This window comes from Akebia trifoliata, chromosome 1, assembly GCF_017979445.1.
Source record: "Akebia trifoliata isolate Shusen 1 chromosome 1, ASM1797944v1, whole genome shotgun sequence".
NCBI classification, from domain to species: domain Eukaryota; kingdom Viridiplantae; phylum Streptophyta; class Magnoliopsida; order Ranunculales; family Lardizabalaceae; genus Akebia; species Akebia trifoliata.
In genome coordinates, this window is record NC_141375.1 from 4,866,419 (window position 1) to 4,938,507 (window position 72,089).

The 72,089-nt window shown below is 34.2% G+C and overlaps 2 protein-coding genes across 5 annotated transcripts in view; one reads left to right on the plus strand and one right to left on the minus strand.

Annotated features, from left to right (window-relative positions):
- Window positions 1-11,879: 11,879 nt before the first annotated feature.
- LOC147410498 (aminopeptidase M1-like) lies at window positions 11,880-35,280 on the plus strand. Of its 4 annotated transcripts, XM_086436089.1 has the most exons (21): window positions 11,882-12,180; window positions 12,289-12,434; window positions 12,516-12,618; window positions 18,684-18,870; window positions 18,941-19,034; window positions 19,833-19,986; window positions 20,120-20,224; window positions 20,781-20,897; window positions 21,032-21,145; window positions 21,628-21,810; window positions 25,054-25,149; window positions 27,195-27,290; window positions 30,654-30,960; window positions 31,040-31,161; window positions 31,375-31,472; window positions 33,166-33,343; window positions 33,444-33,558; window positions 33,645-33,712; window positions 33,815-33,889; window positions 34,754-34,831; window positions 34,928-35,280. In XM_086436089.1, the coding sequence occupies exons 1-21, from the start codon at window positions 11,941-11,943 to the stop codon at window positions 35,111-35,113; spliced, it is 2,862 nt and encodes a 953-aa protein (XP_086292215.1). In that variant the 5' UTR covers window positions 11,882-11,940; the 3' UTR covers window positions 35,114-35,280. The 4 variants fall into 4 exon arrangements, 2 of the variants coding, with proteins under 2 accessions (XP_086292215.1, XP_086292223.1); XR_015176813.1 differs by lacking the exons at window positions 34,754-34,831; window positions 34,928-35,280 and having other exon boundaries at window positions 11,881-12,180; window positions 33,166-33,359; window positions 33,815-33,887; XM_086436097.1 differs by lacking the exons at window positions 25,054-25,149; window positions 27,195-27,290.
- A 12,322-nt stretch (window positions 35,281-47,602) lies between these two features.
- LOC147410499 (WD-40 repeat-containing protein MSI4-like) overlaps window positions 47,603-72,089 on the minus strand; it is a 26,556-nt gene continuing 2,069 nt past the window's right edge. Inside the window, exons 3-15 of the mRNA XM_086436121.1 lie at window positions 71,818-71,904; window positions 71,632-71,694; window positions 71,261-71,326; window positions 71,036-71,110; window positions 70,654-70,729; window positions 69,651-69,870; window positions 69,225-69,306; window positions 58,947-59,020; window positions 58,617-58,728; window positions 58,410-58,484; window positions 57,906-57,985; window positions 50,976-51,075; window positions 47,603-47,948 (exon numbers count right to left, since the gene is read on the minus strand). Of these exons, the coding sequence (XP_086292247.1) occupies window positions 47,847-47,948; window positions 50,976-51,075; window positions 57,906-57,985; window positions 58,410-58,484; window positions 58,617-58,728; window positions 58,947-59,020; window positions 69,225-69,306; window positions 69,651-69,870; window positions 70,654-70,729; window positions 71,036-71,110; window positions 71,261-71,326; window positions 71,632-71,694; window positions 71,818-71,904 (1,212 nt within the window). The 3' untranslated portion in view covers window positions 47,603-47,846. The remainder of the gene's footprint in view (window positions 47,949-50,975; window positions 51,076-57,905; window positions 57,986-58,409; window positions 58,485-58,616; window positions 58,729-58,946; window positions 59,021-69,224; window positions 69,307-69,650; window positions 69,871-70,653; window positions 70,730-71,035; window positions 71,111-71,260; window positions 71,327-71,631; window positions 71,695-71,817; window positions 71,905-72,089) is intronic.

Below are 72,089 nucleotides of genomic sequence, written 5' to 3' on the forward strand. Positions count from 1 at the left end.
TTATGAGTTTAAGAGATGTTACTTGAAAAGTTGAGAGAAGAGATAATGCAAAAACTATGGGTGCAACTTGGTCCGGTTCAAACCGAGATCGAACCAAACCTATAGCTCTGGGTTGGTATGGTTCAATTTAGAACAAGTTATGACTTGGTTTTTGATTAAGAAAATGGAGAAGCGATCAATTCGGTTCGGTTCTCGGTTCAAGACACTAACTCTTCTTCCAATTTAGTCCTTGACTTATTCTGATTATCCAAATAGTTTATTTAGTAAATCCCTCTTTATCAAAATATTTCCTAAACCCCACTTTAGACATTTCTCATGATTGAAATGTCGAAATTGCCCTAACCATTCAAACTCATCATTTTTGTCTAAAAAAAAATGGATTTCTGGCATCACGATCAAATTTTGGAGACCCCATTCCGATGAAAAGGATTTGAGAAAGAAGAATAAGTCATTTTCAAAAGCATTTTGAAGATGTATGTAAAAAAATTAGGGGTTTTTTCAATTGTTTTGCTTCATTTTTGGATGAAAATCAATCAATTATGGTTCTTTTGATTTGAAATCATCAACATAAGTCATTATGTCAAGTTTATGTAGATTTTTTTTAATGTATTTTAGTTGGAAAAACACGAAAAAAAATGAAAAGTGAGTGGGTTTTACAACGTCGAGGACAATATTTTTATTTTTAAGTTAAATATTTTTATTGTTGAGATTGACATCTAAAAAAAAAAAAAATTATTGCTGAGGCCACCAATTTTTTTAATTATTGTCGACCTCACCGATTTTTTTTCATTACTGAGGTCGACAATTAAAATTTTTTTTTTATTGGTGAGTGAGATCAACAATAATTAAAAAATTAGTGACCTCCGACAATAATTTTATAAAAAAATTGTCGACCTTGACACTGTAAAACCCATCTGATTTCGTTTTTTTTTTCTTCAAGTTTTTCCAACTGAAATACATGGAAATATCGACTTAAAACTTGACATAATGATTAGTGTAGATGATTTTAAACCAAAAGAACAATCCTCGATCGATTTTTATTGAAAAAGGAAGCAAAACAATTGAAAAATCCTAAATTTTAACATAGATCTTCAAAATGCTTAAAAATAGCTTCTTCTGCCTTCTCAAATTCTTTTCATAGGAACGGAGTCTCCAAAACTTGCCTGGAATGCCGAAAATCCATTTTTTTAAAAAGAAAAATGATGAGTTTGAATGATTAGGGCAATTTTGACATTTCAATTGCGAGAAATGTCTAGATTGAGATTTAGAGACTATTTTGAAAAGAAGGATTTACTAAATGCACTATTTTGATAACCCGCAAAATTCCAGGACTAAATTAAAAGAACAGTTAGCGTTGGGGACTATTAAGTAATTTTCACAGATTTTATAATTAGGAAGTTATAAGGACTAATTAAAAAAAGTTGAGAAAAAATCTCCATGATTTATTTTTATTTTTTGGGAACACCATGATAATTCTTAACAAATATTTTTTTAGGAGCTTTCTCCAATTGTGGGGCTTTAGTGGCCTTATGCATGAATTGACCATGTCTGCTAATGATATGGTATGCTATGATTGATTATACACCAAGAAGTGATTTCATAGGTCCTCAGCAAATTGGTCACTACAACAAAAATGAGTTTTTATAACATTTTATTTATGACATTCATGACATAACAATATTAGTTATCTATAATATATAGCATTTGGCCCAGAAAATGCAATAGATTGTGATGAAGCAATCTCATTCTTTTTGTTTTTGTGAATCCTAGATATGGATGAACCAAATTTACTTGTATTTTTGTTGTTTATATTGGTGGAGAGGACAACTAGGGACTAGATATTGTGGGAATTGTAGAATAGCCTAGATATGTGGTTGTGAGTAGTTGACAAATTTGTTGGTTTTGGTTTAATTGGAATCTATTTAATGACTCAATTTGTATTCTATCTTATGTCATATGTGTGATGATGTCTGTGGACACGGGATTTCGAATATTCTTCAAACATCCCTCCACTTTGGGGTGTTTTGGAGTCGCCACCATTCAAATTGAAAATGGGGTGTGAATGGTCATCCGGATTTGTATTTTTGAAAAATCATATCATTTTTCCATTTTTTTTGTTGACTCTCGTAAGATAAGGTGTATGTGGTCCAACCTCGATTCAAGGTAAGGGGGTCCATTTATGGAGTAGGGAAGGTGTTAGGCACCCTACTCCATTCACGTAATGTGGTAACCTCGGATTCGGTTTTCTTCAAATAAAAATAAAATAAAATAAAATAAAAATCGATGTGTGCCCTCAAGCATGAGGGACTTTCAATGTTGGATTCAATCATTAAGGGCACCCTTATATAGAAGGGGCCCTATTGTGATTTAACCCATGGTGGTGTGTGCAAAAGTGTGGGAAAGGGGAAAATAGAAGAGGGGATGTGGAGGGGGTGTTCCTTTTGTTGAACCCACCTTGTCCTCGAGTTGATCTTCAAATGTGCTTCCCTTGAGTTGACTTGGACTTGCTTGAAGTTGTGGAAGATTGAGTGGAGTTGAGAGTGAGGTGTTGAGAGTAGAGTGTTGAGATGAGATGAGAGAGGGTTGAGTGTAGTGAAGAGAGTAAAATAGAAAGTTGTAGTGTTTTAAGGATTCTTTTTTTTTAAATTCTCATTAGGTGTTGTATGGGGAGAATGGAGGGGTTTTTATAGAGGTTGAGAGGGTTTTTTAAGGGTATGATGGGGTGAAGGATGAGAGTAGTGGTTAATGGCATGGGTTTGAGAGGAAAGGGTATGAAATTTGAGATGAAAATGAGGGTATTTTTGTAATGATGGAAATGGGTTGTGTTTTAACCCAAATGGTTTGGATCTTACCCAAATCCATTTGGGTAGAGTGTTTGGTGGGGTGAGATGAGTGATGGTTGATTGGAGGAGTGGTGGTGTAAGGGAGTTGTTTGGAGAAGGAGTGTTGAGATGGTTGAAGAAGTATGGTGTTTGATTTGGAGAGATGAGTGGTGATTGGTTTGATTTTGAGGAGATTGAAGGGATGATGACATGTGGCAAATGGAGAGATGGAGAGATTGGTGATGGTGGTTAGATATTTAGAGAGAAGAGTATGGGAGGTATGGGTTGAGGTATGGGTTGAGGTGATTTTATGGGAGTGTTTTAAGGGAAAGTGATGGATCGATATGGGTGTGTGATGTGGGTGGTTAAAGAATGAGGGATAGGTTATGGTGTATAGGGTATGGGTTGAGTTGTGGGTTTGTTGATGATGAGAGGATGGGGAATAGGTTAGGTTAGGGTAGGGTTATGGGTTGAGTTGTGGGTTGTTGATGATGAGGGGATGGGGAATAGGTTAGGTTAGGGTAGGGTTATGGGTTGAGTTGATTAGATGAGGGAGGTGGCCGGAGATGATGCATGTGTCATCTCTTGGTGATTGGTTTGATGAGATTGATAGGTTGGGTTGGGTTTGGGTATTGAATGATGATGGGTTCGATTGCGTTTGGGTAGTGGATTGGGCTTTGGGCTTTAGTAATGGATTGGGTAAGGTTTTGGGTGATAGATTTGGGTTGGGTTGTAGGATAGTGTTGGGTTGGGTTTATGTTGGATTGGGTTTAGTTGGATTGGGTTTGATTTTAAGGGTGTATGAGGGTGGTGAGGTGTGCGGGTCCATGGGCCACGTAAATGGCCTCGTATTGGATTTCGTGTAGGTTTGGGCTTCAGGGTCCATTCCAATTTTCAATTTTTGGGGGCATCTTACGTCGAGGGCCCGCTCAAATTCGGGTGTCTACAATGTCAATGGTGCTATGTAAACATTGTAATTTTTAATTCTTTTTGGTTAACGGGGGTATCCGAACTTACGTTCGACAAGTCGAGCCGGGTACCCCAAGGCACGTGCAACACCCACACATCACACGCACTGGACGTGTGAGGGTACGCCCTTGCGAGTGGCCTCGAGGGGTCACTGGTCATATTGGGTATCGAATATAACTTGGAGACTCTCACCGCTTATTGGATTTGAAATTGCCATTTAGTCAATCCTCGGGGTCTTGTAATTTCTATTTTAATTACATGGCATTTTAAAAGCATTGTAATTGGGATGCTAGAGTAAAATTGGGATGCTAGAGCAATACTGGATTGCTATGAAATTGAATCTAGATATCTTCCCCTTATCATCATGAAATGCAGGTTTTGGGAATTAGAAGTGGTTTTGAAAATTTTAGAGAAAAAAAAAATACAATTAAATCTATGGGGTTCATGTTACTCTTAACCATATATTTCATTCCAAATAAAAACGCTATTAAATTTGCATTAGCTGTAGTTTATGTAGCTAACTATTATAGTGTTTAAAAAACCTTATACTATGAACGATTATTAATTTGGTATATGTAATAGTGGTTAAGAAAACACCATGAAAAGGGGTAACATTGCATATTATAAAACTTCTAGCTCCATGTTTACAAGTTGAAAAAACATGGACCGTCCATTTCTTGTAAACCATTTTTGATAAAGTTAGAAGTTTCGGAATGAACTGGTTTTTGGTGAGGATAATCTCCTCACCATAGAGATCATCCTCACTAAAAATCAGCCTATTCCAAAACTTCTAACCCATGTAGAACAAAACATGTAGAGCAAAACTTATGGTAAATAGTAGGGTGCCAAACATTTTCCATATATATATGTATATGGGCAGTGTTCGAAGGCCCTAAAGAGAGCCAAACATTTTTTAAAATAGGGGTTAAAAGCTTCAAAATGGGATGATTTTTTGTGAGGATTATCTCTATGGTGAAAAGATCATCCTTACCAAAAATCAACTCATTTCGAAACTTCTAACCCTAATTTACAAGTTGAAGAATCGTGGATTGCCCGATTTTTGTAAATCGCTTTTGATGGGATTAAAATTTTTGGAATGGGCTAATTTTTTGTGAGGATGATCTCCTCATCATAGAAATCATCCTCACAAAAAATCAGCCAATTCCAAAACTTCTAACCCATACATTGAAAAAATGTTTTGCTTTTTTTAGAGCCTTTGAACGCCACCCTGTATATATACATTGAATATTTGTGTTTTCAAATTGATGACATGCCTTCCTTGTATAGAATTTTCTAGAGTAGACTAATACAATTGATCTGAATACGCTTATCTTCAACCTTAAGTCAAAACCATTAAATTTTCTTATCAATATCAGTCATCTTCAACATATTGGGTAAAAATGTTCACCCTCTTCAACCTTCATACCTTAAGGCAAGATAGGATTTTCTTTGAGAAGTAGAAAATGATTAGGGCTAGGTTGGAAATGATCGATTGTCAGGGGTGAATGAGTACATTTAGTATTAGTTTATAAGAGAACACTTGAATTGACTTGACTTGAGGTCAAGAGGGCATGTCATAAATTAAATAATATTGGGTATCTCAAACACTCATCAAAATGTGGAAGGATATATTCAAATCAGCCAAAGATTAATAAACTATAATATTTTTCATAAGTTCCTTTGATACCATAGTTTTAATTATTGGAATTTTGTCTCTTCTCATACTCTCGAGATGACTTCGTTAGACAAGACATGAGACTTTTTACACAAAAATCTGAATTAGACATGTGGCACAAATGACATCAGCAATAGAAAGAGTTTCTCTCTTGCCTGTTGCCCACATATTTATTTTGCCTGTTGCCCACATATTTATTTTTTTAATTTCAAATCTTAAAAAAGATTGTTGGGACCACATTGATTATGACATTTACAATCCAACAACACAATCTTCTAGATTTCATGAAAATGTTCATATTAAAAAAAAATTTACTATTTTTCAAGCTTGATCCAAGATGTGGAAAATGGACGACTAACGAGCACCTAAATTTAAAAATAAAATTAAATAGTGAAAAATAATTATTTTTGATATATTTTTTTAAAATTCATATAATTTTACCCTCTACAACTTCATTGCATCGGATCATATTTTTTAATTATTGCAAGATGATCACATCAAATTTTTTTCCTTTTTTTCACAATGGACCAAAGAGAGAAAAGGGAATCCGGGACGTTAGTCCAAAGCTGTGGGCCCAACGGCTCTTATCCAGTCGGGCAAGTCAGTCAAGTGGATAAAATGAACTCATACCTCATTTTACTTTTAAAAAAGTCCCAATCAATCAGCCCTCACTTTTCAATTTTGAAAAATTACTTAATGAACCCTAAATGATGGATTTCTTACTAAATACCCCTAACTTTTGAACTATAATTTGATGGTGTAGTTGGTAAATTATTTATTTCTTAATGCCTCACACTCCTAGGACTGTCAATGGATCAGGTTTGAATCAGATTATGATCGATTTGGATAGAGCTCATAAGTCATAATTGGATCCGATAAACATCGGATCATGTTTTTATCTAATATTTAAAATTATAAATATTTCATTCTCCATTCGTCATTAATTATCACAAATCGTCATAAGTTCCTTTGATACCATAGTTTTAATTATTGGAATTTTGTCTCTTCTCATACTCTCGAGATGACTTCGTTAGACAAGACATGAGACTTTTTACACAAAAATGTGAATTAGACATGTGGCACAATGACATTAACAATAGAAAGAGCTTCTCTCTTGCCTGCTGTCCACATATTTATTTTTTTAATTTCAATCTTAAAAAGGGTTGTTGGGCCCACATTGATTATGACATTTACAATCCAACAACACAATCTTTTAGATTTCATGAAAATATTCATATTAAAAAAAAATTTACCATTTTTCGAGCTTGATCCAAGATGTGGAAAATGGATGACTAACGAGCACTCAAATTTAAAAATAAAATTAAATAGTGAAAAATAATTATTTTTAATATATTTTTTTAAAATTCATATAATTTTATCCTCTACAACTTCATTGCATCGGATCATGTTTTTGAAATATTGCAAGATCATCATGTCAGAAAATTTTCTTTTTTTCACTATGGGCCAAAGAGAGAAAAGGGAATCCAGGACGTTAGTCCAAAGCTGTGGGCCGAACGGCTCTTATCCAGTCGGGCAAGTCAGTCAAGTAGATAAAACGAACTCATACCTCATTTTACTTTAAAAAAAGTCCCAATCAATCAACCATCACTTTTCAATTTTGGAAAATTACTTAATGAACCCTAAAGAATGGATTTCTTACTTAATACCCCTAACTTTTGAACTATAATTTGATGGTGTAGTTGGTAAATTATTTATTTCTTAATGCCCCACACTCCTAGGACTGTCAATGGATCAGGTTTGAATCAGATTATGGTTGATTTGGATAGAGCTCATAAGTCATAATTGGATCCGAAAAACTTCAGATCATGTTTTTATCTAATCTTTAAAATTATAAATATTTCATTCTCCATTCATCATTAATTATCACAAATCGTCATAATAAATCACAATCACCGTGAAAATACTCAAATTTGTTAAAATATGTGAAAAAGTAATATTTTTAAAGCGTCAGGATCCGTCGATTTATGAAAAGTGAACTTATATGTTTACACACAACCTCGATCGTGTATATGTAAGATCCAACAGTTGGGATAAAATATATATTTCAAGAATGTATTACAGATCTCTAAGATTAATCTCAATCATTGGATCTCACATATCTATGATTGAGATTATGTGTCAATATATATTTCACCAATTTTTTTCATTATTGAGGTTGACAATTTAAAAAAAAAAAATTATTGGTGAGTGAGATCAACAATAATTAAAAAATTGGTGACTTCCGACAAAAATTTTATAAAAAAAATTGTCGACCTTGACACTGTAAAACCCATCTAATTTTGGTTTCTTTTTCAAGTTTTTCAACTGAAATACACGGAAATATCGACTTAAAACTTGACATAATGACTTGTGTAGATAATTTCAAACCAAAAGAACAATTCTCGATCGATTTTTATCGAAAAAGGAATCAAAACAATTGAAAAATACTAATTTTTAATATAGATCTTCAAAATGCTTGAAATAGCTTCTTCTGCCTTCTCAAATTCCTTTCATAGGAATGGTGTCTCCAAAACTTGTCTGGGATGCTGAAAATCCATTTTTTAAAAAGAAAAATGATGAGTTTGAATGATTAGGGCAATTTTGACATTTCAATTGCTAGAAATGTCTAGACTGAGATTCAGAGACTATTTTGAAAAGTAAGATTTACTAAATGGACTATTTTGATAACCCGCAAAATTCAAGGACTAAATTGAAAGAAAAGTTTGTGTCAAGGACTATTAAATAATTTTCACAAATACTTATAATTAGGAAGTTATAAGGACTAATTAAAAAAAGTTGAGAAAAAATCTCTATGATTTATTTTATTTTTTGGGAACACCAGGATAATTCTTAACAAATATATTTTTAGGGTCTTTCTCCAATTGTGGGGCTTTAGTGGTCTTATGCTTGAATTGACCATGTCTGCTAATGATATGGTATGCTGTGATTGATTATACACCAAGAAGTGATTTCGTAGGTCCTCTGCAAATTGGTCACTACAGCAAAAAATGAGTTTTTATAACATTTTATTTATGACATTCATGATATAACACTATTAGTTATCTATAATATATAGCGTGTGGTCTAGAAAATGCTATAGATTGTGATGAAGTAACCTCATTCTTTTTGTTTTTGTGATTCCTATATATGGATGAACCAATCCCCAAGAAAGTACTTGTTCTTAAAAAAAATTTAATTGTGTTTTTGTTGTTTATGTTGGCGGAGAGGACAACTAGGGACTAGATTTTGCGAGAATTGCATAACAGCCTAGATATGTGGTTGCGAGTAGATGACATTTTTGTTGGTTTTGGTTTAATTGGAATCTATTTAATGAATCAATTTGTATTCTATTTTATGTCATATGTGTGATGATGTCAATAGTGCTATGTAAACATTGTAGTTTTTAATTCTTTTTGGTTAACGGGGTATCCGAACTTACGTTCGACCAAGGCATATGGGTCCCACCCCGAGGCACGTGCAACACCCACACATCACATGCATTGGGTATGTGAGGATACGCCCTTGCAAGTGGCTTCGAGGGGTCACTATTCATATTGGGTATCAAACATAACCAGAAGACTCTCACCGCTTATTGGATTTGAAATTGCCATGGAGCCAATCCCCCGGGGTTTTGTAATTTCTATTTTAATTACATGGCATTTTAAAAAGCATTGTAATTGGGATGCTAGAGCAATACTGGATTGCTATTAAATTGAATCTAAATATCTTCACCTTATCATCATGAAATGCAGGTTTTGGGAATTAGAAGTGGTTTTGAAAATTTTAGAGAAAAAAAAAATACAATTAAATCTATAGGGTTCATGTTACTCTTAACCGTATATATCATTCCAAATAAAAATGCTATTAAATTTGCATTAGTTGTAGTTTATGTAGCTAACTATTATAGCGTTTAAAAAACCTTATACTATGAATGATTATTAATTTGGTATATGTAATAGTGGTTAAGAAAACACCATGAAAAGGGGTAACATTGCATATTATAAAACTTCTAGTCCCATGTTTACAAGTTGAAAAAACGTGGACCGTCCATTTTTTGTAAACCATTTTTGATAAAGTTAGAAGTTTCGGAATGAGTTGGTTTTTGGTGAGGATAATCTCCTCACCATAGAGATCATCATCATAAAAAATCAGCCTATTCTAAAACTTCTAACCCATGTAGAACAAAACACGTAGCGCAAAACGTAGGGTAAATAGTAGGGTGCCGAACATTTTCCATATATATATATATATACGGGTAGTGTTCGGAGGCCCTAAAGAGAGCCAAACATTTTTTTAAAATAGGGGTTAAAAGTTTCAAAATGGGATGATTTTTTGTGAGGATTATCTCTATGGTGAAGAGATCATCCTTACCAAAAATCAACTCATTCCAAAACTTCTAACCCTAATTTACAAGCTGAAGAATCGTGGATTGCCAGATTTTTGTAAATCACTTTTGATGGGATTAGAATTTTTGGAATGGGCTAATTTTTTGTGAGGATTATCTCCTCATCATAAAAATCATCTTCACAAAACATCAGCCAATTCCAAAACTTCTTACCCATACATTGAAAAAATGTTTTGCTTTCTTTAGAGCCTTTGAACGCCACCCTATATATATACATTGAATATTTGTGCTTTCAAATTGATGACATGCCTTCCTTGAATTGAATTTTCTAGAATAGACTAATACAATTGATTTGAATGCGCTTATCTTCAACCTTTAGTCAAAACCATTAAATTTTCTTATAAATATCAGTCATTTTCAACATCTTGGGTAAAAATGTTCACTCTCTTCAACCTTCATACCTTAAGGTAAGATAGGATTTTCTCTGAGAAGTAGAAAATAATTAGGGCTAGGTTGGAAATAATCAATTGTCAGGGGGAAATGAGCACATTTAGTATTAGTTTATAAGAGAACACTTGACTTGACTTGACTTGACTTGAGGTCAAAAGGGCATGTCATAAATTAAATAATATTGGGTATCTCAAACACTCATCAAAATGTGGAGGGATATATCCAAATCAGCCAAAGATTAATAAACTCCAATATTTTTCATAAGTTCCTTTGATACCATAGTTTTAATTATTGGAATTTTGTCTCCTCTCATACTCTTGAGATGACTTCGTTAGAGAAGACATGAGACTTTTTACACAAAAATGTGAATTAGATATGTGGCACAAATGACATCAGCAATAGAAAGAGTTTCTCTCTTGCCTGCTGCCCACATATTTATTTTTTTAATTTCAAATCTTAAAACGGATTGTTGGGCCCACATTGATTATGGCATTTACAATCCAACAACACAATCTTCTAGATTTCATGAAAATATTCATATTAAAAAAAAATTTACTATTTTTCGAGCTTGATCCAAGATGTGAAAAATGGACAGCTAATGAGCACTCAAATTTTAAAATAAAATTAAATAGTGAAAATAATTATTTTTAATATATTTTTTTAAAATTCATATAATTTTATCCTCTACAACTTCATTGCATCGGATCATATTTTTGAATTATTGCAAGATGATCACGTCAGAAAACTTTCTTTTTTTTCACTATGGGCCAAAGAGAGAAAAGGGAATCTGGGATGTTAGTCCAAAGCTGTGGGCCCAACGACTCTTGTCCAGTCGGGCAAGTCAGTCAAGTGGATAAAACGAACTCATACCTCATTTTACTTAAAAAAAAGTCCCAATCAATCAACCATCACTTTTCAATTTTGGAAAATTACTTAATGAACCCTAAAGGATGGATTTCTTACTAAATACCCCTAACTTTTGAACTATAATTTGATGGTGTAGTTGGTAAATTATTTATTTCTTAATGCCCCCACAATCCTAGGACTGTCAATGGATCATGTTTGAATCAGATTATGATCGACATGGATAGAGCTCATAAGTCATAATTGGATCCGAAAAACATCGGATCATGTTTTTATCTAATCTTTAAAATTATAAATATTTCATTCTTCATTAGTCATTAATTATCACAAATCGTCATAATAAATCACAATCATCATGAAAATACTCAGATTTGTTAAAATATGTGAAAAAGTAATATTTTTAAAGGGTCAGGATCCGTAAATTTATGAAAAGTGAACTTATATGTTTACACACAACCTCGATCGTGTTTATGTAAGATCCAACAGTTGGGATAAAATATATATTTCAAAAATGTATTACAGATCTCTAAGATTAATCTCAACCATTGGATCTCACATATCTATAATTGAGATTATGTGTCAACATATGAGTTCAACTTCACGAGTCTACGGATCCCAACCCATTTTTAAAACCTCAGTTAAGGTGAGGGGTCATTAAGAAAGAAAAGTTTATCATCTGTGGGATATAAAAAGAAGTTATTCCCTCAGGGTCCACTAAGTAAATTTCCTTTCAATTTTTAAAGAAGTCGTTATGCCTTTCTACTTTCAGTGACCAACTGACCATCGTCTCTCATCGAGCTCGAATTCAGTAAGAGATGGAGCAAAAACAGCGATACCAGCAGTTCAAAGGCCAACCGAGGCTACCGAAATTTGCGAAACCCAAACGTTACGATTTGAAGCTAAAACCAGACCTCGTTGCATGTGAGTTCTCTGGAACAGTTGAAATCGATCTTGATTTGATCTCAGAGACTAAATTCCTAGTCCTCAACGCGCTTGATCTCGTCTTCGATCATGATTCTATCTGGTTCAGGTTCAATAATCAAATCTCTTCGAGGGTACGAGAACGTTTCTTCTCTTTTTTCTTCGATTTATCTACATTTTTTTTATCCATTTTTTTGTTTGTGTGAATCGGATTTGAGTGATGTTTATTGTGTTTATAGCAGGAATTTAGACCATCTGAGGTGGAAATCGTGGAAGAAGACGAGATCGTGGTGTTTGAATTTGATGAGGTTCTTCCTATTGGAGAGGGGACTTTGGGGATTGGCTTCAAAGGAACCCTAAATGACAAGATGAAAGGATTCTATAAAAGGTAATCTCTGCTCTCTGCTGTTTCATCCATATCTGTTATTTTGTTATATAAATTCTAGGGTTTGTGATTATGCCTTTTTAGTACTTATGAGCTTAATGGAGAGAAGAAGAACATGGCGGTTACGCAATTCGAGTCCGCGGATGCCAGACGATGTTTCCCATGCTGGGATGAACCTGCTGCTAAGGTGATTTTCATTATTATTTATCCTTTATTTGATTTAATTGTACCATTATTTTTCAACTCCATAAGATTGAAGTAAAAGCACCACATTAATTTTTATTATTGATCTATTATTTGATTTAATTACCCTTATTTTGTCTCTGTGAGATCGAAATGGAAACACAAGATTAATCAATATTTTGGGTAATTTACCAAAACAAGCACTGAAAATTGAAAAATAACCAGAACCGTGTACCATTCAACTATTTACCAAAACGGTAATTTACCATTTTGGTAAATAAGTTATTTGATCAAAATGGTAAAATTTGAAATAAACAGTAATTTTCATACAAAAAATAACCTTGTAGCTTTGTTTTATAAAAAAGTATACATATCCCCCCATTCAAGTAAACATATAGAAATGGTCCAGTGATGGTTGCTTTCAAGATTTACTTTATTTCAGCAGTATTGAATATTTCAATTATCAAAAGAAAAACTCACAAATGGAAGACTTTAGATGATAAAACAGTGATATTTCTTTACAAACGGGGGATATGTATACTTTTTTATAAAACAAAGGTAGAATGGTATTTTTGGTATGGAAATTACTGTTCATTTTCAAATTTTACTGTTTTTCGTAAATAAGTTTAATAGTGCACCATCTTGATAATTTTTTCAATTTTCAAGTACCATTTTGGTGATTTTCTCTATTTTAAAACCAAAGGGCTATAAAGATAAATTCACTACAAAACTTTTTTACCCAGACGTATAAACTTATTTGGGTACGTAAATATTTTAAAATCTATGTAATTTTTCAAAAAAATCTCCATTTGTGTGAGACACCCAAGTTTAAACCTTTAGGAGGATATTCATGTTGGAATTTGGAAATATGTGTGCCTTGCAAATCCATCTTCCGAATTAATATAAATTTCATTAATTGTAATTAATATAAAGATATTCATTGATCATGCATAATAATTGTTGCGAGATGTTTCTATTAGTTTCACGGGATGAAAGGTCCTCATGTAATATTGTAGGATAATATGCACACAAAGGGTTGTGTACAAGAGACATGTTTGTCGGTCCCTTGTAAATGTAAGATGATCGCTATTGAGGATTGTCACGCCCCGAAATCCCAACACGAATCCCTATGATTCATCGGTTAGAATCTCGAGGTGTGAGGTAATCAATCACACAATCTGATAGAACATTCATAAATAATAATACTTATGAAAAGAAAATATACGCAGCGGAATAAACATTTAACTAACATCTATACGAGAGTCTAGAGTAAACAGAAGAAATCGACAAACACTGATATAAGTCAAGATCTTTAATCTCATAATTCATCAGGTTACAAAAATTTCTAAACTACCATGTTTCTTATCTACAACCAAAAACCGCTAAGATCCTCTACTAGTCCTCAAAGACATGGCGGCGGCAAGACATCAATCTGATCCTCCTCAAGGACCTCCTCAAAAGACTCCTCAAAGAACGGTTCTTCAAAAGTTGAATAATCTGAAAGGGGAAGGATAGGGTGAGTAACATGGGAATGTTACTCAGCAGGATGAACGCCGTTCTAACAACGAGTCATACTTGCACGAGTAATCAGTTGAACAATTAAATAATGCAAGTTTTCATAATGTAACATACGATAAATGTCTAAGCATACTCAGGAAACAGTTATAATAACTTTCAATCTATCATTTTCAATCATTTAAAGTAACATATGCATCTTTTAAATGAAAACACCTATCAATCATTACAAAATAAGAAAAAGATACATAATAAGAACACGGCGGTGTAATCGATAAGAGAGCAGAGGAACACGCCGATATAACCGCCTCGGCTATGGCAATACGATATTCCAAACTTAACCTCCGATGTGGAATCCCATCGTTATAATCTGATTTTGTGGCCGGTCTAGCATACCACGGTTGGATGACCATTTATCCGGCTCAGACTGGCCGTTGACCAAGAACCCAATACTGAGTTCAACTAACGGTGAGGTCGACCGTTTGACGACTACAGACTAATAGTGATCACTAACTAGCCCAGGAGACCCCTCGCGTCGAAGCCTATCAAGAGGCAATGCATGTGAACCCCGCCTATCTCTACACTATACAGAGACCGCCTTTACACGCAACGTTCCCCAGGAAATAAGTAGGAGAAATTCCCGGATTTCATAAGCTGTAATATGCTCTAAGGTATCCCATACTACCGAAGAGCATATGACATCTAGTGTTATCCTAGATTGACTCGCCGCTTCCGGACACACAGCAACGCGTCACTCTTTATGGGTTTTCTACAAACCTTTACTGGTAAACAAAATAATTTATTTTGTAAATAATATATCATTTCTTTTTAATCAAAAATACAAACAAAGTCTGGTAGTGCCTTCCAGTGACAGTTATCTGTCATTTCCATCCATCAACTATCTCATCCCTCTATCTATCTATCACGTTTTACGTGGCATGGCCACTACGTAGAACTGGAGGCACTGTCCCATCAATCAGTCGAGAACATACGTTCTCTCTATCCATCCATCAATTAAATCGATCAATCTATCATCTAATTTCCTACATATCTATTAAAGTAATTTTTACTTTTAAAGTAATTCGAAATCCATAAAGCATCAACCAATTCCATTCGATGGTTTTGGTTGAGTCGAGAGACTTGAAAACAAAGATAAAACTATAAGACATAAAAGCTGAAAATCTATGAAACTTTAACAAGTGTTAAAAAAAATGATTTTTCAAAGTCAAAATTGAAAACGAACTATTTATTTATATATTAAAGAACTTAAAGTAATACTTAATTGTTTTTAATGAAATAAATGTAGGAAATAGGTATACATACTATATGGAAGCAACACAAAACAAATTAGAACCAAACTCAACATTCGGATACTTTTCCGAATTGCTGATTTTTCGTTATTTTTCGTTGAAACTCAACCAAAATCGATCCAAATATCATATTAACTATAAAATGCTTATATTACATCAAATGAACTAAAACCAATCATAACTAAGCATGTAAACATGATTCAAATCGTTCAAATATGTATAAACTTAATGAAATAATCGATTTATCAACAATCATATGGATTTTCTATGAAATTATCGCATAACTAGAAGGTAGAAGGGAAGGCAACCTACCTCAAGCTATTTTCAACGGTTGAACGGAGTTTAAAATCACCTCCGGCCAATCTCTAAAATTTTCTTCCGGCGAAAATCGGATTTCTTTGCGTCCACGCGTAACCCTCGGCGAGAGGAACAACTTTCCTTCTTGCGCCTAAGCTCGGATCGTTCTCGTTTAGTGTAGATCTGAGTTTCAAATATTGAAGGAAAAGGGTTGAGATTTGTTTGGAGAGGAGAATAAGAAAAATCTGATTTTTCTAATAGAATTTAGATATTTATATCACTTAAGTTGGGACATACTTGTCATTTTGGGAATTGTTTTTCCCGAATGCCAAATTGGACAAACTTATACTCTATTTTGGGTGATTTTTCGACACGAATCTAATGGTATGATCGGTTTCCTTAAATTACGTCTCTAAGGTGTCGTTTACCTATTGGGAAAATATCTAATGCGAAACTCGAGGATTTGATAACTTTTAAATCAATGCACGGATCTAAAATTCTTTCCTCGAGATACATTTTAGGATTTCAGGTCATTACAAGGATGACAATGAGCATCTCATTTTATGGTTGGCACGCGTAATCTCTATAAGTAGGGTGAGCTTGTCTTGGTCATTGAAGTAGTTGACTTCAAACTTACATGTGGATGTGTTATTATACATCAATCTGAATCCGTAAAGGATACACTTGGTAAAAACATTTTTTCCTTTCCTGTATTAGTTATTCGTAAATTTGTGGAATTTGATTCTCACTATGGATATGTGTTAGTTATTTTGATTTACCAACCACTAATGCCACACTTGTTTTGATATACAATGGGTATTTTGGGTAATTAATATTGTACTCGAGTGGGCTAGTTCATAATTTCTATTTTTCAGGTAGGCACAAGAATTTGGAGCCCGATGCTATTTGATAAAAGAGTTTTATCTAATTCTTCAATGATATATGTGATATAATGCTTTATTTTCGAAAGGATTTTTTTTTTTAGGAAAGTCTTTTTTGTGTTAAATAACTTCAATAGATAATTGTTAGAAAGTTTTTTAGGCCTTCTGAGGGATATTCTATGGTTGAGCCATTGAGGGACCAACTTTTATGGATACGTGGAATGAGGGCCTCTATAATATTATAATCTCTTGGGAATTCATCTGCAAATAATTTGTTGGGCTTATCCACAATTAATAGGGTTCTAAATAAGGAATTAGTTTGATCAATTTTCAATGTTTATCTTTATTTTTATATGGAAAGAAGTGATTAACTTCAACTCTATTGCCGAAGAAGTTAGAGCCCATAAGGTTTCCACACCCCTAGGGCCAGAGGGGGGGGGGGGGGGGGCGTCTCACCTTGTTCTCCCTTGTTAATGTTTTAAATTTTGTTGCTTTAGATAGAAGTACTAGAGATTTATAGTCGTGGGATTGTTTTTTAGATCAATGTTTTCAAAAGAGAAGGTGTGAGGCTAGATGCTTCATTGGCCTAAAGTGTCAGGTAAAATGGGATAAATTCCTAACGGCCAAAGAAAATTAGGAATTTGTATGCATAGAAGTAATAAATAGAGTAAATGCTTTTTGAATTAATCCGGGTGCAAATAAATGAGAAAAAAATGAAGAACAATGAGATAGTTGGAAAAGGAGTGAGATGAATAATATAGAATGGCAGGACTTGATTCCAATGAAGAGTCGTAAATAAATTGCATCTCCTACGCATCCGGCTTCATTTACCCCAATCCTCCCATACGTTATTCATTAGCTAAATGTGGTGGACAATGAGTTTCGAAAATTCCATGTCTTAATTAATATATTCATAAGCCATGGTTGGGAATGACAAAATCAAAAGGAAAAGAAAACTACAATTGTTATGTACCTTGGTTTCTGTCACTTAACATCCAATCTATAGAACATCTAAGCTGCATACCTTAGGTTTGGATGTTAAAAATGCATGGACCTTAGGGAAGTGTACACATTTTTGTATGCCCCAATAGTTAGGGGTCTTCCTCAGATATTTGCCTTTTCCTTGTAGCTTGGGACTTTTTGATGCACCTCGAGGCAACATGTGCCTTGAGGCAAACCTTGAGGTTAGATGTAATAACATTTTCGAAGCCTCATAAAAAAGGCATACTGAAAAGTTACATTTCACTGAGGTACATGCATTTTTAACATCCCAACCCCTAAAGTGTGTGACTCATGTTCTCCTGGTTGGGATGTTAACTCCATGGTTGTACTTTTACTTTTCTTTTCTTCTTGGTTTAAATTTTGCTCTTTCCAACCATTGCTTATGGATACGTTAACCATGGTCTGTGAGACGAAATCATCAAGGGTCATCTTCTACCTGCTTTGGTCAATCAATAAACTGGATGGGAAGATCAGAGTTCTAGAAGCCAAACTCGAAGAAGATGCAATTCTTCATGTCTCCTCGCCGGAATCAAATTCCTCCTGTTGCATCTCACCCTTTTCCCACTAGCTTGAACCTATGGAACAGTGAAACTGATATGTAGTTGGTGTTTGTCATTGTGCCTTTGAGAGTGCTGTAATGCTGAACACATACATACACATGTATTATTGTACGATATATTGATACAGTTAAGTTAGAAGTTTATTTTAAAAAATAAAAATATACAAGAAGTAACAGAAAACATTTTTGTATGACATTTTAGGTTTATCCAAATATCCAATAACTTAACAATTATAGTTGTGTAAACCATCTTAATATGTTAGTATACATAGGATAGATCACACCAGCTCTGTTTTAGAGGCTTTTAAATGTGGAAATTTATTAATGTGATGGTGACACTGCCTTACACGGCAGGATGTATCGATATGTGTTTGGCATTATTAATTCTGCTAAAATTGTCTTCCTGTCGTTAGGTTGGTTGAAATGCATGTTACTTGCAGTTTATATAATCTATTGATAAAGAACGGCTTTTGCCCCTGTTCATTGAGCAATTTATTGCGTTCAGGCTACATTCAAGACAACAATGACCCTGCCCTCTGAACTGATGGCATTGTCCAATATGCCAGTCGCTAAAGAAGAGCTTAAGGGGCATCTCAAGACAGTTTCTTTTCAAGAATCACCAATTATGTCAACTTATTTGGTGGCTTTTGTGGTTGGTTGGTTTGGTTACATAGAAGACCAGACGTCTGACGGTATAATCATATTCTTTTTATTATTATTTTACACGTTTATGATTGTCTAAGCTTTTACATATATGGTCAGGGATTAAGGTTCGAGTATACTGCGAAGTAGGTAAGGAAAATCAAGGGAAATTTTCTTTGGATGTTGCTGTGAGGACACTTGATCTGTATAAAACGTATGTTTTCTATTTATCTAACCAGTACAGGTGCTTTAACTGTTTTATTATGAACTTCCAATTATACTGTTGTCCATTACTAGTTTTACTAAGAGTCCGACTAGCCTGACTAAGTTAGTAAGAATTTCACCCTTACTAAGGATCCTTGGGCTCACCTTGTGGCATCCAAAAACATGATCAGTTTCTGGGTTGTAGAGGACATAATTCTACGAACTTTGAATTTTTTTTTTCAAAAAAAGTTATTTTTCACTGTCGAATTTCAATTTTAAGGTTGGGAGTTATGTAGAAGTTCAGTAGATGTCCATTTTCAAAACCTCGGATCAAGCTCAAAAAGAAATTAATTTTTTTGGATCTGAGTTTTTTATTGAAACAAAGAGGCATGTGGTGTTGGATTGCTGATGTGGTAATCCATTTGTGCAAACGACTCTTAGTAAGGCTTAAAAAATTACCATGTTAGTAAGGAAAGTGTTTTGCATTTTATAAACGAGGACTGGTTTTCTAACTAGAAAGTCTTCACGCGGTCAATACTTGGCCGACGTGGCACGGACATGGAACCATAGATCTTTTACCTTGGGATACACAACTGAACATCCCCATAAAAAATGTGCAGTTGTGTATCCTTAGGAAAAATATCTATGGTTCCGTGACCATGCCACATCAGTCCGAGTATTGACCACGTGAAGACTTTCTAGTTAGAAAATCATTATTCTTTATTAATAACTCTCCTTTAGAGTGATCAGGTCAGGTGTGGCCTTCCTTCTTCTCAAGCATCTGACTTGTTTATTTGAATTGATACAGATACTTTGAGACTCCATATTCACTCCCCAAACTAGATATGATTACCATCCCTGATTTTGCTGGCGGGGCTATGGAGAACTATGGTTTGATTACATATCGTGAAAGACTTTTGCTTTATGATGATCAACATTCTGCGGCTGTTAACAAGCAACATGTAATTGAGATCTAACGCATCTTATGTGATGTTAAAATATAATCCTTCTCATGCTTTTTCTGGATTTTTTCGGCTACTATTCTACCAAATACAATATTTGTTCTTTCAACTTGTCACTCTGTTTTCTTTTCAGATAGCAATTTCTGTAGCTCATGAAGTGGCACATCAATGGTTTGGAAATCTTGTAACAATGGAATGGTGGACTCATTTATGGCTTAATGAGGGGTTTGCAACATGGGTATTTCATGGCATCGTTCATTTTCATTTTATGGGGCAAATTACACTTTCACCCCCTATGGTTTGTCATAATTATATGTTGACCCGCTAATGTTTTGACAATTACACTTAGCTCCCCTATAATTATTTAACAGGTTCACTTACCCCCCTTCTTTCTAGTTGCCGTTAACCAACAGTCAAAAAATGATTTTTTTTTTATTTTTATACTTTTTCTAAAGACCATTTTACCCTTTTTAGAATATTATTCTTTTTTGAAAACAAGAATATCCCTGAGAAAAAAATGGGTTTACTTGTGAATGCTCAGATTGGCATATTTTTGTAGTTTTAAATATATATATTTTATAAAATAAAACTAAAAATAAGATGAGGGTTAAAATAGTAGAATAACATCCAAGTGTAGGTAAGTGCAATTGTCAAAATGTTAGGGGGTCAACATGGAATAATGCCAAACCATAGGGGCTCAAAGTGTAAATTACCCTTTTTATTTTATACACCTTGTGTTCTGTTAATACTGATGACCTAGTAAACTGGTTATTAGACAATTTCTGTGTTGTCAGGTGAGTTATTTGGCAACTGATATCCTATTTCCGGAATGGAAGATTTGGACTCAATTTCTTGGCCAAACTACTGATGGTCTTAGGCTGGATGGACTTGCAGAATCACACCCTATTGAGGTGAAGAATAGTAATCAATACTTCCATCAATTCCTTGTGATCTTCTGTTTGTTCTCTTTTAAAGCTTAGTAGATTTGAAGCTGCCTTGGTTTAATTATCAATTATATTTCCTCAAGTAAAAGTATATTGTTCAGGTGGAGATAAACCATGCTAGTGAGATTGATCAGATCTTTGATGCAATAAGTTACAAAAAAGGTTCCTCAATTATCAGGATGCTTCAAAGCTATCTTGGTCCTGAATGTTTTCAGGTTAGGCCATGGCTTTGCTGTCTCTCTCTTTTTGATCTTTCAGTAGTTATTTTGCAATGAGACCCTCAAGTGACTCCCCTTCCCAAGTCTAAGAGCAACTACAATGCACTACCTAACCCAATCTCCATCCCCTCTAAACTGCCATTTTGGGTCATGAAATCAAAAACCAGGGTTCTCCAATGCACGACTCATCTCACTATCCATTTTAGGTCGTGGGATTTTCACGACCCAAAATGGCTCCACATGGCTTCTCCATTTTTTGGAGGGAAAAAATTGCAGACAGTTGGCTGAAAAATATTCAAATACCGATAATTTTTTATTATTATAAAAATGGATAGGTGCATACCCCATTAATATCCAACGTGGCTATCCATAAGCCCATGTTTGCCCATTAATGGAGATGGAGATGATGACATGTTGTTTCAAGTATTCTCTTTGGCGCTAAATGTAATTTCTTATAAATGACTTGTTCATGCAATTAGAGATCATTGGCTTCATATATAAAAAGATATGCTTGTTCAAATGCAAAAACGGAAGATTTATGGGCTGTTCTAGAGGAGGAATCTGGTGAACCTGTAAGCATGCTAATGGATTCATGGACAAAGCAAAAAGGATATCCAGTTATCTCTGTAAAAGTCAACAATCACAAGTTGGAGATTGAACAGGTTTGTTTATCATTTTTTCCTCTCCACCTACTTTTTTCCTCTATTTGTTAAAGGTAACTTTTCTTAACTAGAATGAAATTATCTGATACGTTTTCAGATAACTTCAACATGACTTTTTAAATATTTAAATCACATTCTCTATAGCTTTTGGGTGTTACAATACTTACATGGTTTTATTTGTAAGTTAGAATCATATGGCCCCATAACTGGAAAACAGTATTAGACTATGTATTTGAGAATGGATTTGAACTTTTTTCCTTTTATAAGACGAAAATATTGTGTAAAAGTAAACCACCGTTAGTGATGTCAATGTAGAAGTCAAGTCACAATAAGATTTTTGTGGGAAATTTTGTTGCGAAACAATTATTTTACCAGTAATAATCCAATTCCAAACCTTGGAACGGAGGTAAATTCTCTACCAGAAAATTACCCTTTGTTGAACTACGAACAAAATATCATTATGGTTGTCCTCTCTTTTATAAATTAGCCAATTTTGCTCCATGTGGAAGGTTCAAGCTTCTCATCGTACTTGGATACCGAGAGGAATTGAAACTATGGACACATGATTTATTCAATTTTGAGTATATCATCCACTTTGGGGGATTTTGGAGTCGCCACCATTCATATCTGAAATGGGCGTGAATGGTCACCCGGATTACATTTTTTTGAAAAATATGTCAATTTTGGCATTTTGGTGACTCTTGTACGGATATGGCTCATTTGGTCAAACTTTTGATTTTAGGTAAGGAGACTCATTTTATGGAGTAGGGAAGGTGTTAGGCGTCCTACTCCATCCACCATGGTGGTAACCTGGGATTCGGTCCATTTTTTAAAATAAAAATAAAAATAAAATAAAAGGAAATCGAAAAATCCGATATGTGCCCTCAAGTATGAGGGACTTTAATATTGATTCAAACCATTGAGGGCACCCTTATTGAAAAAAGGGGCCCTTTGATGGTTCAAGCCATTGGTGATGTATGTGTAGGTGTAGAGAGAGGGAGAAGTAGAAGAGGGAAGTGGGGAGGAGAGAAGGGAGATGATTCTTGTCCAAAGCCCACCTTGTTCTTCTTGACCTTCTTTGACTTTCCTTGACTTGCTTGAGAGAGTTGAGAGTTGAGAAAAAATTAAGAGTTGAGTATTGAGGGTTGAGAGTAGAGACTTGAGGTGAGTTGAGAGTAGAGAATTTTTTTAGGTGAAATTTTTTTCAAATTTTCATTAAGTAGTGAGAGTTGAGAATGATGGGGGTTTTATAGAGTTTGGGAGTTATTTTTAGGGGTAAGATGGAGTGAAATGTTAGGAGAGTAGAGAATGGCATGAGTTTTAAGGGTGGGGGTTATGAAATTAGGAGGTGGGAGAGGGTTAATTATGTAATGGAGGTAAATGGGTTGTGTTTTGATCCAAATGGTTTGGATCTTATCCAAACCATTTGGGTGGAGTGTTTGGTGAGGTGAGATAATAGGTGTTTAAGAGGGTGGTTGTAATTGAGTGGTGTTTGGTTTAAGAGAATGGAAGGTGTAAGAGGGTGGTTAGGAGGGTGAGGGAGATGGTGATATGTGACAAGATGTGTGGAGATTAGGGGTTTAAATTTAATTGATAGGAGAGAATGAGTGTTTGATTTGAGAGGAGGGGTGTAGGTTTAAGTTTTAGAGATGGGTTTGTAGGTAATGATAAGGGTAGATTAGGGGAAGGTGATGGTTGGTTAGTAGGAAGTGATGATAGTGGGTTAGGGGGGTGTGGGTTGATGTGATTTTTTTAAAGAAAAAGTAATGGGGTAGTTAATTTTTTTAGAGAGAAGATGGGAGTTGGTGGTTTGATGAGGGAGGTGAGAGGAGGTGATGACATGTGTCATTTTTGATGAAAAAGTGATGATTGGTTTGATGTGGGTAATGGTTTGTGAGTTAGGGTTAATGGGTTGGATATAGATAAGGGCTTAGGGGTTTTGGGCTTGGGTTTTAGGAAGGATTTAGGAATTGGTTGGAGTCCTTTTTTATTAGGTTTTCAAAGGTAGGTATGTTTTAAGTGATATGGGATTAAATTTAGGTTAGGGGTTAAGGTAAGAAACGCATTTTGTGTGTGTTGAGGGTTCGTGGGCTTTAGGATGGGTTTCGGATAATTTGATTCGGGAGCAGAGTGGTGAAGATTGTGGAAAGTGGTGAGTATCCCAAGTCTCATTTTGCATTTATTTATCCTTTTAGGGATTTTGGGGATCATTGGATTGATCAAAACGTCACGTGTCGGCAAATCGGACTTTTTAGGCCCGTTGGTGAATTTATTGAAAAATCGAGTATTTTTGTTTTGAGAGCGGAGCGGTGGAGGTTGGAGAGGGGTAGGTCAAGTCTTTTTTGTGGGCCCACTAGACCACTAGGAGGTCTCAGGGGCCTCGGTTCGATCAAAATGTCATATTTGAGTGATTCGGGCTTTAGAGGCCCGTTGGCCAATTTTATTGAAAGATTGTTGTTTTTGGGCCCTTCGAGTGGGGGCCCGTTCAAATTGGGGTGTCTATAGAAACGATTTAAAATTTTGTATCATGTTGATGTCGCACAAGACCAAAAGAGTTAAGTATGGAAATGGTCCCTAAAATAATGTGTTCTCGGTGAGATCATTCTACGAAGAGATTTCCAAGAATGAGCTTCAGCCTTTTCCTACCAAATTCATTTGGAAATCCTTTATTCCATCTATAGTAACCATTTTTGCATGCACATTGATGTCAGTCAAAAACATCATCATCAAATACTTGACTAGCATAGGCTATGCCACTTATAATAGATGCATCATGTGCAAGGCTATTGAGGACGTCAGTCATCATTTGCTTGACTTTCCTTTTGCATGGGCTTTATCACAGAGGTCTTTTCATTTTCATAAACTAATTGTAACGATAAAAAAAAACTATTAAAAGCTAAATTTCTAGCGAAAACGCCCAAATAATCATCATCAACATGGCCACTTCCTGGCTCTTTTGATAACTAAGATTCATCCCATGGTTCTCACTCAATTGAATAGATTTAGAAAATGGTAATTGTAATGTTTAAAAAAAAAAAAAAAAACAAATGTTGACCAAGTCAATCATTATTGACTCAAGTCAAGTCAACTATTGTTGACTAGTCAAATAACTTTGACTAAGATCTTTTTAAGAAATTCTAAAAGAATTAGAATTTTTGTAATATCTAGATTTTTTTTTTTGAAAATATCAAACAAAATATTAGCTGATTTTTTTGTTTGTTGTTTCATTTTCTTTACACAAAGAAAGAAGAGAAAAGTAAGAAGAGAAAAAGAAGAGAAAAGAAAGAAGGAAGAGAAAGAAAAGAAGGAAAGGTAGAGAAAGAGAAAAGAAAAAAGAAGGTAGGCCCTTACAACTCTTTATAATAGTTTTAAAATTTAAAAAAATATATATATATTGCTGATTTTATAGTTGTAAAAAAAATAGAATTTTTTTTTGTTTTTAAAACAATTCTAATATAGTAATTTCAAAGCTAAAGTTGTTTTGTAAATTTTTAACAACATGTATGTACTTTATACATATGTATATTATTGTTTTTTTCATGAGTTTAAAGCATGCTAGTAATTGTTATTTTATTTAAAAAGAATTATTACATGTTTGTAATTGATTTATACATGTTTTATACGTAATTATATATGCCAAAAACAAAGTACAGCAACTATGAAAGTTGCTATTTTTTTATAAAATTGACAATATGTATGCTAGATAGGATATAAAAAAAAATGGTTGCTTTATATGTATTTTATACGTACTTTATACGTACGTTATACGTATTTATACATGTCAAAAAGAAAATACAGAAACTATGAAAGTTGTTGTTTTTATATAATATATTACTATGTTTACTTTAATTGCATGCTCAAAATATTTGTTACTTTATATCTATTTTATACGTACTTTATACGTATTTTGTACTTGTCAAAAAGAAAATATAGCAACTATATAAGTTGCTGTTTTTACACACAATACATAGATTTTGTTCACAATTTTGTTTATAAACATACATGATTATAAGTTAAACTGGTGGACAGTTTACTTTAATCATTTTATTGATGGATTTCCAATAAATGTTTCAAATTAAAAAGTTGGGTAGAAAAGTAATTTATTAAAATAAATATGAGAACGAGTTCTCAATTGAATGTCGTGCTTTTAAAATACCCAGTTAGTAAGATGCTTCGGTGTATGCCGTATAAGACACGAAAATGAGAGAAAAGATGAAGTGATGCTTCAGTTATAGACTGTGTAAGACACGAAAGAAAGAAAAAGAAAAGAGAGATGAGATTGTACATTTAAGAGTGGACTGGGTATTTAAAACATGTGTATGTTTTACTTTTATTACGTTTTGAAAAGAAAATAAATACTTATACGTAGTATTTTAGTGATTTATTAAAGAGATTGTGAAAACCTATAAAGAATAACATGTTGTGACATTTCCGGAATGATGTGTTATTCTAGGATAACAGTTGCGTTGTTTGAGTTCTTATGTATTATGGGATGCATAAGAACACAACATCACAACAGGAATCTGGGAATTTCTTTTCTATCTTTAATAGAAAACAAGATGTAGATAGTTGTATGATTGATAGAGAATATCGAAGATCACAAGCACGCTAGATTGGCATAGATGAAGATGGCTAGTTAATAATCATTAATAGTCTAGAGTAGTCAAGAAAGAATGACCTACTTGATTTGGCCTGTTTCTTAAGGTCTTGGTCAACGGTCAACCTGAGCCGGAAAACAGTTACCCAAATTATAGCAGAGGCTGGCCATAGAATCAGGAACTAATGCAAGAATGAGCTTCAGCCTTTTCCTACCAAATTCATTTGGAAATCCTTTATTCCATCTATAGTAACCATTTTTGCATGCACATTGATGTCAGTCAAAAACATCATCATCAAATACTTGACTAGCATAGGCTATGCCACTTATAATAGATGCATCATGTGCAAGGCTATTGAGGACGTCAGTCATCATTTACTTGACTTTCCTTTTGCATGGGCTTTATCACAGAGGTCTTTTCATTTTCATAAACTAATTGTAACGATAAAAAAAAACTATTAAAAGCTAAATTTCTAGCGAAAACGCCCAAATAATCATCATCAACATGGCCACTTCCTGGCTCTTTTGATAACTAAGATTCATCCCATGGTTCTCACTCAATTGAATAGATTTAGAAAATGGTAATTGTAATGTTTAAAAAAAAAAAACAAATATGGACCAAGTCAAGTCAACTATTGTTGACTAGTCAAATAACTTTGACTAAGATCTTTTTAAGAAATTCTAAAAGAATCAGAATTTTTGTAATATCTAGATTTTTTTTTTTGAAAATATCAAACAAGATATTAGCTGATTTTTTTGTTTGTTGTTTCATTTTCTTTACACAAAGAAAGAAGAGAAAAGTAAGAAGAGAAAAAGAAGAGAAAAGAAAGAAGGAAGAGAAAGAAAAGAAGGAAAGGAAAAGAAAGAGAAAAGAAAAAAGAAGGTAGGCCCTTACAACTCTTTATAATAGTTTTAGAAATTTAAAAAATATATATATATTGCTGATTTTATAGTTGTAAAAAAAATAGAATTTGTTTTGTTTTTAAAACAATTCTAATATAGTAATTTTAAAGCTAAAGTTGTTTTGTAAATTTTTAACAACATGTATGTACTTTATACATATGTATATTATTATTTTTTTCATGAGTTTAAATCATGCTAGTAATTGTTATTTTATTTAAAAAGAATTATTACATGTTTGTAATTGATTTATACATGTTTTATACGTAATTATATATGCCAAAAACAAAATACAGCAACTATGAAAGTTGCTATTTTTTTATAAAATTGACAACATGTATACTAGATAAGATATAAAAAAAAATTGTTACTTTATATGTATTTTATACGTACTTTATACGTACGTTATACGTGTCAAAAAGAAAATACAACAACTATGAAAATTGCTGTTTTTATATAATATATTACTATATTTACTTTAATTGCATGCTTAAAATATTTGTTACTTTATATGTATTTTATACGTACTTTATACGTATTTTGTACTTGTCAAAAAAAAAAAAAAATACAGCAACTATATACATTGCTGTTTTTACACACAATACATATATTTTGTTCACAATTTTTTTATAAACATACATGATTTTTGAATAAGTTAAACTGGTGGACAGTTTACTTTAATCATTTTATTGATGGATTTCCAATAAATGTTTCAAATTAAAAAGTTGGGTAGAAAAGTAATTTATTAAAATAAATATGAGAACGAGTTCTCAATTGAATGTCGTGCTTTTAAAATACCTAGTTAGTAAGATGCTTCGGCGTATGCCGTATAAGACACGAAAATGAGAGAAAAGATGAAGTGATGCTTCAGTCATAGACTGTGTAAGACACGAAAGAAAGAAAAAGAAAAGAGAGATGAGATTGTACATTTAAGAGTGGACTGGGTATTTAAAACACGTGTATGTTTTACTTTTATTACGTTTTGAAAAGAAAATAAATACTTATACGTAGTATTTTAATGATTTATTAAAGAGATTGTGAAAACCTATAAAGAATAACATGTTGTGACATTTTCGGAATGATGTGTTATTCTAGGATAACAATTGCGTTGTTTGAGTTCTTATGTATTATGGGATGCATAAGAACACAACATCACAACAGGAATCCGGGAATTTCTTTTCTATCTTTAATAGAGAACAAGATGTAGATAGTTGTATGATTGATAGAGAATATCGAGGATCACAAGCACGCCAGATTGGCATAGATGAAGATGGCTAGTTAATGATCATTAATAGTCTAGAGTAGTCAAGAAAGAATGACCTACTTGATTTGGCCCGTTTCTTAAGGTCTTGGTCAACGGCCAACCTGAGCCGGAAAACAGTTACCCAAATTATGGCAGAGGCTAGCCATAGAATCAGGAACTAACGGTTGGGTTCCACACTGGTGAAGTATTGGAATAATCTTATTTTGACTGAGATGTTCACATCAGTCGTGACCCTCAACTCTCTATTATAATACTCTATTATTTGATGTTATATTAGGAACAATTATTTCTTCAAATTTTTAAGTGTTTCAATTTCCGACTAAATTTTATGATATCGGTGTTCAATTATTTTCAACTATGTGTTGAATATCAAATATGCATGATTTATGAATTCTTAGAATGTTTAAACTGCATATAGGATGCTGTTATTTAGAATTGTAAGATTCCCCTATTGGTTAACTCCCCTGTTACTCACCCCTACGACATCACAAATTTCAGGCACACCTAGTTTAGGTGATCCTTCCGAGGAGGCTCAGTGCTAAGGCTTTATAGATGATCAGTCCAAGCTTCCAGGAGTGGAGCATGGGTATTACTAGTAAGGGGGCTTAAACTAGAGTTAGGTTTAAGTCTTTAGCTGTCGTTTTTGTTATGTCATTACTGTTTTATGTATATGTGTCAAGTGTTCTGATGTTTGAGGATACGTATCTGTTCTGTTGAACAATGATCAGGTATGACATATAGTTATATTGTTTGTCGTTTATGTTTATGTATTGATTATCATGATATGGGTCATATATCATGCCTCGGGATTCAACTTGGGAATCATGGAGATTCGGGTTGAGTTTTTGGGGCGTGACTGTAATTGTGTCAGTCATGGTCTTTCTAAGTTCCATTACCCTTTATTCGGCATCACTATCAGGGTCCTACTTTTAGCAAATTTAAAATGGCTGAACTGTGAGCCTCTTCATCTGTCTCGTGGTTTCAGAGTCAAATAGAAAACTTAATAAATATGTGGTGGAAAAATACCTCGGGCTCATGTCTCATATGTTATTCCACTTGGCCAAGCATCAAATTTTCAAGCTGTGCGCATATAAAATTGGTATGCAACTTGATTTCTGTAATTTTTCCTGTCATACAACATTAGCTTTTGGACAACATACAATCAGAAGTATTTGACAATTTCTTGTGAATTGTCTCTTTAAAAGTATTATTATTATTATTATTATTGTGCAGAAAATAACATGGTTAACATTGTTGAACTGTGTTTGTTCGTGATTGCTAGGGAAAATGATTTTCTATGGGAAATCGATGTCTCAACTTCCAACCTTAAGGAGAAAATATCTGCCCTCTCAAACTCGGAAAATTATTTTCCCATTCTTCCTCTTCTTCTTAATCGATGAACCATGGTTGATGGTTTTAAGGCTTTCCCTTTTAAAATGTTTTTTTCCCCTTAATTTTCTTTTTAATTTGTTGTACAAGAGGCATAAAACTCACTATAGAAAATTTTCTTGGAAATAGTTGAGAAGAGTGATAAGTTGATGTTAAGTTCTATGCTTTCCTTACTTAACCCATACACAATAATAAGCGATTGTAACAGGGAAGTCTCTTGAGACAGCGAGAGAGGCAAGTGTAGACATCCTACCTCATGGAAAAACTACGTTTTGTTTTTTTTTTTTGTTCGTTTTTGCATAAACAATGGGACTTTATATCACCATACTTATTAGAGCAACTGTCATCGTTCTGATTCAATTGTTAGAGAAGGCATTTACAAGCAATAACTGTAAAAATATTGTCCAACTTCCATGTATCTCATTAATTTTGATATAAAATATTGTAGTAATAGTACATCTTAACCAGTCATGCTGCAGAAACCAACTTTCTTTGATGATTCTCATATACTTTTCTTAATTGATTTCTTTCGCTGTTAATTGGCTTCCATAATTTTGGCTAGTCTGTTTACTATGCATATCCTTCTTACTTTCAATTTTATGTGTTATCCTTGCATCTGCTCTACATTTCAATTATTTTATTTTCATCTCTATATAGCTTATGAATCCTGACTGTATATGTAATTCATTGCAGTCGCAGTTCTTGTTCAGTGGATCCCATGGGGAGGGGCAATGGATTGTCCCAATAACATTATGTTGTGGCTCATACGATGCTTGCAAGAATTTCCTTTTACAAACAAAATCAGAAACTCTAGATATAATGGAATTTCTGGGTTCATCAAGTACTAAAGATAGCTCTTTGGAGAAAGGAAACCAAGGGAAATGGACTAAACTTAATGTTGATCAAACCGGTTTCTTTAGAGTGAAGTATGATGATGAACTTTCTGCCAGACTTATATGTGCAATAGAGGCCAAATACCTGTCTATAACAGATAGATTTGGTAATATATAAGTTTCATTACTAGTGATTATTTTTATAGAAGTAAGAATAATTTACCTTCATATTATTGTTTTTGACAGGCATTTTGGATGATTCATTTTCCCTATCTATGGCTTGCAAGCAGTCACTGTCGTCTTTGTTTGCCTTACTGAGTGCTTACAGGGAGGAAGACGAATATATCGTGCTCTCTCGTTTGATAAGTGTAATCTTCTCTTTCATACTTTTAGAGAGATTCTATTGTCACACCAACATTTGCTAATGCCACAGCAATTCATATGTAAATCACCAAAGAATTAGCACGGATTTGGTGTGGCGTTAGCAAAATTTGGTGTGGCAATAGAAGCTGTCTAATTTTAGTATGCACTCTTAATTAATGCATCCACCACCCTAATTATCCCATGATTTAATTCCACAGGTAAGTGACAAAGTTGCAAAGATTGTGTTTGATGCAACTCCTGAATTATCCGATTACGTGAAACAATTCTTCATCAATCTTTTCCAGAATTCCGCGGAGTAAGTCTAAGAGCGGTGCCTAGTCATAGTTACAATGGTTCTTTTTTGTTCACTTGATGCTAATAAGGTGATCTTATAGTCTTCATCAAGTCTAGTTTTTGAAGCATGTTGAGTATATTGTTTTGTTTGCTCCCATTGGATTGAGCCTTCGCTAGAGAGTGGATTCCAGTTGTCTTCTTGTTGCAAAGAGTCACGATAATCTGATGCCCCCCTCTGACATACACCACCTATGCCCCCATCACAGAACCATAGATCATTTCCTCGGGATACACAAAAAAGATTTACAGTTCTGCGTATCCCGAGGCAAATGATCTACGGTTCTGTGATGGGGGTGTATGTCAGAGGGGGGGATCAGAAAATCATTATTCTATTGTAAATAGCCATTCCAATTTTCAGATATTAGTAGGATTGAAGCCAATAAGTTAAATAATTCAACAGAAAAAGATGCCCCTATTTCCAATCAGGAAAGAAAAAGATGCTTATATTTTCTCTTAGAAAGAGTGAGCTTGTTGAATTTAAACTAAACAGTCATGGCTTGTTTTGTTGAGTGAATGAATGGATCAAATAGCTAATAAACAAAGAAGGAACAAACTAAAAGCAATGTCTTTGACGGTCCATGATTCTTCAACTTGTAAACCACTTTTGATGGGGTTGGAAGTTTCAGAATGGGCTGATTTTTTGTGAGGATGAGCTCCTCACCATAGAGATCATCCTCAACAAAAACCAGTCCATTCCGTAAGCGTCTTACTCATATAGGACACAATGTTGGCTCCCAATGTTGGGTGCCGAATGGGACCCAATATATATACATATATTTTAAGAATAATGAGTTTCTGACGGCCCGCCACCTCTGACATACACCCCCATCACAGAACCATAGATCATTTGCGTCGGGATACACAGAACCATAAATCTTTTTCTTGTGTATCCCGAGCCAAATGATCTACAGTTCTGTGATGGGGGCGTATGTCAGAGAGGGGTGCCAGATTATCACGACTCGTATTTTAATTTTATAGGGTGAAAATTTACTCAAACTAGGAAATAATATCAAATATTTTCAACTTTACTGGTGGTCTGGATTTTGTTGGGGATAAATTATTAGAGAATCATGTTTAATCATTAGTTTATGTTAATTCTGTTTGTAGAGAAGTACTTAGTTGTGATCATTGAGTGCAAGTGTTTTCACCAAGATGAAGTTAAGCATACAAATGTAGAAGCACACAAGTATGCATGCCTATTGGATGAATAACTGTTACACATAGCTATGTTCAAGTTGGTGCATAATCCTCATTTCTGCTCCAATTTGAGGGCGAGTTGAAATAATTGTTAGAATCATGTTTACTTGTTAGTTTATATTGATGGTAGGTCTGATATGTTGTGGGTTTAGTCCCATATTGCCTACAATATACTTTTGTACTTGGTTGTTTTTTTTCTATGCAGGAGCTTAGGTCTTTATGATCATCCAATTCAGTAAACCTATTTTTCTTAGCAGTTTTGAATAAAAGGCCTATGGTATTTTTTTTTTTTCAAATGATCAGAAATTTCAATACTTTCTTGCATTGATTAGAATTATTTTGTCATTTTAAAACAAGGCCTTACTAATCAAATTCGTGACTTCTTTCTTCCACAACTTGCTGGATACAAAATGTATTCTTTTTCAGTTTTCATGCATTATGTTGGATTTTATTAACAGGAAATTAGGTTGGGATCCACGAAAAGGTGAGAGCCACTTAGACGCAATGTTGAGAGGGGAGGTTTTGACTGCTCTTGTTTCTTTTGGGCACAATATCACACAAAATGAAGCAATTAGACGTTTTCATGCATTCGTGGATGATAGAAATACCACACTTCTTCCTCCTGACACAAGAAAGGTTGATGCATTTGAAAGTACCAATGGACCCACCCCCCCTCCTTTTTTTTGGGTATTCCATTTATGTTCCCTTATTGAAGTGTTAACACGTATTTTTGTAGACGGCATACATTGCTGTAATGCAGACTGTCAGCTCATCAAACAGATCGGGATATGAATCTCTTCTAAAAATTTATAGAGAGACTGATATGAGCCAGGAGAAAGCACGTGTTCTAGGTAATATCAATTTATATGTAGAAATGATACAAAGTATTTTGTTATATCCATTTGGTGATAAATAATCTCTTTTTCATGTATTGTAGCTACGTTAACTTCCTGTCCAGATCTTGATATTGTTCTTGAAGCTTTGAACTTTTTGTTTTCTTCTGAGGTAACTTCATTTATTTTATGGTAAAGTTAAAAGTTCACTTTGATGCACCATTATTTTCTTCTATGAAGGTACTGACTTTATTTTTTTTAAACTCGTATTAAGGTTCGAAGTCAAGATGCAGCTTATGGACTCTCCATAAGTAGGGAGGGGCGTGAAACTGCATGGGGATGGTTGAAGGTACTGTTATCCTTTTGAGTCAGCCTAGCCTTACTAACTTAGTAAGATTTCAAATCTTACTAAGGTTCGTTGAGCTCGCCTTTTGGCATCCAAAAACATGATCCAATGCCACGGGGATGCAGAGGACGAAATTCTATGAACCTTGAAATTTTTTCTTTCTTTCGAATAAATGTATTTTGCACTGTTGAATTTTAATTTAAAGTTTGAGAGTTCGGTTGCAAGATAAAGTGTTTTTCTTTCCTTTTCCTACATTATCCTTTTTATATACAATTGAAAGTTGAAACCACTTCTGTCAAGCCATACAATGGAAATAACTCTCTGTTTGTTGTCGTTTAGTATCCTTTCTTATACTATGCTGTATTTATTAGTTTTCGGGAATACTTCACCTCATCTGTAGATGTTACTGCCTTACTGATGAAATACTTTGCAATTCATTAGCTGAAGATTATCTATTAGTATAGGATGACAACTTAATCCTAAAAAAAAAAGCTTTTGTGATTCGAAATTGGGTGCCCTTTCTGGACAATTTCATCATCATATTATTCTGTTGTCTAATGATGCGTCTATTGTGTAAATGGCTTGTATTCTAGTTTTGGGAGTTTCTATTTTTAGGGTTACTAAAAGGGAATTATGGAAAATTTTCTTAAGGGGTTCTCTCTTTTTTTGGGGAGATAGATGCATTTAGCAACTCCCCGTTTTATAAATAGAGATATCTAGGGCTGTAAAAACTCAAGGAAAGAAAATAGTGATCGTTCTTGTTCTGTAGGCACATTTCCAAACCATGCAAATCCTTGTTTTTCATGTGTGATTTTTGTTTTCTCTTTACTGCTTCGTTTGTTTCATAGCGTCACGCTTGAAATGCAGGATAATTGGGATCAAATCATGAAGATATATGGTTCTGGATTTCTAGTAACCCACTTCATCGAGGACACCATCTTACCGGTTGGTCTCTCTCTCTCTCTCTCTCTCTCTCTCTCTCTCTCTCTTTCTATGTAAGGATATTTGCATAAATGGCGGCACTCCTTGCCTTTGTTTCAGTTGTCTTCATACGAAAAGGCAGCTGAGGTAGAAGAGTTCTTTGCAAGCCGTACAAAGCCTTCATTTGCAAGGACTTTGAAGCAGAGCCTTGAACAGGTTAAAATCAATGCGAATTGGATTCAAAGTGTTCGAGATGAGAAGTCCCTCGCAGAAGTAATCAAGGAGTCGTCATATAAGAAGTATTAGGGAACTATTGCTGAGATTTTCATTGGAAATTTCTAGGCATGAAGCTGTTGTAGTGACGTTACAACATTGAAAGCTAAAAGTTTATGAAAATAAGTTGATCTTAAGTGAACATGGGTATGTATTACTAGCCGTTACTCGTAAAAATATAAAATGCAAACATTTGCAAAGTCTACTTCTTGTGGTTCTGCTTACTGAATTTTTGTGGCCCATTTTGGGTTCCCCTTTGTCCATGATGGTTAACTTAATTGGTTCTTGGTTTGCTCTCTATTACTTGCAAAAGTTTATGTACCCTGTGAAACCCTTTAAGAAGCTGTCACAAACTTGTGCAATGATTTTGTGATTTGGAAATGATTGCAAAAGTTAGAAAAACAATTATGGCCTAGATGTACCTAGCATTTAGGGCTGTCAATAGATTGAAGGTTGGATTTTTTTGGAAGTAAATTAATCAAATCATATCAATTTTAATTCATATTCAATGAATAAAACTGATAAAAAAATTTGTCCAATAATCAATTTGTACTTAAAAATTGGTTTGAAATGAGAAAAAAAAGAAGAAAAATAATCAGGATTTTAGTTTTAACCTCTCAAAAGTTTGTCCAATTAACAAGACTTTGATTAATGGAGAAACATAATTCTTTAATTGAGCAAGGGTGACTACAGACGGAGTGGAATAACTTAAGTTTGAGTTAATTCCTTCGCTACTAATGTAAGTCAATTACTTTTTATGGATCCATATTAATTATGGTGTAAATCCATAACGGAAAAAATACACGGTCCCATTGTTTAAATGCAAAATCCAACGGATGAGGTTTATCTTTGGGATAAATATCCTTGAGATGTGTGGTATTGGTATGTATATATATAAATCTTATATGTTGGGTTTCATGTTTAACGGATTTGAATGTTTTTCTTATTAGTCATCAGAAGCCAACCCTATACACTTAAGTTGGGATGCACGGGCGGAGCCAAGATTTTCTTATAGTGGGGGCAACCTGTGGTTAGTTGTATAGTTGAAGAACTTGAAGATAAATGATTTTTAGGAGAAATTCATAGGTTTTTTTGTTGTTGTTAGAAGTTGAAGAAAAGAATATTTAGGTCATTTCCAATTAGTATATGAGAGAAGGTCCCGTCAAGAGGCAACGTCATCAACAAAAATACTTTCCTTACAAAATTATTAAGATCTGAAATCTTACTAATAATTGTTGAACTCAAACCTACAGAGGTTGTCTATAAATGTAATGAAATATTTTTCTCCACTTAAACATGCAGTGGGAAAAGATTCACAAATGTCAGTGTGTATTTAAGAAATTCTTTACTTCTTGTGACTCCTTTCTTAGTATGTTTGGTTTACTTCCCCTTAATGCAATCCACGATACTGAAAAATATGTAAAATTCAAATTATTCAAAACTTTGTCCTTCACTAATTTCTCTATCCTAATTCTGAAGATGTGTCATATACGTTTATGCTACAAGATGGAGGAATTTTCATTAATCAAGTCACGTTTCAAACCATTATTCAAATGAAAGGAAACTAAAGATTGGGCATAATCAAAATTTAAATTAATTTTATATAAACTATCAATCAAAATCTCAGATCTAACTAAAATTGAATGTAAAAATAACTTTAACTGTCCTCATTCAAAAGAAATCGAATATTCTAAACTATCTAATCTAGATAATGAAATTATATTCTTAGATATGATAGGAACATAAAATGTGCTTTCCAGATCCATCTGATAATCAGTCTCTAATACTAAGAGATATGTCCGTACAACCAACACTTGCGTTCTGAGATGGTTTCTCATGAAGATAGATTTTTCACTTTGTATTGGGTTCTTGCTTGAAAAAAATTCATATATCGAATTTGTAATATGAGTTGTGACTTCAGATTCAATCCACCAGGTATTAGAAGGTACTTCAACTAAATTTCATTCATAACATACAAAAGAAAAATACATATATTTCTTTTTGAATTAATTTCTATGTTTTACGCAGTCATTTTTTATGTGTCCAGCTTTACTACAAAAGTGGCACTGATACTATTGTCGTTCTTCCCTTCAACCTAATTTGCATTCCTAGGCACTTTACCTTTCCCTGATGGGTTCTTATTCCATTTCTTTGATTTTCCTATTTTATTTCTTATTCCTTGAGTCATCACGAAAATAAATTATTCCCCTTCTTATATTAATCTCGTCTCCTCTTAAATGCACATACTACAGTTCGTTTACACTTCACTTGTCTTTACTAGTGTTATAGTAGATTTTAAAGGGACCGAACTGAGTCAGGAGAGAGTTGACGATGAACTGTACTAAGAAAGAATTATCTACGCTCATACATAATGTTTTTAACTTTGTAATCTTGTTTTTCATATTGAAGATATGGTCTTGTATTCCTTGTGTCCCATTGTACTTCATAGTCGTCAACTTAACCATCAGAATGCCCGCAAACGATTTATCAACAAACTTAAACTTTTCTTTCACGTTCTTCAAATACTCCTGCGCTCTGTCAGTTGAAGGTAGGGAGGTTTTGATGTTGTTAGCAATTTCCATCATCGTGAATATCAAACTAAGCCTATTCGATTTTTTCTACGCAATGAGTGAGTTCTCTTGCTCTATTGTAATATCTTAGTTAAGTCTATAAGTTTTACAGAGATGAGTGCTAGGTTAAGATGCTGAACTCTTAGAGTAAATTGGATGTGCTCATACCATTCTAAAAAATTTGATCTGATAAGGATTGAGACGATGGATGCATGAGAGTGTAATGAACCGGGAATTGAAATAAGGACAATACTTTAATAAATGCTTTGAATTTTATTGCATAATGATAAACTTATCAATATCACCTAAATTTATCATTTGGGTTAAATTAGGTATATTTATCGTTCACTTACTTTAGGGTAATATTTAATTTATTTATCCTATAAAGCTAACATAATTTATTCAGTCAATTTTATTACCTTTGGGTATCTAATCTTAGTTCTGTTAAATTCATGTAAATTATATTATCTTACATAGAGTTCATTTAGTTAAATGAAATTCTCTTTTAGGCTAATTCCATTTATCTAATTGAGTTTGCAATAATAAATATTATTGTTCTATAATGTCCCCCCCCCCCCCCCCGATGACGAAATTTAATGTAATTTAGATATTTCATAAATTTTACTAATTTAGGTCACTTTAACGGTTATTAAATTAATAAAATTTGTTCATACTCAAATTGTCCAATAATATTTACTAGATTTTAAGATTATATCATAATTTCCAATAATGATGATAATGCACACAAGAATATTCATTGCTTTAATATATATATGATCAAAATCAAATTCTGAATTTCATACATTCATTATCAAAACTGAAACTTGGATATCACATATTTATGATCAAAAGAAAATCTGAATTTCATATATTCAATATAAAAATCGAAACTTGAATATCACATATTCATGATCGAAACGAAATTTGAATTTCATATATTCAATGATCAAAACGAAATCATACTCATGATCAAAATTGAATATGAATTTTATACATTCAATGATCAAAATTGAAATCTGAATTTCATTAAGGCTGTCAACGGATAGCTATCCGATCGGATAGTACTATATCCGAATTCAAATCCGAAAATAAATGATACTATCCGAATTCGAATTCAAATTCGATCAGATATCCCTAACAAACATTCGAATTCGAATCTGAATCCAAAAGATATATCGGATATCCGATAATATTTGATTCGATAAAAATCCTACAAATACCATCATCCTCAAACTGTCGGAGTTTGCACAGTCAAACTAGAAACGACGAAACCCACATATTTGTCTGAAAAATCACTTCGTCCGGTTCGGATCAAAGACAGAGAGAGAGAGAGAGAGAGAATATTACCTGCATGCTCGCCAGCCGGAGAAGACGTGTCGGAGTTCGCACAGTTGAAACGATGAAACCCACAGATTTTTTCGAAAAATCACTCCGACCGGTTTAGATCGGATCGGAGAAAGAGAGAGAGTACATACCTGATGCTCGCCGGCAGGAGAAGATAGTGGTTAGGAAGTTCGATCGAAACCCGCCGTTACGTAGTCTATTTTTTACGGCTTTAGCCATTAAGGTGGGTGGGTTAGACTGTCAGAGAAGACGAAGTTTTAAAAATAAAATTTCGTTGTATGAAACGAATACATAAAACATATATATACATATATAAAAGTTTAGTTGTCAAACATAAATATGTGATATGTATATATTGTTATCGGAGCGGATATTATAAAATCGGATATCGCAATATCCGAATTCGTATCCAAAACTCATTCGGATGTTAAAATGACATCCGAATCCGAAATCCGAAATTTTCGGATAATATCTAATTTTTCGAATTCGAATTCATATTTCGGCTATCCATTGACACCCATAAATTTCATGTATATAATGATCAAAATCGAATTTGAATTTTATAAATTCAATAATCAAAACCATAATATGAATTTCAAGGTCAAAATAAAATTTGAATTTCAAATATCAAAACCGAAATATCATAATTTCCAATAATGATGATACTGCACATAAGAATATTCCTTGTTTTAATATATATATATATATATGATCAAAACCAAAATCTGAATTTCATACATTCATTATCAAAATCGAAACTTGGATATCACATATTCATGATCAAAAGAAAACCTAAATTTCATATATTCAATATAAAAACTGAAACTTGAATATCACATATTCATGATCGAAACGAAATCTGAATTTCATATATTCGATGATCAAAACGAAATCATACTCATGATCAAAATTGAATCTGAATTTTATACATTCAATGATCAAAATTAATATCTGAATTTCATGTATATAATGATCAAAATCGAATCTGAATTTTATACATTCAATGATCAAAATCATAATATGAATTTCAAGGTCAAAACAAAATTTAAATTTCAAATATCAAAATCGAAATCTGAATTTCAAAAATCAAAACAAAATTTTGAACTTCAAATATCAAAACCAAAATTTGAATTTCAAGAATCAAAATTAAAATTTGAATTTCAAAATCAAATCAAAATAAAAATTTGGATTTTGAACATCAAAAAACGAAAAAACAAAAAAACCAAGATATGCAGATGCAAACCTAATGCTCTCATACCACGTGTTAGATTTTTACGCATTCAAAATCTTAAACATGACTTTAATAAACTATGATTACTCAAGAGAATCTAAACTATTGCATACCTCAAGTATACTATTCATATAATTATCAAAACAAGTTTATAGTACTTGCCTTGTGCCATCATAAAATTGTTGATTTTAAAAATCGTTGGAGATGTGTCTTGTATTCCATGTGTTCGTCGAAGCCATCGAAACCCCAATCAAATTGGTCATTTTTTCTAGACTCACACCTTCTTTATCCTCTCTATTTGGATTGGCTAGAGTTCTAGTGATTGATGGAGATCACTATTACAGAACTCTATCTATTATGTGTGTCTTTCACTTTCTCTTGTTATAGGATTGTCAATCCTCTTTTATAGGTGGAGATAGAGGGTCTAGAGTTCCCCTCTTAGTAAGATTCCTATCCATCAAGGTTTCCTAATAAACTTAAAAGAGTACTTTCTAATTCCAAACGATATTGGAAAACCTTTTCAATATTGACATCTCTTATTATATAGAATCCTTATGCAATAAAATCATAAAATTGTGAAGTCAATTGGGCCACATGTTATTGAGTTCTAATAATAAGAATAAAAAACACAATCTCAATCATTTAAATGCAAAATGCAACTAACTAGATTTATCTTTGGGATAAATATCCTCGAGACGTGTGTTATTGGGATATATAGAAATCTTAATTGTTGGAGTTCATGTTTAACAGATAGGATCGTGTGTTTTCTCATGGGTCATCCAAACTCAACCTTACACGCTTTCTATCCCATTTCCTCTTCCACAACCCCGAATTGGTATTTGAGAGAAAACTCAAATAAATTTCACTGAAAAATCATTCAAACCTCATCAGGCCATTGTTAACTACAAAAATTGTAGAGCTTTAACCTTGCCAATCACAATTTAATTTAACTAGTAATTGAGGAGTTGTGCAAATAAGAATGTATTACAAAAATTAAGTTTTATATAAGATTAATTTATATTATTATTTTTTAAATATTAAATTACATAATCTAATCTTATATCATAGTTTATAGTAAAAGTATTGCAAATGTTTTTTTATAATTTAAAATATTCCCATCCATTGTAATATTTAAGATTAAAAATGTCTTTATGCAATTTCAATAAATTAGATCTTTTTTTTTATATTATAATTTATAATATTGAAGATTAAAAAGATAATTCTTTTTCTTTCTTTAGTTAATTTCAAGAAATTAACTAACCACTAACGTGATTATTTGAGAGTTCCTGCATTTTGAAAGAAATTTTGTTCTACACCGTCGTTGGACCATTTTGTACACAATGGTCATAATATTTCGAGATATAGAAAATGAATCCAAGCTTAGTGGAGGAGCCGATTAGTTTCTAAATTTACTAGATATAGCTGGCACAAATTTAGTAGTCGTTGCATGATTTAGTACCCAACGACATTGATTTTCAAATTTTACTAGGCACAACTGGCACAAGTTCAAAAAATTGAGCCAACGGCTATTTCATGTTCAGCATTCTTATGAGATGATGATTAGGAATTATAATTCATCTTCAAATCAAGGGTTTCATGTTGGAGGGGTTTCATCATCACCAACAATCGATAATGATCCATTATTGGGTATGGTATCAATTCAGGATTTTTTTAACAATTGTCCAAACTTCAACATTGATGTTGGTCAAGTACTTCAAGTTGGGGGAGATTCATCGTCACCAGCATTCGAGGGTAGCCCATCATTGAAAATATAATTAATTGATGACTTTTGGAACAATTGTCTAAACATCGATGTTGATCAAGTGTGTTATGGCTAGATCCCAAACCACACACGGAAATCTGATTATCGAAATTAATCCCTTCTAACACCAAGTCAATCAATTCCAACAATCAAACCACAAGAATGTGTTGCAAAGCAGCTGTAAGAAAAATAAAGAGAGTAGAGAAAAGAACACAATTACAACACAAGATATATGTGGTTTCCCACAATGGGGTTACATTCACAGGCAAGTCGACAAGTAAAACTCTACTATTCAAGGAAGAAATTACCAGAATGAAGGTTTATACTTACTTCAAACTCTTCGGTGAAATCCACCAAGTCTCATAAAAACCCAAACAAAAAATCAATCCCACTTCCGTTGTCAAGAACCCATGACTAGAATGAGAAAATCACCCACATGAACCTTGGGCATCTAGGTTTTACAAGAGAAGAATAATACTTACATAGAGATTCAATGTTTTCTCATATTCTACCAAAGAGAAAAACCCCATTTTTAGAGAAACCTCATTTTATGGACCATAGCTCCCATACACAAGCTAATAAAAGGAAATATCAAAAATGTCCTCACATAAGTGGAGAGAAATTGGAATAATTTTGAAATTTTAAAATGTCTTAAAAGAGACCTAGGAGCAGAATTGAAATTATAAAATATTTTAAAAGGGCTTCTCTCCAAATCTTTCCATTTTTGGAGAGAAAGAAAACTCACCATTCTCTTCTCTTCTCGTCCCCCACTTAACAATCGAGACAAAAGAAATGGAAAGAAACTCATTTATTTTGGGATTTTCTCCCTCAGTTAACATTGAGCCAATGTAAATAACTTGGGGCTTAATCAATTCTTATAGTCAAAACTTTGTCGAGGATTCATTAATTATCTTGAATCACAACGAAGCTATAGTTCTTAGAAGGGCTTAATTAAAGTAGCATAAGAGGGTCCGTCCCCATGATGTGAGCATTAGAGAAGGCTAGAGGTTTATAGCTTTGTTCAAGCACCTGTAACTTTCAGGTAATTCGGATTTTATGTGATTGGGACCATAGTCACCAAGTCGAAATACAGATTTAAAACGGTAAGGGAAAACTTCGGAAAAGATAGGAAAATAAGGAAAAAACGAGACTTTTTCACACATAATTATACCTTTTTTTTATAAAACAAATGTAACCATTAATGTATCTTTTGAGCAAAATGACATAATCTTGAAAAAATTTAAAAATCATAATATCAAGCTATTATTATGAAATCCTCATTAAATAGTATTTATGAACTAAATGGCAAACAACTATAAGGCCATAAAAAATAATCATAGGCCTACAAAAAATAGGTTCTTATTATTTTGTTTTGTTTTTTAAACAATAGTGTTTAAAATGTAAAAAACGCTTCTTATTTAAAAAGACAATTTTTTTTTCATTGTTTTAATCGTTAGAGGTGCAAAACGCGTTTCAAACGAGACTTTAAAAAAAAAAAAAACAGAGTTTTTAGTTATTATGATTGCGACTGAATGTAGATGATTTTATTTGATTTTGGTGTATAGCGTAGATGTTGTAATAATTCATTAATGGTCTTGAGTTATGGCACCCTGCTTATGGTCTACTGTAGCAGAGTTCATCACTGTCCATCGATATTTAAATGTTTGAAACAACCATCCGAAGTGATACGTGGCACACTGTTTCGGACCCACTGATCCTTGAATGGTTGGCCCTCCACTCAGGGGCGGAGCAAGGATTTTTCTATAGTGGGGGCAAACTATAGTTAGTTGTTTAGTGAAGATGAATAGTTTTAGAGAGAAATTAAGAGATTTTTAGCTAGAAGTTGAAGAAAATGATATTTAGATCATTTCCAATTAATATTTGAGAAGTCCCGGTCAAGAGACAATGTCATCAACAAAAAATTGAAGAGGTAGGGGGTGGAGATAAGTAGGGCATCTAATTAGTTGAAAATATAGGAGTGTGTCAAAATTCTGTGGGGGCAAAAATTGGAGGGAGGTAAGGGTGTAAAGGCAAATGGGGAGAGGTGAGGGAATGAGGACAAATGGGGTATGTGATTAGTTGAAAATATAGGGGTGTCTTAAAGTTTTATGGGGGCAAAATTGGAGGGAAGTGAGGGTGTAAGGGCAAATGGGCAGAGAGGTGAGGGAATGGGGACAAATGGGGCATGTAATTAGTTGAAAATATAGGAGTGTCTCAAAATTCTGTGGGGGCAAAAATTGGAGGGAGGTGAGGGTGTAAAGGCAAATGGGGAGAGGTGAGGGAATGAGGACAAATGGGGTATGTGATTAGTTGAAAATATAGGGGTGTCTTAAAGTTTTATGGGGGCAAAATTGGAGGGAAGTGAGGGTGTAAGGGTAAATGGGCAGAGAGGTGAGGGAATGGGGACAAATGGGGCATGTAATTAGTTGAAAATATAGGAGTGTCTCAAAATTCTGTGGGGGCAAAAATTGGAAGGAGGTGAGGGTGTAAAGGCAAATGGGGAGAGGTGAGGGAATGAGGACAAATGGGGTATGTGATTAGTTGAAAATATAGGGGTGTCTTAAAGTTTTATGGGGGCAAAATTGGAGGGAAGTGAGGGTGAAAGGGCAAATGGGCAGAGAGATGAGGGAATGGGGACAAATGGGGCATGTAATTAGTTGAAAATATATATAGCGGTGTCTCAAAGGTCTTTGGGGGCAAAAATTGGAGGGGGGTGAGGGTGTGGGGGCAAATGGGGAGAGAGTTGAGGGAGTGGGGACAAATGGGGCATGTAATTAGTTGAAAATACAGGGGTGTCTCAAAGTTTTGTGGGGGCAATTGCCCCCTCCAGCTCCTTACTAGCTCCGCCCTTGCCTCCACTTGATGGACTTACACACCAAAAATCAGCTTGGTTGATGATTTTGATCAGAGCTGTTATTGGCACCCTAACTTTTACTTATTACACCTCAATTGAAAATAAAGAAAACATAAATGAGTGGTTCAGAAAGTTAAAGTTGGGGTGCCAATAAAAATTCTCTCTCTCTCTCTCTCTCTCTCTCTCTCTCTCTCTCTTTTTTTTTTTTTTTTTGGTGGGGGGGGGGGGGGTGTTTGTTTAGGACTTTATACGAGCCTAATCATAATTGTAAACAAATACTGATATTGTGCGAAAGAGTGTTACAATGTTTTGTAGTGCAGAAATATAACTTGAGCCAAATCTCTGCAATGTTTGAAGAGCGTGACAATTGGGGGTGCAATACATAATTTAAGAAATTGGAATGTAATAAGTAAAAGTTAGGGTGACAATAGCAGCTCTATGATTTTTCATGCCATTCAGAGTACCTCAGAAAAAATGTTGTTATTTTTTTGCTCGAAAATTTTCACTTGATCTGTACTTGGCTGACATGGCAAGGGCACAAAATCATAGATCTTTTTCTCTGGGATACACAAGGAAAAGATCAACGGTTATGTGCCTTTACCACATCAGCCAAATACAAACCGAGTGAAAATTTTCGAGTCCAAAAATCATTAGTGAAAAAAAATAATACTCAAATCCAATGATTCGAAATCACCCATGAAGAATGTCACATATCAAACATCCATTAGGTTGGTTAATCCAAAAGAACAAGCAAAGTGATAATAACTTAAAAATGTAACTCCACTCCACAATACAAATTGTTCCTTATGGACACCTCCCCTTGGTTTGGTTTCCCCTTGTTTTTATCTCATGCCTTTCTTTGTTCATGGTTCGATATTCTAATGTCTCAGGCGTAGAGGAACCACACCAATCCATCCCGAACTTGGTCGTAAATTAAACTCTATTGTGATGACGATACTATAGGGGAGGTCCCGAGGAAAAATAGGTCGACACTAGGATGATACAAAGTTTAACGCCTCTCATTCTTATTACTTAATCAATATGAAAAAAAAGTTTGGAATATTTGTGTTTGTTAATCTAGGTTTATTGCATAGGTCTCAATTTAATTGAAATCAATGATTACTCTCCATAGTTTAAGTGTGTTCATCATAAACTCTTTATCGACAGTATCATAAAAATCCTCAAACAATTCAGACTCTCAATCAACATGTCTTGTAATTGATGATGGAAAATCAATAAGAGAATGAATTAGAAAATTTCTCGCCATAATTTTCTCAAATCCTAATTATCTCTTTTGCTAGATTATCAAGGATGTTCATCAATGTTTGAAAATGGGTATTGATCTATTATGGAAAGAGATAAGAAATTTGATAAGTTCATGATTTCAAATTTGAATGTAATGACAAATACTTAATGGTAAATTCGAGGTTGAGACATGCACGAAGTATTGTCCTAAAGTAAAATTGTCCCTGTTACGGTATCATAATCTGTAGGTGTTCACTCTCCAAGATACAACTCACGTTCTAAAAGGGTACTCTAATTGAAACATAACTACAAACTTAACAAAATTATATACTCTCACAATGCAGTAATATAAGTACATTAATGACGATTAAATAGTAAGTAAAATGGAGAGAGAGAGGATATTAAAGAATTTTTCTATAAAACAATTACAACCTCTTCGTTCTGTCCTGGAAACGCATTAAGATTTTCGGACCAGTGGATCCAAATCCCATTACATTAATGATGATTAAACAGTGAGTAAAATAAAAAGGGAGGGAGATTAGGGTATTTTTCTATAAAAGAGTAAGTGACTACTCAGAACAGTTATAAACCTCTTCATTCTGTACTGGAAACACATTAATGTTTTCGGATAGGTGGATCCAAATCCCAATTAAAAACCTTGTATTTTTCTCTTGGGCCCCCTTATAAGCGCATGAGTCGGCCCACTACTTCTATCAACTTTAAAGTTAATAGACGTACAACTATTTTGCTAATTAAACCCAAAATCTTGTGTGGTTGTAGGGTTTGGGCTCCTGGTTTGGGCTCCTAATAAGAACATTGGAGGAAGTTAGTTTTGGATTATATCCAAGCCCTAATCCAATATGTACCTGATTTGATAATTCCAAGAAATTAACATATATCATTGTATAATTTATTTATTTGATGTATATCTATACTAGAGTTCGTGCCAAAGGAACGAGCATCCATTCTCTGTTACATTAAGGGGGGTAAAATGAAAATAATAAAATTGAAAAGGTATCATTAAAAATGTAAAAGGGAAAGAATAATAAAATTAGAGATCTATAATTAAGAAAAAGAGAGATGATGAGAGACAATAAAATGGATTAAAAGGGTAAAAGAGGAAAGATAGTAAAATTATAGAGGTATTATTGAAAAAAGAATAGAAGAGAAAATAGTAAAATTGAAGAAATATTATTGAAAAAAAAAAAGAGGGGAGAGAGGAAAGAACCTAAAGTTGAAGGGAGGGTGTTGAAGAGGAAAGGCAATAAAATGGTAGTGTACTGGTCCCACAAAACTATAGCTGAGTGGGGCATTTGATACCTAAAATGATGACAATCATCTCACATGTACTGGTCCCACAAAACTATACCTGAGTGGATACCTAAAATGATGACAATCATCTCACATGTACCGACCATGCTAGATAACCCAATAAATGATTTCAAGGCATAGAAGATCTCCCAAGTAGACTCTACCGGATGAGCTAGAAAGATGCACACAAGTATTCATCAAGTCCTAAAAGAAAGTAAACCATATCAAATGGTCGTTCATAGACAAACTATTTTGGCATCCCGAGTCCCAATCAGCTAAATGTTAACACAAAACCTAATGAAACACCCCCAACAATCTCTAATTTATGTCAAGAGTACACACAATCATTGACATTTGTAAAAGAAATTCGATCCGATTCTCAGAAACCTTATTGAAGGAGATCATGATGAGTCGCATTACTCCACTAAAAGCATACAAGAGTAAATAATTCAAGACTTTGAAGAACATGTGAGTATGTGAGATTTGAACTTGTCAAGCTCAGCCAGAACCTCCTCCTCTGGCCTGTAAATCAAATCACTCATGCGCCATATCTGCAACAAATATTACACCAATAAACAATTTGAAAAGAACAAATAGAAACTTGAGGAATAATAGTGTCAGGGTGAGCTAATAGGAAGACAACATGTTCCTTGCCTCTCATACACATGGAACAAAAGTATGACTTCATTCAGAATCATTTTCAGCAAACCAAATTTGTTCTGAGCAATCCAATGAAAATGGCATGTTTTTAATGCTTTGAAGTTAGTTTTAAAAAAAATCAAAATCTAATATTTTTAAAGCTCAGAATTTTATTCTGTTGTGAGATGTCTAGTATTCTATTGGGCTTGGACTTCAAGAGGCAAAACAGTATCAAAGATTGGAATTTTATTCTGTAAATGTTATTGCTCTGTGAGGTTTCCTTGCGGCTAAGAGAGTAATAGAGGACAGAGTGTAATCTTTATCATTGATAGTGGATTTTTTTTTCTCCCTCTCCTCCATGGACATAGTCAATTTGCCAGACCATATAAATCTTATGTTCTTTGTGTGTTCATTTCATCTTTATTTGTTCTCTCTTGTTAAGCTTCCACACAACATATTCTAATTTCAATTCAACTCAAGCCAGTCATGATGTTGGAGCAAATTGTTTATGTAGAACCAATTCAAAGACTAACACCTTTATAAATTCAGAAAAGAGGTATCAGCAAAGGAAAAATATATGCCAATGTACTAGGACTTGCATAAAAAGACTACTTTTGCTACGGTGACAAAATAGTAGAGAGAGAGAAAGAGAGAATCCATGGTACTTCAGTCAACTGTTGAAGTTAAAACAATGAGCCATGGTACAATTTATGAATTGATTTAGTTTCAACTCTCTTTTTTTTTGAACTCTCTTACGAGATAGATTGATATCAAATTGAGCTTCCTAGGCGTTGAAGCACTAGACATTAAAGTGTAGTTTTTTCTAGTGTGCATCCATACAAAAGTCTAACACATACAACTCTAAGTATAATAGAATATATTCAACCAATTTCTTTCCTTCATCCACATTAACCTCAAGTATAAATAGCTCCAATAGATAATTTTTAAAACAGTCACGTTAATCCTCAGTATCTCCAATAGAATATTTCAAGCAATAAGCTAGTACTTTTATTGTTACCATGATTATATTTTTGCATTTTTATTTCAAGCAATAGATTTTTCCTTTGAATATTTTTGCATGTTATTGTCACTTTGAAATTCTTGAAAGACCTCTACCAACTAGAAGTTGCCTAAAGCTAAGGACTTCATTGAGGTGGAAGTGTAGTATTCAATGTTAATTAGCACTTCTAATTTTCTAGTTTTTGATTTGTCGATGTGCCAACATGACACTTATGGCAAGATGCGTTACTTCTTAAGTACTTGCCATACATAAGGTAAAACCAATTTTTCCTAAAATGATTTAACATTATAAGTCTGGTCTTGTGTACTCTATTAACTGGGGAAGTTATCCGACTCAATTCCTTCAAGTGCCACAAAATACTAGATTATCAAGGATGTGTTTTCATTTAAAAAAATGCATTCAACCAATAAAAACTACATATTATATGACTAATGCTCAAGTGACACAAGGGGGGACACATCTGACGTGGTGGCGAGTGCATAACCTTAGATGCTTTTTACTCGTATCTCGCGGAAAAGCATCTATGGTTATGTGCACTCTACTACGTCAGATATGTCCCCCCTATGTCACCTCAGCACAACTCATTATATATATAGGGGAATGCTAACGTCCAAGACCTCAAGGGGATGTTAGCATTCTCCACCACATCTTTTCCAATAATACCCCTATCAATTTTGTCTTTTAATGAAAAAGACAAAAGTATATTATCCTTTTTACATATACTTATTCACATAATCAATGCTTGTCTTTACCGTAATAAATATTAAGGGCATTTAATCTTTAGATTTCAAAGTCTTGTTTACAATAAATGCTTTGATAATCAATGCAAACAAGCATTTATTATGTAAAAGACCAACATACCGTTATCTTTTTCACTAAAAGACAAAAGAAGTAGAAGTATTCTTGGAAAAAAAAAATTTGGTGGAGAATGCTAACATCCCCATGAGGTCTTGAACGTTAGCATCCCCCATATATTTGGGTGGCATTCAAAGGCCCCCTAAAGACGGCCAAACATTTTTTCAATGTATGGTTAGAAGTTTCAGAATGGGCCGATTTTTTGTGAGAATGATGCTCTATGACGAGGAGATCATCCTCACCAAAAATCAGCCCATTCCAAAACTTTTAAACCCATCAAAAGTGGTTTACAAAAATTGGACGGTCCACGATTCTTCAACTTGTAAACTAGGGTTAGAAGTTTCGGAATGAGCTGATTTTTTGTGAGAATGATCTCTTCACCATATATAGATCATCCTTACAAAAAATTAGCCCATTTAGAAACTTCTAACCCATTCATGGAAAAAATGTTTGGCTCTATTTAGGGTCTCCGAACACTTCCCATATATATATGGGTCCTAGCCAAAAACGTGGCCAAAGTCCTCGCCAAAGTGTTTTGTCCTATATGGGCTAAAAGTTTCAGAATGGGTTTTGTGAGGATGATCTCTATGGTGAGAAGATCGTCCTCACAAAAAATCAGCCCATTTTGAAACTTCTAAACCTAGTTTATAAGTTGAAGAATCGTGGACCACCAATTTTTACTGTTAATTTGTAAACTACTGTTGATGGGTGTATAAGTTTCGGTATGGTTGCCTAGCTTTAATGAAAAGCACATGGTCCAAGGATCACTGCATGGACTGGTGAAGAAAAATAAAAAATAAAAAATAAAAAACCTGGCTAATCTATTAAAAATATGCCCTGTTATCCAAGTTAATTTCTCAATTATTCCTTTATTTCTATAGTTGATTCATTTATTTAAATCCATTTAGTTTTTTGTGGAATTTTTGGAATTTCGTTTAGAAAACTTTGAGAATTACGCCATGAGCACCTTCTAACATTATGGGGTTTTCTATCAATGATTACAAAAAACAACTAAATACCATATGTAACAAATAGACAGAGGACTAGAGAACTTTTTAAGTACCTGCAATGTCCCACCACCACCAGTACTTTCACAATCATCAGACACGCTAACAATAGTCCATGGATCAGATGCATTCCAGTGGAAGTCAACAACTTTATCCCTACAAGCATACACAAAAAAATTTCATCCAATCGAAAAATTAAAAAGGATTAAATCCCTCACAAGATAAACCCAAAAAGGATTGACTAAAGGTCAAACTATCATGTGTTAAACTGTGCAACATGTTAACTTTCCTGCAGAAAATAAGAATCGCAAATTTGCCTCCCTAAAGTTCCCTAGTTAAATGACTTGTAAGAAAATGAGCATTAAGTTTTGACAAAGTCACTCAAATGTTCCTATTTTTTTACAACTATAATTTTATTAATAAGAAAGAGTCGAGAGTTTATGGTCAAAGGATATTGCAAATATCTTAAGAGTTTTAACATATTGATATCCACATTTTAACATCATTTTATGGTCTCATGCATGATAAACGCCTTTTCTTTCATGTCCCCTTTTACACCCAATCATTTATTATATGGAACAAAAAATACATCAACATAAAATATGACAATAATTATTCAAGTGTATTGAACCGTAAAAACATCCTTTCAAGGTCTTATGCATAAAAGTTCTTCAAGAAAGGTAGTTGATTTTCCATAAGAGAAAAATCATAGTTTGAAAGTTCTTTAATCAATCCCAACCTTTGATCCACTTAAATGTTTATACTTGTCGAACACCTTCAAAAATTATTAATTACCAACACATGGTCGTAGTCTTCATCGAAGGACTTCTCAGCCAATCCAAATCGTTTATCGATATAACTTTGATTTTCCATATGAGAAAAATCATAATTCAAAAGTTATTCAATCAATCCTAACACTTAAACTGTTGGAATGTTAATATTAGCAGAACACCCTTGAAAATTATTGATCACCATCACATTGTTATAACCCTTATAAAAGGGCTCCTCATCCAATACAAATTGTTTTTTGGTAGAACTTTGATTCCCCATAGGAGAAAAATTATAGTTTGAAAGTTCTTCAATCAATATCAACCCTTGCTCCAGTGAAATGCTAATATTTTTATAACGCCTTTAAAAATTACTTATCATCATCACATCGTTGTAGTCCTCATCAAAAGGCTTCTCAATCAATCTAAACCATTGATCGATAAAACTTTGATTCTCCATGTGATAGAAATCAAAATCTCTTCAACAAGACACCCTTGAAAATCATAAATCAACATAACATCATCAATATTTTCAACAAAGGGGTTCTCAGTTGATATGACTTGTTGATCAATAAAACTTTGATTCTACATAGGATAAAAATCAAATTTGAGAAGTTCTTCAAGAATAACACAGATATTCATGTGATAGCATCTTAAAACTCTTCAAAAAGTCTAATAATATTCAATCTAAACTCCTTTAAATCAATCAAGGATGATCCGAGTTCACAAAGTTCTATTTCATCATCTTGTTGAGAAGATTCATTATAAAATTGTTCAAGAATTGAATCAATGGAAGAAGATGAGGAAATATCAACACTAGAGGAGTAAATGAAAGAATTACTTGCTTTAGCGAACACGGTCGTAAGTACGTTTGTGTCATAAAGATGAGAAAATTCTTCAAATTTCTTAAATAATCATTTGCGTCACTTTGAAAAAACAAACTTGAAACCTTTAAACTCTTAATCTACTTAATCTCAATCTTCTCGTCACATTGTTCTTCAGAAATTTAAAAAAATAAAATAAAATTTAGGACTAAGATTTTGAAGAGTGACAAGAAATTGTGAGAATTAGGATTTTGTCTCTTATGAATTTAGGAGAGAATCTCAAAAATTGCAAAACGAAAAACACCCAATGTGAGCGGGAAACGAATTAGTAGTCTTTGTAGGAGATGAATCATAACCGTTTGAATTGGTATTTATAAAATAATATACTACCGTACATTGAAATTGAACACAATTGTGTCTAGTAAGTGATAAATTTTTGCCACGTGATAACATGTAAATTTTGAAAATCAACGATGGAACTGGTTAAAGGAACTAGATTATATGATCGGACAATGTTAGTCTCATTAACCGTTTAATTTCACCTTGGAAAATACCAAAAAGAGTTGATTTTTGGCGTAGTTTTAGAACTGGTTAAAGGAAATTTAAACTCGATCGATTCACATTGACTCGATTGGATTTCCAGGTGACTCTAGCCAAAAATTTGTTTGAACCAACTTTTCAAGTCAACTTGAAAATTGATTACATGGTCCCCGCCACCGAAGTTCGAGGTTGGTACTTGATCTCTTCTTCTCCCCTTTATTCTTCTCTTCTATTTTTTACTTTTGATACAGATCGTGGTTTGAACAAATGACTTGCACTTAACCACAGTCACATCTCAAAGACTCGTGGATTTAGTAAAAACTCCCTCCATATTTAGGTAATATGTGAAAAATCCTTTTATTCTCAAACTAATATTTAGGTAATATGTGACAAACCCTTGCATCTACCAACTAATGACATGTCCCTTGACTTACGTATACTCTAAAAGACCCAGTTTAATGTTTCAAACATATCGTTTGTTTCGCTGATGTTCCGATTTTTCAACTAAAAAATTGGATATGAAACGACATTTTAAACCTTGATTGTAGTAAAACCCGACATGTTGACACTTTTGCTTTTCCAACGATACAAACGAATTTAAGCAATTGTCACTATGACAGAACATAATGAAAACGTAACATTTTTTTCTAGACGAATACTAAAATTAATTGATATGTTTTTACTTGCCTCATTTGAGTTGACTTGACTAAGTAGTGCATTTTTCAAGGAAAGTGATAGAAGTATTAGAAATTTTTAATTATAACTCGGGTCAGAATCCCTTGACACATGAAGAATGACTCATTGAAAAAACACATGACTCCAACCAATAAAACACAAAATCCAATGGCTGAGATTTATCCTCGAGATAAGTCTCTATGAGATATGTATTATCAAGATACACATAAATCTCAATTGTTGGATTTTGTATCTAAACAGTTGGGATCACGTGTTTTCTCATGAATCATTCTTTATGAGTCAACAGATCTCAACCCTTAAAACTTTAAGAAATGTAATGAAAAAACTAGAGGTTTTTCCAGTAAAATTCATTGTTATTTGAAGTTTTCAACTAAGTAGTTATGGGTGAATTCATAATTCATACTCGAATTGACTAACCCGCCATATATTCCCCATGCATAGGAATGCGTCTATGTTTCTGGTACCCAAATATGGAATTTGCAGGGCATTTCAAATATTATTTAGGAAAACACTCCTGAATCGAGGTGTCAATTGGTCGGTTTAGGTACGATTCCTATGGAATCCAGAGCCAAAGCCAGAACCATAATTTTTCTTGACTCTAGTTATAATTGCCAAATCAATGGAACTAGATCTAGAACCATTCAAAAACTAATAGCAACGGATCATATAATCTAATAGCAAATCATCGCATATCAAATTTACGATGCTTCCATTGTTGGTTTTCAAATTTTACATGTTATCAATTGTCAAACCTATTAGACATAATTGTGTCCAACTTCAATATATAGTACAATTATACTTTATGAATACCAACTCAAACAATTATAGTTCATCTCCTATAAAGACAATTAACTCATTTTCCCGCTCACATTGTGTTTTCTCATTCTGTAATTTTTTAGTTTCTCTTTCGGATTCATGATAGACAAAATTTTAATTCTTACAATTTCTTGTTGGTCTTCAAAACTCTGATACTAAAATCTCCCATTTATTTTTTCTGAAGAACAATAGGACGAAGGAAAATCAAGAGTTTGAAAGAGTGGAAAATTTATTTTTCAAAACAACGCAAACAATTGTTCAAGAAAATTGAAGAATTTTCTTGTCTACGCAATACGAACGTACCCACGATTGTGTTCTCTTAAAAAAATAAGTCTTTCGTTTGTTCCTCCATTATTGATACATCATCATCATGACCTTTTTCTTTTGTCGATTCAATTCTTAAACAATTTAATAACGAATCATCTAAAAAAATTGATGATGAAATAAAAGAACTTCATAAACTCAAATCATCCTAGATTGAATTGAAGGAGTTTAGATCAAAGGTTATAATAATATGTTGAGATGAAATCACACAACAATAACTATATTACTCTTGAAGATCTTCTTAAATCTGATTTTTCTTCCACGAAGAATCAAAATTTTTTAAATCAATAGTTCAGATTGACTGAGAACCCATTTGTTGATAATGTTGATCATGTCATGTCGATTAATGATTTTCAAGGTCGTCTTACAGAATAAATTTTGAAGTATTACTTCTCAAATGGAGAATCTAAGTTTTATCGATCAATAGTTTGAATTGGCAGAGAAACCATTTGATGAGGACTATGACGATGTAATGGTGATCAATAATTTTCAAGGGTGTTTTACAAACATTAACATTCCAACGGATCAAGGGTTGGGATTAATTGAAGAACTTTCAAACTATGATTTTTCTCAATGAATAATCAGAGTTCTACTGATAAATGATTTGGATTGGTTGAGAAACCTTTTTTATGAGATTTACGACGATGTGATAGTGATATTTCTAAGGATGTTCTACAAATATTAACATTCCAATGGATCAAGGGTTGGGATTAATAGAAGAACTTTCAAAGTATGATTTCTCTTCTATGGAGAAGCAAAGTTCTACCGATTAACGATTCGAATTGGAGGAGAAACTCTTCGATGAGGACTACGATGATGTAATGATGATTAATAATTTTCAAAGGCGTTCTACAAATATTAACATTCCAACAGATTAAGGGTTCGGATTGATTTAATAACTTTCAAACTATGATTTTTCTCATATTCATAGTGAATGCCTTCTCTTTCCTATCACCAACCTCTCCATTCCCCTTTACTCCAAGTCATTTATCATATGGAATAAAAAATGCATCAACATAAAAGATGACAAGGAATTGCAAGGCAGATAATCGCATGCTACAAAAGAACTCCAAATGCAATTGATGAAAAGATAATATATAAAAATAATAGAATAAGGTAGGTATTAATGAAGAAAAGGATTCCTATGTGGATATATACCCAGCATTCTTCTTCTTGCTTCCACCATCCCTCTTCTTGCTTGCTTGCAACAACTACAGTTTATTTGTAGTTACTTTGTTCGAGAACATGGGCTCTCCTTCCATTAGAACAAGTTTGTAATAGGGGTTACTGTTGATTGCTACATAAGTCTATACAGTTCTTTCTTTTTTCCTCAAGTAGTACTTTTTTATGGGTAAGCTGGACTTGAACGCACGACCTCAAAGTTGATTTGCAATGTGTCAAACCAACTAAGCTATGGGTCTAAGCCCAAAATCAAGTTCTATTTTTTGAATTATACAATTTCAAAATATCTATAGAATAAATATCTTTGGTTGTACACAAGAAAGATTAACCATCAACGCAATCTTTATACTCGGACAAATGATGGAGAAGTTCAGAGAAAAGAGGAAGAATCTCCACATGGTTTTTGTTGATTTGGAAAAAGAATACATGTAAATATCTAGGGAGTTAATTTGGTGGGTATGGCAAAGAGAAAGGAACCCCAAGTGGATATATTGACATATATAAGAACATATATGAGAGAGTTGTGACTAATGTGAGAACAAATAGTGAGGAAACAAATGAGATCCTAATTACAAATGTTTACATCAGGAATCAGCTTTGAGCTCGTATCTATTTGCTTCTACTATAGATTAAACAACTACGGATATGCAAGATCAGGTCCCTTGGTATATATTATTTAAATTTTAAACAGTTAATTTGCCTCCATAAGTTTTCTAGCTAAATGATTTCTAAGAAAATAAGCACTAAATTTGACTGGTGACTGAGTCACTCTGCACACCAAGGACACACCTTTCAATCAGTACTGTAAGTTGATGTACAAAATTTACATTCAAACCAATGAAAAACCTATACCTTAGAATTACAGTCTCCACCTCAGCCCTACCCTAGCAGGAAAATTTTCTTAAAGAGTTTACAGTGAAGAAGGAAGGGCACTGGAACATTTAGTACCTCATCCCAATGCCAATTATTTCATAAGCCTTGTGCTGTTCCATTAATAGATAAAGTAATTTGATTGGTGTATTTATGCATCATTTTATGGTCTCATAAATAATGAAAGCCTTGCCTCCCCTATCAGACTTCCCCCTCCCCCTTTACCCCCAACCAATTTATATTATAGAACAGAAACATAAAAGCAGACAAAATTTTCATTTTCCTTTCTTCGCTATCACAACTTTTCTCAAAGAATCAAGACTAAAGGCAGCATTGTCGTACTAATTGATTTGTTAGTATTTTCCTTATATATTTAGTTGTATTGTTTTTATGGGACATTTATTAGAGCCAAAGTTGTTATATAGAAGTTGGATTACTCAAAAGTACAAGACGTATTGCAGTCCTCTGTTAATTTCTCCTTCCTTCTCTTCTTCTCTTCTCTTTCTTCTTCTATTGATCATGGTAATGTATAATACAGCTTTTCATCCAACATGCCTAGATCTGATGACAGACTAAACCCACGTGTCTAAATATTAACAACGATTTTGCAGTGGGAATAAAAACTAAATCTCAGTAAAACTAACTTTATTGCCCTTCAACATATTAAGTCAAAATTTGTATGTTGCCTTTAGACAAGTACGCATGTTCCTCAGAACATTTCATTAAACAGAAAAAGAACGATAAAAAGATTTACTGAACCACAGAAACAAAGCAGATAGAGTAACTAACAAGGGAAGTGAAAGTGAGATTTAACCTTTCACAATGCATAAAATATTTAAAACATCATATAAAAAATTAAAAACTCCCATAAAATAAAACATGTTCTTTTTCCTGTAGATTTGCGTATGTTTTATTTTATACAAAACATTTGCAACCACACAGAAAAAAAAGGAAGATCATTTCATACCTGTGCCCAGCATGTTGAAAAAATAATCCTGGAGGAGAATTTGGCATCCTTGTTCCAACTCGGTCCTTCTTTTTACCTACCTGTACAATGAAAAGGGACTTGAGCAGGGGAGAGAGAGAGAGAGAGAACAAATTGTTTGTTTTATGTTTCTGCCAATTCTGCAGATGTATATATAGTTAAGAGCACAAGGCGCACTAAAGGCAATAAAGCCTCCTGTAACCTAAGGGACCGGGTGCAACCCTGGGTAGCGGCAGAACAATAACGAGAGAGAGAGAGAGAAAGGCTTGTATGTGCGTTCATTATAAAAGAATGAAACCAACAAATAAAAAAGCATACACCATGCTACAATGAAAGCTCACTAAGAGGCAAGCCTTCCTGGGACCTACCAAGTGAATATCTTCTCAAGGATGCCTAAAATGCTAATAGGATTTCTAAGAAGGTGGCACCATATAAGATTGAATGAACAGAACTTAAATGGAAATAGAAAATAAGGAATCACCATACCTTCTCATGATCCCAAACATTTAAGAAGCCATCCTCTGCGGCACTACCAAACACAGATGGCTTGTCTGGTGACCACTGGACAATGAATGAGTTGAGTTTGTTAAAATGATGGAAAATCAAGGAGCCCTAGAAATGAATCCTCATATAATAAAAAAAAAGAAAATTTTCATCAAAAACAGGAAAAAAAAAAAGAAAATTAAATCATACCTGCACACAAAGAACAGCAGCCTTATGACCTTCAAATTTATAAATAGGTGATCCAAATCCCCCAGAAGTGAGGTTTCGGCGATCAAACATGCGAACAGAATTATCGGCCGACCTGAAGTGATAGCGTCATGAGTAAAAAAATATTGACAAATTTTCCTCGTGAGTTTCCTTTCTACAGCAATTGTGCATGTAAAAAGGTTCAGAGACAGCTGTGTGCACATAACATCAATACTATCTACTACTTCCCATAATTCTACTTTGCATACATTCTAGTCAGAAGTTAATAGAAATCATGTTGATAAAGGAAGAAATCATGGTACCAACACATACCCGGTAAGAATAAGGTTTTCATCATGAGGATTCCAATCAACACAATGAAGATCAGCATTATGAGCTTTCTCAACCTGCCTAGCACAAAAAAATAACACCCACCAGAACATTAGAATCAAAAGCAAGGATGATGTATCCACAAGGAAAAAGTGGAGCATCAGCTTAAGAAGATAATTGTGTTTTAACAAATTTACTAAGTTCTGAAAAATCATCAGGTTTATTAGATTCTAGAAATTTTTAAGTTGGTATTTAGTTTTTTTTTTTTTTTGAGAAGTCAAAATTTATTTATTGATAAGAGAAGGCATGATCAAGATGACCATACTATTAGAATAATGTAGTTTATTATTAGTTTTCTATTTATTTCTATGTAAGGGCATTTATGTCCATTCACACATTAATTAATATACATATCTGCCAAGCTCTCATTATGAGACTTGACAATTTTCTTTTTACAATTCTTCTTGATACCAGAGCCTTAGAGGACCCATCAACCCCTCCTTGGGTTCTTCCACTTCAATTTTAGGATCTTGAAGCTTCATCTCCTATCCTCTCCTCTCTTTTCTCCTCCCATCTATCTTTAAGACCTTGAGATCAAGCTAACCTAGCAGTAGCTTCGTTAGAGAGTCTCTCCTTCGGGAGGTTCTTTTTTCTCTTTTTGGTTTGAGATACTCTGATTGCATGATGCGATAAGGATGATTGTTCGATAACAAAAGACTAGTTTGCTGGGTTGCAACCAGATTTTTGTGCGACTGTTGCGATAGGTCTGTGAGGTCTGGGTTGTGTTGCTGCTGTGTTAAGTCTGTGTGATAGCCCTAGGGTGGTAATAGGGTTGTTGGGTTGCTGGCTGGGCTGCCTGAACTGTGTTGTTGTTTTGGATCAACGTGACAGCCCTAGGGTGTGCAATGGGACTACTGACTGGGCTGCCTAGACTGTGTTGTTGCTACTTTGGCTCTGTGCGACAACCCTAGGACTGTGCTACTGTTGTTTTGGGTCTATGTGACAGACCTAGGATGTGCGCAAGCATGTATGGATCCATTTATGCCCTGCTCTAGGGTTTTCTGCACTGATTTTCTGCCCTACAACCATGTTTGTCTTGCGATAGGGATGTTGGGTGCTATTGTGCACATAATTGCTATGTGACTACCACTGCCTTGCGATAAGGCTGCCGTGTTGCTAGCTGTTTTTTTTTTTTTTTTTTGCTGCTGCAATAGTGACTGTGGCTGCTGGCTATTGTTTTATTGATTTGATATAAGGCTGACAATCAATAGTGTTGTTTTCTGCCTGTCTGATGATCGCACATTGGATTTAGGTTGGCAATAGACCTCCCGTCAAGCCAAATCTTTGGCTATATGATTTGCTCTTTGACTTTGAAGAAGACTTCCATTATTTTTTGTGTTTTGTTTGAGGCTAGTGTGAGTTCAAGTTTCTTGCCTTGATCTCTTCCTTATCTCCAATTTCTAATAATCTCTTGGATCTCGCACCTTAAGTGTATGTCGATTTGACCCTGCACGTTTTTTCCTAAAATTGTAATCTTCCTACATTTGATTATTGTTGTTGAGAGTTGACATCGCATCAGTCTTGATCTCGGTTCGGGAAACTCTATTTGGAAAGTAGAGGCAAATCTAGGTGATTTTTGGGTACTATTAATACTTGTCATGGCCGGCATAGTCGTGGTCGAGGGAATAGTCTTATTTGGAGTCATTGTGGGAAGACAAACCATGAGAAGGCCCAATGCTTTCTGTGCTACACGTTTTTTCCTAAAATTGTAATCTTCCTACATTTGATTATTGTTGTTGAGAGTTGACATCACATCAGTCTTGATCTCGGTTCGGGAAACTCTATTTGGAAAGTAGAGGCAAATCTAGGTGATTTTTGGGTACTATTAATACTTGTCATGGCCGGCATAGTCGTGGTCGAGGGAATAGTCTTATTTGGAGTCATTGTGGGAAGACAAACCATGAGAAGGCCCAATGCTTTCTGTGTTACACGTTTTTTCCTAAAATTGTAATCTTCCTACATTTGATTATTGTTGTTGAGAGTTGACATCGCATCAGTCTTGATCTCGGTTCGGGAAACTCTATTTGGAAAGTAGAGGCAAATCTAGGTGATTTTTGGGTACTATTAATACTTGTCATGGCCGGCATAGTCGTGGTCGAGGGAATAGTCTTATTTGGAGTCATTGTGGGAAGACAAACCATGAGAAGGCCCAATGCTTTCTGTGCTACATTCATTTGTTGAGATCTACTGCCACTTCTTACTTGGGGCATTCTGCGCCCTATGCTACCACTGTGGATTCCTCACTTGTTCCCACCACTATCTCTCCTGGCACTGTTGATTTACAACAACTTCAAACCCAAATTGCCACTATTGTTCATGATCAAATCTGTGTTTATGCTCTCTTTTTTTTATTGTGGCCACAGTTACCACATCTCCAAGTATATCTCCTGTTTGTCATGTCATCCAATCGATCCAACTCCCCTAACATGAGTTACTAATTCTGATGCCTCTAATCACGACCGGTGAGTCTAGCAATTTTACTTCATCTATTTTTCCCGATACTCATAGGAAAGTTCACCTTGTTAATGGATCCCTTACACCTATACACAATAAGGGTATCATCCCTTTATCATCCGGTATTTCTCTTGACTATGTGTCATGTTCCTCATTTATATCTTAATCTTTTGTCTGTGAGTAATCGTACCAAATCTCTAAATTACTTAGTGACATTTTTTCTTACTCACTGTACTTTTCAAGACCTAACTTCGAGGAAGATTTTTGGCAAGAGGTATGAAAGGGATGGATTGTACCTATTTGAATCACCACATACTGCTGTTCCGATCTGTGCTACCCTCTTTTGGGAGTCATACTTTTTCTTCTCAATCCTTAGATTTGTGGCATGCTCGCCTAGGACATGCTAATTTTCAACACTTATGTTCTGTATTTCCTACTTTAAAAAATTCTTGTAGTGGGGATAAGTTTCAGTGTTTTGTGTTTGAGCTCTCCAAACATACACACACTTCATATATCTCTCGCATGCATCGATGTAACACTATGTTTGATTTAGTTCATTCTGATGTATGGGGGCTTTCCCCTGTTACTGCCTTTACTAGTCATCAGTATTACATTACATTTATCGATGACTATTCTCGTTATACTTGGGTCTATTTGATGCGATCTCGATCTGAAGTGTTTCCTATTTTTGTTAACTTTCTTAAAACGATTCAAACCCAATACGACATCATTGTTAAAACTCTTTGGTCTGATAATGGAGGTGAATATATTTCTGATGGGATTCGCTCTCACCCTAATGAGCATGGTATGTTCCACCAATTGACCTGTCCCTACACTCTTAAGCAGAACAGGGTGGCGAAACATAAGAACTGCGACCTTATGAACATTGTCCATTACCTTCTTCGAAGCATGTATGTTCCTAAGTTATATTGGAACATGGCGGTTCTCACTACGGCTTTTCCTCTTAACCGTGTTCTGAATCGCACCATAGGGGGACAGGTGCCTCTTCATGTTCTTCGCCTTAATAACACCCTCTTTCCGATTACACCTAGAGTTTTTGGGTGCACTTCCTTTGTTCAAGACCGCACCCCTCATTGCACGAAATTAGATGACAGAGCCTTTCAATGTGTTTTCTTGAGCTATTATCTATGTCAAAGTGGTATCAGTGTTACGATCTTGTTTCTCATCGTGTCATACATTCTATGGATGTCACCTTTTTTTTAAATATTCCCTACTTTCATGCCACATCTTCTTTGCAGGACTCTTTTCCTTTGTAGGACTCTTCTTACGCTCCTTCTCCTATAGTGTTGTCTTCTCCGGTCTTATCTTCAACTTCGCCAACACTTAAGGTTAACTCTCGTCTCTGTCGCCCTTCTCCAACCTTGCTAACCTCCTCCTTAGACTTAGGTATATTCTCTCCTACCACTGCTCTTATCCCTTCTGTTTCTGACTCACTTACCTATTGCACTTTGTAAAGGTAAGCGGGAGTGTGTTACTAATCATCCTAATGCCCAATTTATTTCCTATCAGGGACTCTCTCCTTCTTATCAGGCCTACCTTTCCGCCATTACTTCTATTCGAGTTCATCGATCAATTTCAAAGACTTTACGAGATTCTTAGTGGACTGCAGCAATAAGTATTGAGATGGATGCTTTGTAAAAGAATCATACCTGGGAGTTTGTTCATCTTTCCTCTAGGGAGCAGACTATTAGTTGTAAATGGGTTTTCACTATTAAGTATTTCGCGGATGGCACTGTTGATCGATACAAGGCCCTGCCTATTTGTTAAGGGATTTACGTAAACTCCAAAAAAGGATTTTAGTACTACATTTACTCCTATAGCTAAACTTTCTACTATTCGCCTTCTCATCTCTTTAACTGCATGTCACTCATGACCTCTTCACCAACTCAATGTGAAGATTACTTTTCTGAATGGTGATCCGACTGAAGTTATTTATACGAACCCCCCTCCTAGATTTTATCTTCAAAGAAAGTATTTTAGGAAAATATGCGCCTTTTCAAATCTCTGTATAGCCTGAAGCAATATCCGCGAACCTTTTAGCGTTTTGTTAAGGTTATTTTATCTATGGAGTTTTTCAGATGCCACTCAAATCATACTTGCTTTGTTCATTGAAGTTTAGATGGTCGTTGCACCAATTTTCTGATTTATATGGATGATATTATCTTGACTGGAGATGATGCACAGTGGATTGAGCTATTGGGTCTCGCTTTTGAGATTAAGGACTTGGGTCCCCTCAAGTATTCCTTAAGGATAGAAATGGCTCGCTCTCGCAGTGGTATTTCGTTATCTCAGCGCAAATACACATTTGATCCTCTTCAAGACACTGGTATACTTAGTTGTCGTCATACTTCTTCTCCTATGGATCATAATCGTTGCCTTCATGCAGAATCTAGTGATCTATTATCTGATATTTCTTCTTATTAGAGAATTGTAGGCAATCTGATTTATCTAACTAATACTAGATCAGATTTGACCTTTGCAGTTAGTGTGGTCAGTCGGTTCATGCATACTCCGCGCACTTCTCATCTTAATGTTGCTTATCGTATTCTTCGCTACTTGAAGTCGCATCCTGGTCTTGGACTATTCCACTTGTCCACTACTCAACCTCATTTGTCCTGCTTCACTGATGTTGATTATGTTGATTCTCTTACAGATAGGAGATTTACCTCTGTTTTTTATACTTTTCATAGTGGTAAACTGATCTCATGGAAAAGTAAGAAACAAAGTGTGGATTCTTGTTCTTCTTCTAAAGTTGAGTATCATGCTATAGCCCTTGGCACATGTAAGCTTATTTGACTTCGACCTTTACTGACGGATCTGAGATTTCCTATCTCTGGTTCTTCCACTTTATTTTGCAACAACAAGTCTGCTATCATGCTTACTTCTAACTCAGTTCTTCACAAAAGAACCAAGCATATAGAGGTTGATGTACACTTTCTCAAGGAGAAAGTTCGATCTGGTGTCTTTCAGACCGTATTTGTATCTTCTTCAAATCAGCTTGCTGACATGCTTACAAACTGTTGGTCATTCTATCACTAACTCTCATCTTGTCAAGCTGGGCTTAGTTGATATATTTACACAAACTTGAGGGAAAGTATAGAATAATGTAGTTTATTATTAGTTTTCTATTTATCAAGTTTAGATTTTATAAAATTTTAAGTTAGTATTTAGTTTTTTTTTTTTTTTAAAGTCAATTTATTTATTAAAAAGAGAAGGCATGATCGAGATGACCATACCAAGAGAGGATACAAAGATACCACAAAGAGAAACAAAAGCAAAGGCCCGATTGCACAACAATACCACGCACCCCAATCTCACTTCCCTACGCCATCTTCAAAGAAAACCCTTTTTGACTCTTTGAAGACTTAGCTCCAGAGGAAGGTAGAACCCAAAATGAAGATAATGATTCCTTGCACCGGTTCCTCTCCTATATTCCCAAACAAATAGCAAAAGGGATAATCCTCCAAAGTTTCCTCTAGCCCTCTTGAACGCCAAGAAACCCACCCCAATGGCCAAACCAACACTACACCAACTCCCAAAACGATCTCGGAGGGCACCAATCAACACTATAGAATCTCAAGAAGTAGGACCAAATTTCTATAGCCACCTCACAATGTAAAAGAATATGATCCACCAACTCCCCATCCACTTTGCGAAGACCACAAAAGTTTGCCGTGATAATACCTCTTTCATTACATTGTCCAACATCAAGTTTTTCCCCAATGATGCTGCCCAAATGAAAAAGTCTAATTTAGATGGCAGCTTTGGACCCCACACCTCGACCTCTAGGAATCTACAAGCTTCCAACACAGCAATGACACAATAAAATGACTTAACCAAGAACATCCCAGTTTTACAAGGATCCCAAATGCGAGAATCCTCCTCCTTGGGATGAATAAAGGCATTCAAAACAAGACTAACAGCAGAATCCACTTCCAAATCATTAAAGCCTCGTTTGAATCCGAAGTCCCAAACCACAGCTAGGTCTGGATATGTCATGAACGAAGAAATAGGAGCTCCCTTCTTTGTGGAAATCTCAAACAGAATCGGAAACTGCAGGATTAGGTGTGACTCCTAATTGTTTTAGGTGGTGATACAGCATCCATTGATTGTCTTTGGTTGATGAGACTGACTGAAAATCATCCTAGGCTAGGTGAGACTCTTGATCATATCATACCCTTTCTCTCACTGAGGTTCTGGTTAATTATAATTCCAACTGTCATAATTTAATGCTAGAGAAAATTCAATAAACATGTCCAAACGTCCTACATCAATTCTTATCTCAACCCAATTAAGACTTAAAAAACACGTCACCCACTAAAACTTAATGCCCATAATAAATTCAACGTCTTGTTTAGAGACTGGTCTGTTTTGATCTTCCAAAACCAATAGACATCAACCTTAAGTTGTTCCAAACCCTAAAACCTAATTATCAAAGTAAAACAATTTGCAAAAGGGTGGTAAAAACCTGCTGGTCTTACATCATCAAAACTAAGAATCAAGTTTTTGTCACACTGTCCTACATCAAGCAATTCTCAGTCTCAAAAGTAAAGGGCAAATTATTTCAGAATTATAAGTACCAAAGGTGACAGTGATTTTTAAGTCTCGGTGTGAAGACCAATTTGACTTGTGTTGACTAACTAGAGTCAACTCAAGCTCGCAAGGACCACGACATGACCCGAGAGTGAATCATAAAATCACACTAGATCATAGATGACTCGGCCTAAATCTTTTATCTCAACTTGATTTGACTCATTTGTATTGCCCAAGTCAACCCAGTCTCAACACTTGACCATCCAGACGTTTAGACCAGGACTTAAAATCATGAACATGAAGTGAAATAAAAAAGAAAAAAGGGAAAAAAAAAAATTATGACTATAATACAACCATTCCTACAGATAATGACCAAATTATTGTCAAAGCCCAATTATTGTCGAATACCAAAATCAAGGTATTAAATTTCAATTTTCGGGGTCTATTTCAGTTAGTTTGGAAATGGAAATATTTCGATGAATGTGGAAATGAATAAAATTTTTGGAAATGATGAAAATAACAGAAATATTGAAGAAATTTTCATTAGCCCTGTAGAAAACGATAAAATAGGCATTAAAACACACTAATTAAGTCATCAAAATACAATAAACTACCATATGGAGTGAGACATTGAATATCAACAACATCTTGCAACACATGTGCACATGTATTGAGAGGTTGATGGTGGAAATAACAATAATAATGTTGCATTAACTACATACAACTTAATATGTAAGCCATTAAAATGAAAAAACTATTAAGTATTGCATTCATGTGTAATTATATTTCTTTTATTTTTTTAATAAGTATGAATAAATTGCTAATGTATCCAACTAATTGAAACATGGTTATTGTATGTGTGCTTATATAAGCACACTAATATGCTTAGAATACATTAAAATAAGATGATATATAACTAACTAACCATAATTCATTTATACTAATGGATGAATGTTCTATGCAATTTTTACTAGTAAATACTATGTGTAATTTACAAGTTCTTCCTAAAAGCAGTTACAAGTTTTTCTCAAAAAAGAAAATATTTTGGTCAAAATTTATTATTCATCGAAATATTTCCACCGAAATCTTGCATTTTTATACCTAAAATGATAATTTCAGCCGAAATTCACTATTCATTGAAATATTTCACGAAATGAATAGTGATTTCCACCGAAATATATACAAAAAGAAATTGTCGGTTAAATTTCGTGTCGGAACATGTGGAACTGGAAATATTTCGGTATATTTCGTGGAAATATGTCAAAATTTAATACTATGACTAAAATATAAATAGTACATATTTTTATCAACAGCGTGGTAGAGAATTTCCTTATTGTTAGGAGTAATAAGTTATTGCTCCTAACATAACACTAATAAACAATGCAGTACACAAACTTAACTGGCCCAACAGAAGCACCTCTCGACTTGGACTGAAGGTACAAATCCAAATAGAGACGCACATAATGAACAATAAACTTAGATGAAACCTTTGTACTTCCCAAACAAGAAATTTCTACGACTATGTAACTTAAATGGGGACTCGCATGTCGGTTTCAGACCAGGATATGAACTATTAAGTTTCACATATACTGGCCACAAAATCCTGATATACCGACACGTCTGTACAGTTAATTCAATTCATTTATTTGGTGACTTCGAAAGAGTGTACTTCACTTGGCATACAATAAAATAAAATAAAATAAAGTGTATCTTGATAAGCTTATAAACACGAAAACCATATAAAAAGGCATATAAATGATTGCTTTTTTTTTACAAATATAGAGAATATATTATCAAAAAAGGGAACCCCAAGGTGTTGGCCTAGTAGCAAGCTGAGCCTTGATAAGCTCCTCAAGAATGGTAGGCCAAGTGTTTGAAACCCCACAAAGCAACGAATTCCTTGGAGCCACCCTCCGGGGTCTGGCTCAACCAGTTGCATGTAGGACTTTCCGAGGGGGGCAGTGCGTGTCACCGTGGGATTAGTCTCACCTAAAGGGTGGGGATACCCACAATAAGCAAATATATACAAAGGGTAGCATTCAGAAGCCAATGTTAGGGAGCCAACGTTGGGAGCGAAAATTTGTCCTATGTGAGTTAAAAGTTTCGGATGGGGCAGATTTTTTGTGAGGATGGTCTCTATGGTGAGGAGATCATCCTCACAAAAAATCAGCCCAATCTTAAACATTTAAACAACTTTTGATGGGGTTAGAAGTTTCAGATTGGGCTAATTTTTTGTGAGGATGATTTTCTCATCATAGAGATCATCCTCATAAAAAATCAGCCCAGTCTACAACTTTTAAGCCATTTAGGACAAAGGCATTGGCTCTTTGGCTACCTACAAGCAGAACACAACTGAAAAGGCAAGACCAGACCCCTCAAGGGCACAAACAAGCAACCCCCACTCTAGAGCAACTCTTTACAAACAAGGCCCCAAGGCGTCAATTAAAAATAAAAATAAAAACACCCTTAAACTCAGAGAATTGCTTGCACCAAAAAACAAAATCCCCATAATGGAAGAGATCATAGAATGCAAGTCCTGCTCCATTCCATCAAAAGATTCAAGAGTTGCAATATAAATAAAGGGTCAGCAAACTTATCAAAAACAAAATAAAGGGTCAGCATGTACTTGATACTTGAGCATGGTAACATGACTACAACTCTACAAGCTAAACACGACCACATTTCACACACTGGACTTTCCATCCCTTGTGTCATTCTCCATTTGTTGGGCATTTGGAAAGAGAGGAATAATAGGATTTTTTAGAGTAGGGAGCAATCCGGACAGGAAATTATCATTTCTATTTTAGGCATTTTTGTTCTATTGGTGTAAGTCATTCAAGAAGTTTAGAGGGTTTTTTGAACGACTTTCTTGGTAGAAGAGATTGAGTTTGTAGATATCTGCTCAGTAGTGATTGCTTGGAGTGGGGTTGCATGTTGGTTTGTTTTTCTAGTTGGTTGGTCATCTGACTGCTGTTTTTTATTTCAATAAATTCTGATTCATCTATCAAAAAAGGAAAAACTTGGCTGACTCAATGGCAGTCTGGAAATCAAATGTAAAGGCTTGCAAGAATGGACGACTGATAATACACCCAAACAAGTTTATATCCACTTTATGGTGCCTTTATTTGTGGATATACTAAGGTGGAAAAACGTCCAATTTAAGAAAGAAGTAAAGACCTCTTAGGATGTAAGAAACAAACAAAAGCACATAACCTTGACGGCTGGACCAGAGCCAAGACGAGCATCCCATAGGATAAGACAAGAATCATCGCCTACGCTGCAAAACTCCTGCGCACTTCATCACCATTGTCAAAAAAAAAATGTTAGCCTGCGAAAGGCATAAAAGAAATAAGATTTCACATTCTTGTAACTACACGTTAGAAAGGAAGAAAACAAGGAAATACAGGCTGGAGTTATTCTTTATCCTCTATAAATCTTTGAGCACATTAATTTTGAATATAACATCAAATAAGGTATTCCAAGAGAACACCATGAGAATCAGAAAGCATGCCTGATTCTCAAAGAGAGTATGCTACATGAGGGATGAAACTTTTAATTCCATCCTACAAGGAAAGGAGGACCATGAAACATTCTAAGTGATGTATAGACTATGTGTTTGAGTATGATAAAACCAATCACCTAGAAGGACAAAATTGCACATCTTCAACAGTATCCTCATGCCCTTGGTAGACACCACGTGGCCCAATAGAAGGGCTGTCCGCAGATTTATCACTGCCAACCTTAGATGTTTGTTTAATGCTTGAACCACTAGAACCTGGAGATTTTGTGGACCCAGGATCTACTGCAGAAGCAGAAATGTGATCCTGGATACTCCATAAAACAACAGACTTGTCTTTTCCTGCCATTAGAAAAATCTTCTTAGAAGATATTTAACAAAAAACGTCGATATCAAATGTAAAGCCATAAAGAAGATAATCAAATTTAGTTGTGACATGCTAAGGAAAAGTAATTGTAAGGCTTTCCAACAGAGTTCTTTATTGATTGTATTACTTTATTACTTTAGCCCCTTTTTTATTTGATTGATTTGTTGATTAATTTCATTTCTCAATATATTTAATTATTAAATTCTGAAATTAGTAAATTATTATTTCAATTTTATTTTGAAGTTCTCAATAAGAAAAATACTTTTTTTCTATTTTTAGATTTTATTAGAATTAGGTCACAGGTCCCGTGTCAATTGCAAAATACCTCGTTTGTTGCAACGCTTCCTAAAAAAAGAGGGGTTTCCCTTGGACTAAGAACAGGAAGGAAGAAAGTGAATGGAACTGCAACTTTCTTCAACTCCATAAAAGTTCTTCAACAATCTATTATCCAAGTAGATCATAAAATTCCAAAGTGTGCTATCGCATCTCATCACCCATGGTCTAGACTCTAATCAAATTTATAGCCCAAATACGAGAAATAAAATATAAATTAACATTACACAATCCACAAGAAACGGAAGGCATGAACATTTCACTGAAGAGATTACCCAAAAAAAGAATCTACCCGCACAATAGCTTGAATTTATGTACTGTCCTTATTTATATCACCAACAAAAGATACACCATAGGGAATAACCATAGCTTAATTTTCATGGTTAAAGATTTTACAAATCTCACTAAGCGGAGAACATTCTAACCTCCAGAGAGCACAAAGGGTTCAGTTGGGCACATAGCAAGTGCAAATTCTGCATTATCTTGATGCCCAGTCAATATCTGCAAGAGGATGATGTTTAGAATTAATTGATGCAAAACCTTGAGAAAGAACGAACCAAAAATAAAGCCCTGAAGAAGTGATAATTCTTAACGCAAAAATTTAGAGCTCAAATACTTAGTATTGTGTAAAATATGCAACTAATAAAAAACATCTCTCATACAAATCAAAACTTCATTATTTATAAGGAAGTGCTTGCAAATTGTACTCATTCTTCTACAAGTAAATTATACTGGTTTTAAAAGAAAATGATAAATAAATTAAGATAGTTAAAATAAGAATAGATGCTGAATTTAGCACAAGCGGACCAAATCTGGACGAGAATCTGCAGCTCCAAGGACAGCGTGACGATTAGGTTGAGCCTCAACGTCCCAAATGAGAACCTGGTTAAAGGACATAAGAACCCAAACCATATTAATCCATTATAGTCCAGAAACCAACAAAAACCAAGATAATCTAAGGAGCTTTACATCACATTGCAAGTTTGATAATCCTAGAAAACAATGGAAAACATATTATCTAAGAATGCATACATCAGGACTGTCTGTGTGTGTGGCCACTATCTTACTGTTTTGTGGCAGCTCCCTGATCCTGTTGACCTGCAAAGTAAAACCCGGACTGATTAAAGCGTTTCAGAGCCTGTCTAATAAACCAAATCTTTCCAATTTTAGAGTTTTTTTATTAGATCACATCAATATTCTCGTTGCATCGAAACACAAATGTTGACTAATCTGGTAAACATTGAACTTGGTAAAACGAAACGGTTGAATAATTGAAAAATCAGATTATTCAGGTGAACTTGGGACTTGACCATGAGGAGTCTCTCCATATGTTACTTTAAAAAGTGAATGAATTTTTCAGAAATTATAGAATAGACAAACAAATATAAACAAGTTCTCCGTACCTCTCCAGGATGAATAATGGTTTTGAACTTCTTTACAAAGGGAGAACGGGCTTCTTCATTAAACTGTAGAACCAGCAATAAAATGATAAAGTTGAGAATCAAGAATAGCCGGACTACGTGAAAATTGGGAGTTGTTAAAATATTATTTAAAAAGAACAAAAAATATGTATATATTGGCGAGATCACCTGTGATATGTGTTCAGCAGCTGCAACCCTTGGTTTTACAACTTCACAATTTGCTATGACAAGCGTATTTGGAACACTACCATCAGTCTGGAAGTGGGAAAAACAAAATTCAAACAAAACATGAGTTCAATTGAAGTGTCTTATAATACATAGAACAGGCATGCATTAAAATTCCATTTGTAGAACCATTTCAAAGACACTCAACATGACACAAGGGCAATATTCATGTGAGAACAGTTATCTGCAGAAATCTGGATTTTTGTTGGGATTTC

What these genes read in the sequence shown, in the direction of transcription:
- LOC147410498 (XM_086436089.1), top strand. Translation starts at nt 11,941, where the DNA reads ATGGAGCAAAAACAGCGATACCAGCAGTTCAAAGGCCAACCGAGGCTA. An exon ending in GGGATGAACCTGCTGCTAAG is followed by an intron (nt 12,619 to 18,683) that starts GTGATTTTCATT and finishes TATTGCGTTCAG; the next exon opens with GCTACATTCAAGACAACAAT. An exon ending in AGAAGACCAGACGTCTGACG is followed by an intron (nt 18,871 to 18,940) that starts GTATAATCATAT and finishes ATATATGGTCAG; the next exon opens with GGATTAAGGTTCGAGTATAC.